The 72,089-nt window shown below is 39.1% G+C and overlaps 2 protein-coding genes across 4 annotated transcripts; one reads left to right on the forward strand and one right to left on the reverse strand.

Moving 5' to 3' along the window:
• Window positions 1-3,419: 3,419 nt before the first annotated feature.
• cdhr1a (cadherin-related family member 1a) lies at window positions 3,420-20,227 on the reverse strand. 2 transcript variants are annotated; one of them, XM_061745582.1, is made up of 17 exons: window positions 20,055-20,227; window positions 18,251-18,346; window positions 17,700-17,845; window positions 17,569-17,619; window positions 16,980-17,069; window positions 16,790-16,876; window positions 15,382-15,498; window positions 14,840-14,983; window positions 14,422-14,500; window positions 14,222-14,322; window positions 13,834-14,037; window positions 12,967-13,119; window positions 12,679-12,843; window positions 11,831-11,898; window positions 8,469-8,697; window positions 8,119-8,376; window positions 3,420-4,867 (listed from the first exon to the last, which is right to left on the reverse strand). In XM_061745582.1, the coding sequence occupies exons 1-17, from the start codon at window positions 20,131-20,133 to the stop codon at window positions 4,304-4,306; spliced, it is 2,631 nt and encodes an 876-aa protein (XP_061601566.1). In that variant the 5' UTR covers window positions 20,134-20,227; the 3' UTR covers window positions 3,420-4,303. The 2 variants fall into 2 exon arrangements, with proteins under 2 accessions (XP_061601566.1, XP_061601567.1); XM_061745583.1 differs by having other exon boundaries at window positions 4,730-5,584.
• Window positions 20,228-31,496: 11,269 nt separating this feature from the next.
• Window positions 31,497-39,923, forward strand: chst3a (carbohydrate (chondroitin 6) sulfotransferase 3a). 2 transcript variants are annotated; one of them, XM_061745630.1, is made up of 5 exons: window positions 31,497-31,571; window positions 31,738-31,944; window positions 33,736-33,901; window positions 36,129-36,680; window positions 36,959-39,923. In XM_061745630.1, exons 3-5 carry the CDS (start codon window positions 33,822-33,824, stop codon window positions 37,653-37,655), a joined length of 1,329 nt encoding a protein of 442 aa, XP_061601614.1. In that variant the 5' UTR covers window positions 31,497-31,571; window positions 31,738-31,944; window positions 33,736-33,821; the 3' UTR covers window positions 37,656-39,923. The 2 variants fall into 2 exon arrangements, with proteins under 2 accessions (XP_061601614.1, XP_061601615.1); XM_061745631.1 differs by having other exon boundaries at window positions 31,507-31,571; window positions 31,743-31,944.
• Window positions 39,924-72,089: the final 32,166 nt, after the last annotated feature.

Below are 72,089 nucleotides of genomic sequence, written 5' to 3' on the forward strand. Positions count from 1 at the left end.
AGGTTCATCTTAAACATAGCTTCTTCATCCATGCTTATCCTGCCATAGGCACACACTGCAGGGGAGAGACCTGATCCCATCATCACTTCTCCTCTCCTCTTTTTGTCTTTCCTTTCTTCAGCTTAATCCACAGTTATTAATTAGCAGTATCTCATTACCATAATTGTTCTCCCTTGTTCTTGTAGTTTGTTGTGCTGGTCTGCCCCCCTCCTCTCTTCTGTGCATGTTTGCAGGCCAGCGCCTCAGGAGCTGCATGTTGACCTGTAGTCTCACCCTATATAGTTCAATTCAATTCAATTTTATTTGTATAGTGTCTAATACAACAGATGTTGTCTCTAGACGCTTTCCAGAGACCCAGAACATGACCCCCGAGCAATTATTACATAAACAGTTGCAGGTAAAAACTCCCCTAGTGGGAGAAAAGCCTTAAGCCAAACAGTGGCAAGCAAAAACTCACAGGGATGACTCATATAGTCATCCCTGTAGTTAGGTAAATCTCCTCCTAAATTCAAGTTTGGATAATCCCTGATAATTTTGAGTGTGTTTTCCCTGGTGTGTTACTTTCTATGTCTGCTCAGTGTTACCCCATCAAGCGCCAGCGTTCCAACTGCTGGGTTGAAGTCGACAGAGGAAAGAAAGGGTGCAGTTCCTTGATTGGCCACTGGGGATGGCTACAAATGTGAGTCAATCTCAATTGATCCTCATGTTAAAATGTCCAACTTTGCAGAGGGAAATAAACATACTTATAGCCTGGTTCACCACAGCTAATTTTCACATCCATGGCAACTATACAGTGGGTTAATTTTTGTTGTTGATCAAATTAGATAAAATTATACAAAGCAACACATTTATGTATAAGTTTAGATTTTACAACTCTGCATTTTGAGTCCTCCTACAACTTCCAAATCATAACAGTCACGGTGTGAACAAAAGCTTAATTTTCTATGCTATAATTGCCTGCTTGTCTGAGAAAAACAACCTTCAACCTGTCTCATCACTGACTTCTCTAACGTTCTCTCCTAAAAGCCTTTATCTCTCTCTCACTGTGGCCATTCCTACAGAATTTAGCCTGCTTCATTCCAGTGGTATGTATTCATTTTCGCTAGGAATAAACATCAGAGACCATTGTTTCATGTCTTTATTTCAACCTCACATGGTATGCATTTTTAATCATTTTTGATCTCATAACATTAGGCCTCAGTGGACAATGACTAATTGTATAAGTTATTGAATTAATTCAATGTTATTATTATTATTTTTTTGAGAGATGGTTGCTTTGATTACGGCAAGGACCCTCAAATCCTATTTTAAAATGTTGCTTAAAATCCATCCATCCATCCATCCATCCATCCATCCATTTTCTGCCGCTTATCCGGAACCGGGTCGCGGGGGCAGCAGCCTCAACAGAGATGCCCAGACTTCCTTCACCCCAGACACTTCCTCCAGCTCTTCCGAGGGGAGTCCGAGGCGTTCCCAGGCCAGCCGAGAGACATATGGCGCTTTTCCACTAGTACCTACTCAGCGTGCCCCGGCTCGGGACGGCTCGTCCCGCCTCCACCCGCCTCCACCCGCCTCCACCCGCCTCCACCCGCCTCCACCCGCCTCCACCCGCTTTGTCCTCGTTTGTTTTTCCACAACCAGGTGAGAAGTGGGCGGGTTGGGTTGAAGCTGCTGTGACGTACTCGATTGCGCAACCCCTTTGTTCATGTCGGCGCTGATGAGAAATCAGCTGGAGCCACGAGCGGCTGAGAGTAAAACAGAGCTCCTGGTGGATCTGATCGTTCCTTATCGCCGTCTACATCCCTTTTTTAATTCTCTCGTCAGCCACCAGGTTTATGAACATCTACACCTCAGAGTTCGACCACCAAACAGACGTTTGCGCTGTATAATAAAATCGCTGCGAGTCGCTCTCGCGCTGACTCCCGCTTCCTGGTTCAAACGTCTGACGGCTCCGCCCCCCGACCAATCAGTGGCCTGTAGTGTGATGAAGTCAGATCCAGGGCCGACTCAGCACGCTTAGAACTTAGGCAACCTCGGTACAGAAAAAGTATCTGCTTGGCACGGCTCCACCCGCCTCGGCCCGTAGTGGAAAAGCGCAAGACGGGGGGTGGCGGGTAGAAGCGAGCTGAGTAGGTACTAGTGGAAAAGGGCCAATAGTCTCTCCAGCGTGTCCTGGGTCTTCCCCGGGGTCTCCTCCCGGAGGGACATGCCTGGAACACCTCCCTAGGGAGGCGTCCAGGAGGCATCCGGTACAGATGCCCAAGCCACCTCAGCTGACTCCTCTCAATGTGGAGGAGTAGCGGCTCGACTCCGAGCTCCTCCCGGGTGACCGAACTCCTCACCCTATCTCTAAGGGAGCGTCCAGCCACCCTGCGGAGGAAACTCATCTCGGCCGCTTGTATCCGCAATCTTATCCTTTCGGTCACTACCCAAAGTTCATGACCATAGGTGAGGGTAGGGGCGTAGATTGACCGGTAAATCGGGAGCTTTGCGTTTCGACTCAGCTCCTTCTTCACCACGACGGTCCGGTACATCGACCGCATAACTGCGGACGCTGCACCGATCCGTCTGTCAATCTCACGCTCCATCGTTCCCTCACTCGTGAACAAGACCCCGAGATACTTGAACTCCTCCACTTGAGGCAGGACTTCTCCACCCACCCGGAGAAGGCACGCCACCCTTTCCCGGTGGAGAACCATGGCCTCTGTCTTGGAGGTGCTGATTCTCATCCCTGCCGCGTCGCACTCAGTCTCAAACCGCCCCAGCACATGCTGAAGGTCCCGGTCCGATGAAGCCAACCGGTGACAAAGGGCAGCCCTGCCGGAGTCCAACATGCACCGGGAACAAGTCTGATCTACTGCCGGCAATGCGAACCAGACTTCTGCTCCGATCATACAGAGACCGGACAGCCCTTAATAGAGGGCCCCGGACTCCATACTCACGGAGCACCCCCCACAGAATGACACGAGGGACACGGTCAAATGCCTTCTCCAGATCCACAAAGCACATGTAGACTGGTTGGGCAAAATCCCATGAACCCTCGAACCCATGAACCTTAAAATCTATGTAAAGAAAATAAAATAGATAGAATTACTTATTGCACTTTGATCAAAGAAACCTGTGACCCATAATCAATTAACTTCCACATTTGACAACATCTACCTTCTTTGTTTTTCACTTGAGTGCTGATTAAAGCAGCTTCTGCTCTGTCACCAGACAGGGGCAGTAGGGTCAATTTGTAAGCTTGATAAGAAGTCGATGACCAGGCAACACACTAACAATGTGGACTCAGGAAGTATGTGCCCTATTTTGATATTATGACTGTAAATCATACTATTCATTATATAGTATTCATACTTGGATTTCAGTTAAACAATGCAAATAAATATTTCACCATTGCAGAAAATACTTTCTTTTAATAGTAAAATCCACACAGATGTTTTGACAGTATAAATGTTTTGACAAAACCACACTCAGGTATACCGCCACATGATAAATAAATCAAATGCAGTAATTGACATAAAAAGTACTGTGACTGCTACAAGATATTGCACTAAACAGTGTTTTACACCTGCACATGAGGATTTAAGGTCTTCTTGATGTAATCAATTAAGTTCTCCTCCCTCAGGCAGTTCCCCCTAGTTAGTTCAGGAGTCATGAGATCTCTTGTAAGAAGCTTGATTGTATTCCAGACAGACTTGCTTGCTTGTTGACATTGCTATGACGTAATTCCCAGTAAGGGATCTGGGTTGAAGAAGTCACTCATGAGAGAACGCATTATTCAGGAGGTGGAATTCAAACATTACACAATGTCACAAAAATGTTATCTTCTAAAATAAAACTTTTTTTGAATGATGATACATATGGCAAGAATTGATTGTGTTTGTGTACGTGAGAAACTCTTTATTATTAATATACAAACAATTAAGCTTTTTGCTGCTTAAACGATGTATTTTAAACATTCAGGCTCACTGACACACAGGCACACAGGCGCACATGCACACACACTCACACAAACATACACACTTATGATTGAGTTCGTTTTTTTCACATTTTGACATCCACACAGCAATTCCTTCACAAAATGTTTTTAGTGGCTGCTTTTCAGCTTTTTGTCAGATTTACAATCTACAGCTGTTAAAAATCCGGAAAACTTGACAGACATGATATGAAATTTCAATTTTGTTTAATGTCTCTGTTAATGGTAATGTCATTTCAATTTTAACATTTCCTGACACTTGTGCTGACAACCACTAACTGGACCTCGTGCTAAGTCTGTTTTGCCAACTATAAAGCTGACATATTAATGTGCCTCCCTCCTTTTCTGCTCCAGTCTCATCTTCAGCTCTGACACCAGGGCTTTGTTTACAGTGTTCCGTCTCTCTGTCGACGGCTTCTTTTTGGGTTTGGTTTGAACTGTTGCAGAGACTGTTGGTACGGTCCATTGCCGCTCCCCTGGGACGTAGAGAGGTGGTGGAGGGGGAAGGGAAGGTGCACAGGGTGGTGGAGGTAGGGGCCAGTGTCTCACAGTCACAACATTACTGATATTGTTGTTGTAGTTGATGTTCTCCATCATTATCTCCGGGTCCTGTTGCTCCTCAGCAGCTCTGAAGCCCTCTCTGGAAGTTTCCGTTGTCTTAAAGGGGTTTTTTAAGTTCCACATGTGCGGTTTCTGAGGTCTTCTCCTGACACGGCGGTTAGGCAGGATCCGATTTGACTTTTTGTTGCGCATGAATGTTGCAGTAGAGATGATGACTGTGACAACGACCATGAGACCAATGACACCAGCAAGCAAACCTATGATTTGCAACGGCTTGTTTCTATTCTGCATTAAAAATGATCCCAAAGGCCCCCCATTGACTTGGGTCTGTAAAAGAGCACAAGGAGAATTCAGATCCATGGGGCTGAAGTCACACAGGTAATAATGTTTAACTAGTTATTGTCTGCAGTACTGCATGGATTTGCTTTTTGCTGAGGGATATTATGGAAAATTCAAAATGCAAATCTCTGTACTGCTATTGCATTGTCATTTTAAAAACAACATATTTTCTCTCTTAAAATTTTTTCCTTTATTTGTTGTTCTACTATTTTGTGAGGACAAGATCAGAGAGGCTTATGCAGAAACCCATAGGTGAGACCATTCAACATCTTAGAATGCAATAAACAATAAAAGTCTCCACTTTAGTTGGTATGTCACAGTCCAAAATCAAAATATAGAGAAAAAAGTATCTATTTTTGAGAGGATATTGTGCTCCTGTACTCTTTTACAGACACAAATTTGTTCCACTATAAAATCCTCTGACAAAGAATAGCGACAAATTCTTGGTAGAGCAGAATAAAAGGAACAGTGCTGCTGTGCTGATGATCTCAAGGCAAGCTTCATTTATGGCACAGGCCTCCTCATTATCTTTCTGATCTTGCCATGAGGTTGTATGCGAGTCTTTTTCACAGATTTCCAGTATATAATAGTGGAAATGAAGATTGTCAGTGAAATGGCCAAGATGACAAGGGTCAAACAAATCCCAAACACTGTGCCAGGACGTGTCCTTAGTCCCAGGAAGTATGACATAAATCTGGATTTGACCTGAAAACATGACATTTGCATGTGTGAGATTTTTAGGACTATACATTTTTAAATGCTATTTCAAGCAAACTCTTTACAAAATCTTATATTCTGAGCTGTCATGATACAGGAACTTTACAGCTTCAAGCACCACCTTTTTAAAAACGTAATAGTTGTGCAGAGAGTACTTACAGTGTTTTATACTGTATAATAATTGCATGGATTCTAAATGAAAAATAACTTAAGATGTTCTCTAAATAAATCCATCCATCCATTTTTTATACTCGTTTTATCCTTTGCAGGGTCACGGGGACTGCTGGAGCCTATCCCAGCACATTACAGGCGAGAGGCCGGGGTTCACCCTGGACAGGTCTCTAGTCTATCGCAGGGCCACATATACAAACAACCAGACACACTCACACTCAAACCCACGGGCAATTTAGAATCACCAATTAACCTAACATACATGTTTTTGGACTGTGGGAGGAAGCTGGAGTTCTCTAAATACAACTACATTGAAAATCTTCATTTTTTGCCATGTCAAGGGTAGATTAGCTTATATTCTGCTGCTAAACCAAATTGATTCTGGTGCTAAATTAGATATGGGAATGGGAGCACGGTGGCGCAGCTGGTAGTGCAGCCGTCTCACAGCAAGAAGGTCCTGAGTTCGATTGTGGGACGCTGTGGGCGCTGAAGTGCGTGTTAGTTCCCCCATGACTTCGGCGCCCACACCCTGGGTGGGGTTGGTGAAAGGGCCTTTCTGTGTGGAGTTTGCATGTTCTCCCCGTGTTCCCTTGGGTAGCTAATGTGAGCTACCCTCATAAAAACATGCACACAGTCCTGGGCTATACATGCCCCCTCTGGACAGCCGGGGCGCCAGATGGGGTGGGGAGGATCTGGCCAGAATAACGTGATCCTTCCATGCGCTATGTCCGGCCAGAGAAGCCCCACCCTGTCTGGTGAAAAGAAGCGGCCTGCTCACTCCTCAGGATAAGAAGGAGACCTGAGCTCAGTGCAGGTTCCTCCCGGGGTTGGTAGAGGGGAGCAATGCCTAGGGGCCTCATTTATAAAGCTTGCTTGCGCACAAAACAGGGCTTGAAAGATGCGCAAGCCACCTTCTATGCAAAGGTTGGGATTTAAAAAGAAAAAACTAACCGAAAAATGTGCGTATCCCTACGCCAACCCTGACCCTCGCGCAGGAACAGTCTTAAGATATGGGGAACTGGCTACGCAGGCGGTGAGGTGGTGAAATGAAGCCATATTCATGTCATACTCTTAATAATGTCATCACATATCAGACTTATAATATAATAGCGCTGATCGTGTCCATCTGTGTTTGAAGCACAGCGTCAGTCAGGACTCTGGTGCTGCTGCTGCAGCCGCGGTGCAGGACACGCCGGGAACCTCCTCGTCACCCACTCTACGGAGCCCCTAAAGGGACTCTGATTTTATATATTTTATATACAGTATATATATATTTATTATATATTTAATATATGATGAGTTTTACGCGCGCCTAAGCCTAAATTATGGTTCCGCGTTAAAACGACGCAGAGCCTACACCGTAGGGTACGCGGCGACGCGCACCTACGCCGTAGGCTCTGCGTTGGTGTAACGCAGAACCATAAATCCGCCTTAAAGGATTCACGCGCGCACGTAAAACTCATTATATATATAAAAAAATCTGTGTCCCTTTAGGGGCTCCGTACCTCTTGGCCTCTACCTTCAAATCACACCACTTCTTTTTTTTCTGCACCATCTGTCCGTGGCACTCACGGCGTTTAGCGCACTAACGACGTGCCGCCACTCACTTGCTTTATTTTATACTATCTATATACTTTTTATACTTTTACTGTGACCACCAAATAATGTCGTTTTCCTGGCCCTCACCTCATCCACAACATCTCGATCTCAGTCTCCGTGAAATTTAGTGGCACGGTTGCCTGGCTCGACATGTCTCATTCATCCTGACACGCAGCAGAAACAGGCTGCAGGAAGCCGCTGCGCATGCTCATCAGGCTCATTCATATGCAAATACAGTCATGAACTACTTTGCATTGCCCATTTATGGTATGAAGTGGGCATGCAGAGGGCGGGATATGAGGCGAATTCACCTGTGCAACCTTTCAGCTGGACTGTGATTTATAAAGCGAACATTGCGTGCAAGTGTGCGTGCACACGGTTTTATAAATCCTAATTTTTTTTGCGCTCGCCATTTTCGGCTTTTGGGTTTACGTGCACTTTTAGTATCAATCCTACACACTCTTTTATAAATGAGGCCCCAGGACTGTAGCTTAGGTAGAGCACTGGGTGGTGAAAATGGGAAAAAAATCGGGGATAAAAATATTTAAAAAAAATGAATGCATTAGATATGGGAAGACAAAAACATCCAGCTATCCTACAATTCTAGTGCAGTAATTTCATTTAATTTTTCCTGACTATTCCTCACTAAATAAAAGTCATAAAATATCTAATTTTGTAACCATCAACAGGCACTGATATTTATTTAATGACACTAAGCCCCAGATTTACTTAGTTACTTAGTTGCGACTTACAGCTTCAGTGATGTCAATCCTGAGGACGGCGGTGGTGCTGAAGGAAGGCTGGCCTCGGTCCCGGGCCTGCACCACCAGGGACCAGGTGCAGTCACTTTTCTTGGTGATGTTCTGAATGATGGCCATTGACTTGATATAGGACTTGAGCTTGATTTCTCCGGTGTTGGAGTTGATGTCAAAGATGTTATTGTCTGGATCAGCTTTCATGATGGCGTACTCTATTACATTGTTGGGTACTTCTGCGTCATCGTCTACAGCCTGTAGAGAGACATATAATTATGAGAAAATGTAAAATCACTTATTCAATCAAATGCAGTTCCTGTTTTGAAACCTCAGAAGAGAGTGCGTACCTCAATTTTCACTGGTGCTCCAATCACCATTGTCTTCTCGAGGAAGTTATCATTGAAAGCCGGCGGGTGGTCATTCAGATCCAACACAGTCACAAAGACTTCAGCCAGGCTGTACTTTCCCTCCATGTCCTCTGCCTTCACGTAAAAGTTGTATTTAGACCTCACCTCAGCATCCAGGCTCGCCCATGGCTGGGTGTAAATGATCCCTGATGCAGACTGGATTAGGAATCTGTAAATTATGACATTTTCTTTTTTAAATCCAAAACCTGTTTCAGGTTTACCTTATTTACACAGGTCAAAGCTCTGTAATTCTCATTTTACAATCCCATCTCAAAAGTAGCCGGGACTCTAGAAGGAAACCATATTTAAATGCTATTTTTGATTTGAAATTGATTGTGCGAGGAATACTAAGAAGACATTAATACAGATATTTTTAATAATGAATATGCTCATTTTAAATCTGAATTGCAGAAACACATCTCACAATACTAGAAAAATAGAAAAAGAAATGAAGAAACTGATTAAACATATAGTTCATCAGCATTTTAAAACTATGAATTTAAACCATTTGAAAATCACCTTTTTTTTTACATTTTTTATTCTTTTTTTATGTACAACCGTGCCACTAAATTCATTACAGTTTTTTTCTGAAGCAAGCCTGTATGTTGATTTTATTGTTTTATTGTTTGTATTGTCTAAACTCTGTTTTTCTGATGTAAGATTTTTTTCTATTTTTACTCACTCAGTTCCGTTGAACCAGGGAGTGAAACTTCAATTCAACAGAGCCCGTTCACTGTTTCAGCAGATTTCTTGCAAAGCTACACTCAGTCATGGTCCTTTACACAATACACACACATAAAAGTGCCTTGATTCTCAATAACTTGCAAAAATAAAGTGTGTTTCCTAAACCGTTTGCTCTACCCACAGTATATCTTTCAAGTAGCATCTTAATGTCACATTGCAGTTGCTTTAAGTGAACATTCAAGCAAGAGCAGAATTAGATGGTTTAACTCACTGCCTTGATTGTTTGCCCTACAGTGACTTTGTTGCAGTGCAAGGTACCCAGAAGCAAAGAGCAGTCTATTTTCTCCTCCAATCCCATTAGAGGATTAAAACGACAGAGGGTGAGCCGGCAAAGATCAGCACTCTGTAGTCCCGTATACAGTACTCTTAAATACTTCACAACATTCTGTAAAAAACTCTTTAAAAAAAAGTCCAAAATATAACATGCCAAATTGTCGGGTCTTATTTTAAAACAGCATTTTTATCAAATAATCTGGGGAATCACAGCTTCAAAATGGTTTTGATTAAACAAGTATGCACTAAGCTTAAGTGTTCCAAATCTCTCTGCACTGCTTATGGTGAAAAGCCTCTCTCTCCACGCCATGTGACATCAAATATCTGCCTAAACTCATTGCTGCACAGCTCAAAATCTGCACCAAATATTCTAATATTGTTTCCCACCTTCCATTCCATTGAATAAAACAAGGTGGTTATTGAGAACACCCCAACAGGCATCTGTTTTTCATTATCCTTTAACATTACAAGACATACTTTCAATGGCTGCCAATAAATTATATTAATACTATTTTTTTTTTATAAATGCAGGAATCTGCATAAAAAAATATGCCATGCAGGTGATCTGTGGGACCAAATATGTGTCATAAAAAACAAATCCTCAGAAGATTTTGCATACATAATTCCTACACCAGTTAAAGATAAATACCCTGTACATGATACACTGTGTAATTATCCATTGAACTATGTCAAAATGCCGAAGCAGCGTGTGTCAACCTGGGCATGATTCAACAGCTTTCATAGTGACCTTTAGCAGCAATATGCTGAGGTAAATGTCACAGTATGACTTTTTGAGTCTCACGTCCATGTGGAGGAGTTTTGGCCGACTCGTACTTACATCGTGGCATCAGCGCATTGATGATTGAATGTATTTGTTGATGCAGAGCTCTATTAAGACAATGTGACAATTAATTTCTTGTTTTTGTTGATTAGCTTTGGATGAATGTTCTATTTCAAGAAACAATTTTAGCTCAATGAAAACAAGGTCACGTGTTTGCAAAACAAGCCAGAATCACTGCTCCTCTTCCCCCACGCTTATTTGGTGCTGTGCATTCTGGGCAAAAATTTCCAATTTGGCCTTGTCTGCTCCAGAAGTTCTGTGGTTTGTTAGGATTGTTGTTAGGAAGGCCTGTCTGATTTTTTTTTTTTTTTTTTTTTTTTTGCAATTTCTCATCTGTGGGCTTTGCATGATATGACCTTTGGTTGAACTTGGGATTTCCTCTCCTGAGAAGATTGAAAAATGTCTGGAATGTTTTCCACTTGTGAGAAGCTTTTTTCTCTCTAGAGTGAAACTCCAAACAAAGAAAGTGTTTGGAAATGTCTTTATTTTTACTTTTCTTTTTTGTTCCCAGGAAAAAAAAAGGAATTGGCCTTATAACCCCTTCCAGCTTGAGAGGAAAGATCAACTATGTCTCTAAGTTCATTGCTGGTGTATTTCCTACTTGGCAGAAAGCATATATCTCAGTAATCCAGACCGGGGGGACTTAACATGTCTGCTTTTTTAGAGGTGGTCAAACTCGCTGATCATCCATCTGCATCATCTTGCTACTTTGTACCTCCTTAATCCCTGTGGTAGTTGAAAGTTTGTCTTGAGGTTTTTCACACTCCATCTCCAATTTGGCCTAGTTTTAATAAAATAATCAATCACACGCGATATCCTGTTTGGTGTTCATTTTAGGTCCTTTTTATGTAATTTTGAAACCTCATGAGGACCAGATGTTGGTTTTATTACGCCATTTCTGTGCAGCTTTCAAACAGATGAGCTTTTGAATCTAACTGAGTGCACACTCAAGATCACATCAAGTTTATGTGACATTTTGTTTTACTTTGTGTGTTTTTTTTCTCTTTTTGGTGAAGGATGTATTCTGTTTTTCCACAGCTGAGCAGTAGCTGGGGTATCAACTGTTCATATTGTTACGTAAGATGTGGGATTTTCTTTCTTTAAAGATATGGTTTCATTGACCTTCACTGGAATGCAGCTGGCTGCTTTCCTCCACAAACCCAGGTCTTTCTCTATACATACATAGATACACTGGCGGCAACAAAAGGTAATCCAAAAATAGTTTTATGTTAATCTGGAATATTTACCAATATTGATATATTTTTGTCCTGTTTCTGACCATGTTTATATCTGAAACACATCTAATTCTTACCACCAATACAATGCTGTTTAAGCACCAGTACATGACAGGTATATTAGCTGTTGTGTTACTATAAAATATCTAAATATTTTAACATAATTATGTGCAACTCAGGAAGAAGCTTAGTTGTACTCTCATACTCACAAGTCTGCTCCTGATCCATAAATCGAATACTTCACCTCACCCCATGGTCCCGAGTCTGGGTCTGTTGCCTGCAGACAAACAGCAACGTCAGTCTTTGGAAGTTCTACTACATGACATATCTTACAAGAAAATGGCATTTGTACTTTTGCTAAAACAAACTAGACACATCACAGCTCTAAAATAGAGCTGTGATGTGTCAGTGAGTTGAATGAAGCTGCGCTGCTCTGCTACATGATATTACAGGATTCATCTCTCAAAAACGTGATTTTTAATATAGGAATATTATCCCGGGCTTCAGCTAATCTGTCTGTCTCCAGCTGCTGGGATGGCTGTTCACTGTTTCCACATGTCCAAGGTCACTTGCTCGGTGTTCTTTTATCTGAATGAAATTGCCTGGGATCAAGGCAGAGCCTCTGTGGCGTTCACACCAGGGCCAGACTTATTAGTGAGACTCCCTGCCTCGGCAGAGCTGATATGAACTGACAAGGGCAAAGAAGGAGATAAAGCAAACATCAATCAATTCAGTATGGCCTTAAAAGTGATCATTTTATTTCAGGACATATTTTTGTGCAGGAGCCACATGTGCTGCTAAGCGTTGGGGGGAGTGAGTCAGGGGAATTTGCTGTTACACAACAAAATGAAAGTGATAGCCATCTGGCAGCTTACCTCGCCTAGCTTTTATCTACATGATTTCACATATTATCCCAACCCCCACTTCTCAAAGAGTCTACATTTAGGGAATTAATGGCCCTGTTGAGCATTTTGTTAAAATCAGCATTCTGCTTTAGCCACGAGTGACGTACATTCACGATGTCATGTATTTTTAGATGGGATGAAGACTCTCTCACCGTGACTGACACCACGTTGGAGCCACCGGGTGAGTTTTCTGGAATTCTGGCGATGTAATAGTCCGAGGAGAATTTTGGAGCGTTGTCATTGGTGTCCAGGAGATGGATGACAATGACCGCTGTGGCGCTGAACCTCTCGGGGGTATCAATCTCAACTGCAAGAAGCTGAGTAAGAGAGATGGATGAGTACCAAAAAAAAGAACAATACACATAAGGTGCAGGTGACACAGGTGTCATTTGCTTACAAAATGCAAGCATCCGTCATAAACTTTATTATAAAATGTTAACCTTGTATGTTAGAAACTGGTGCTTCTCGTAGTCCATCGCAGCAGAGTCCTCCACTAATATCGTGACCTGAGCCTCATTAAGTACAGTCTGAGGGACAACTCGGAGCATTCTTCCAGGTCCAATCAGTCTCAAATTGAATTTAGCATTTGCACCCTGCAGGAGAGCACATACAGTATAAGTCATCATGCCGTTCAAAAGTCAAATGACTTGCATTACGCACAAACCGGTTTATAGTCATTTCCATTTGTTGCAAAGTCAAATAATAATAAAAAAAGAGATAAAAAAAAAAGACATTACTACAATATAATCCGTGTGGCCTCCACTCTGTTCACTCAATATAAAAGGTTTGTACCCTTAATTGCTACAGTAATGTAAGATAAATCATTTGGATTTCTGTAGGAGTAATAATAATCTCACTGAAAAATAATGTCTGTGGCCAAAATGAATCCACCCAATGCTGTGATGGCATTAAGGGAGAAAATCTTTGGAGAGCAACATCCATTTGGATGTGGCTTTCAAACACAAAGGCACTAGTATAAGCTGACAAATGGCAGAGAGGAAACTGTTGGTTTTGTGTTGGCTTGCTCTCAGGTTTATGCAGTTCTGAAAGGATCGTCTGTGATAATGGAAGGCTTAAGGCCATTTCATAGACAGCAAGGCAGACACTGTCCTAAACACATTTTGCTTTGTGAATGTTTGTTAAATCTGTTTCTGATGAGGTAACAATGTAACATAGTTAGAAAATTGGTGTTATGTCATAAGGAAGCTGCTCAGGCAGCTTTCAAAGATAGCAATGTTTTTTTCAGTGCAAACTGATGATACATGTAGTAAAACATCAGCATGCCACACATTCCAGTGGTCACCAACCTGATCTGAGTCATTTACTATGATTTTAAGCCCTCGCAGGATCTCTCCCTCTGGTGGATGCTCGTATACGGTCAGCTCGAACATGTTCTGAGGGCCGGTCTCGCCGAAAAACGTGGGGGGATTATTGTTCAGGTCTACCACACGGATTACCACCGTGGTCAGCCCATAATCCATGAGTTTTCCTTCTGGACTTACTTCTGATGCCTGCAAAAGGTGTAAAAGTTGAGAACCTTTTTAAAAGTTCAGTTTATTCTGTTAGCTGGGCAACAGACTTTTGCCTCGCTGGAGTTTTTTTTTTTAATCCACTCTTTACTTTACATGTAATGGTCACTCAAAAGGAAGCTGTTTATTTTTTTTTAGCTTGAACAAGTTAAGTATTCAGACTTACTTTGACTTGGATGTTGTAGATTTCTCTCTTCAAATAAATGGGAGACGTCAGCAGGGAGATACAACCACTTGTTTCATTGATGCCAAAAGCGCCATCATCACCTAGTAGTGCAAACAAAAAGACAGATGAACACTTAAATATTTATTTTGTTTTCCATTCGGGTGAGAATCATGTTGTTTTTCTTTGACTATAGAGGTTACCCTCATAAAATGAGTAACGGATTGGATTCGGGTGCCCCACATCACCATCTTCAGCCTTTACTGTGAATATTTCAGATCCCTGTAGGAAATAAAAAGAAAACAGGCAAAAAACAAAAAATGAAATCAGTTTTACGGATACACGGACTGTGAAAAACAGTTAACATGACTTCATGACAGTAAAAGTTAACATTAATGGCACATAACTTCATATAACTCAGTCTTTGGTTGTATCTCCCTGTCATTATTTAATGAAACCAAAAACTGAAACCAAAAGATGTCAGACGATAGTTCAAAACAGTACAAAACATTTAATTAGGAGACACTGTGATAACATTGCGTGATAAGCACTGACACAGAGTCAGATTTTTTGGGTATTTATGTTTAAATCTAAATTGCTTGGAGATGTTTTCATACTCACTGGCACAGAGACTTCATAAACATAGCCAAAGTAAGGTGTCCCAACGAAAGATGGTGCAGTGTCTTGTCCATCAATCACATTGATTGTTATGGTAGCGGAGGATGACAGCCACTGCACCCTGCCATTAAAGACGCCACCACCATCCTGGAACAGATGAGCCAGGATGTCTGAACACCATTTTTCTAATTTGCATTATTCATTTATTTTACTTTTGCATGTTAAACTTAAAGAATCATCTGAAATTTCTGAAAAACGAAAACGAAATTATTTTTTATTCTGCCAGTGTCAGTCCCTGCCTTCTGTTGGCACAGGCATGTTGGTAAGAACCTAAGGCATATATATATATATATATATATATATATATATATATATATATATATATATATATATATATATATATATATATATATATATATATATATATATATATATATATATATATATATATATATATATATATATATATATACCACAAATATGGGAAAATTAAGAAACAGAATGGCACAGCAAGAGCAGATGATGAGTTGTGCTACATGTAGTACCTTTGCAATGACAGTGACAAAATGTGTCTTTGTTTTCTCATAATCCAACATTTCTCCAATTTTGATACGAAGGACCCCACTGTGCCTGTCAATGGTAAACAGAGTTGGCTGAGGAGTCTGCAACAGAAAACAGAACAGAAATCATGATTTTAAAAACACTCTAGGAGGTACAAATAAGGTCACATGCTCGGACACTAACAGATGTGACATATAATGAAAGGTGGTCTGATGGATGCCTGAACAAAAAGAAAATTGCAGCAGTTTAATAGCCATAAAGTGTGTTTTTTTTCCTCATGATGTTTAAAAAAGGAAGAAAAAAAACCATCAAGGACAAAGGAGGCAAGCAAAATATTTTGTATCCACATACAAACTGCTCCACTTATCACAGTCTGTCACGTCTAGGCCAGATGTTCGGCCGTCCTATTAGTCCAAAGTGCAAACTAGCATACCCTGCCAACCACAGCCAAAGCGGCCCACTATAAGCCTTCAATACCTGACACAAATGTAATTGTGATTTAATCCCTGTCCTCATAACTACACCAGAATAGTCAGCAAAATGGACACATGCACTTCATACAACATACGTGATACTACTTATATTCATCACATCTATATTATAAATGCTATCAATGAACAATAGCCTATGTTTGAGCTGATACTGAAGTGAGAAAAGGCTCGTGGGCTTGATAAAAACATTACTGTATGTTTGCCTGAAATTTTAAGTTTCAGGCTATAAGAGAATAGTGAATTTGATCAAGTCGGTTTAGACAAATGAAATAAAGTCACCATGTATCACAATGTGCTAGTATAAACCTCTATGACTTTTATAAAAGCGACATTCGCCACTGACCAATACGTACAAGGTCATTTTAAAAGTCTAAGAAAAGTAAAAAGTATCTTGAATTTATACAAATGAAATGAAAGCAGAGAAAACTCACTCTCACCCTTGGCTAACCTCTGTAGTCAATACAAAAGAGTTACTGTATCGACGATAACATCGGGGGCGCACATCTCTTATAACTGGAGAGTAATTGAATCAACTTTGAAACCGTTGATTTTCATTAAAAAAATGAAAAAAACAAGGGTTTTCCATCCAGTTGGGAAAAAAACCAACTGTTTGGAAAACTCTGCTGATGCTGTTCATGCAGTGAGGGCTTCAGATCACTTGATCAATGACAAAAACACTTTTGTTCTGATATTTAGGATCCAGTTTAATCAACACCCACTTATCAGTTGTACATAGAGATGTTGGGGCTGATGAACCCTCCACTAATTTAACCCCCAGGCCACAGCAATTGAGTTGGAGGTCTAAACTGACTTATCTAGCTCTCAGGGGTTGCTCTATTTGAAAATGTTTCTTTTTCTCTGTGTGAGAAAATGTGTTACATCCCCCAGGACGTGGTCCTACCTGGAGAAAGTAGGTGACTGAGCCTCCTGAACCAGTATCTCTGTCCACAGCTTCAACTTTGAAGATGCTACTTCCAGATTCAGTTGTCTAAAAAGGAAATGAGTCCGTAAAAATAAAAGTCAGTGAAACTCAAGTTACTCAAATATAAAACTCAGAAGTGTACAATGCTCGCTCTTCCGTCTTTACTCACTTCGAGTACACTGATGATCGCAGGCATGTTTTGAAATTCAGGCTTTTCATCGTTTGCATCTGTCACAAAAATCGTGACTCTTTCCGTAACCTAAATAGGAGAAGAATAAAATCACATGACATACTCTTTTTGGCCAGGATTTTTGATCAATCGCATGGCAACAACGACAGCAATGAGCTGGCAGGTGGAGTGAATAACATTTGTTAATATTTAGTGTTCTATTTCCTTGGGTCCTAACATTTATGCAGCTGTTACTTTGACTGACCGTCCACTTTAATGTTGTTACAGACCAAACACACCCTCCAGATGGAAAATTCATTATTACACAGCAGTATCTTTGTCTAGCAGGACTGTTTTCTGTCCCCTTGAGGAAGACAACAAAAAGCCTTTCAAAAGATCCAAGTTTTAAAAAGATCTCAGAGGTGGCGTTGAACAAGCAGTCTCCAGAATTCAAAGATTTAACGCCCTCATTTGAGACAACACGAAGAAGTGAAGTGACTGAGCTGGCGAGAGCAGACCTGTGCAATATTAGACAGCTGGCTTTAATGTTGTGGCTGATTTATCAGATCATTTCATATCAAGTTAATACCTTGCTTCTGCCATCTGTGATGCTGATAATGACGTCAATGGAATCTTGTTTCTGAGCAAAGATGAGGAGAAAAAGTTAATGTGACAACATCATTTACAGTTTAAATTGAGTGGATTATGTCCCGGTCTTACCTCTCTGTCCAGTGGTTCCACTAATGTGATATTTCCATTTCTTGGATCAACCCTGAGGTATTCTTTTGTCCCTGGATCGAAGGAAAGCCCGTAGCTCACTTCCTGGCCTTCAGGATCCGTGCCATTGAGCCAATAGATCTGCGTACCTAAGGAAAGAAAAGCATCAGAGAAAAGTCCATGCAAGCTCAGCTACTGACTTGATTGATTACTTTTAGACAAGAGCTGCCCATAAAGGTTACAGGCTATTTTATATATAAATATTTTTGTAACTATAGCTTTGAAGCACACAAGACAGTAAGCACCAGCAGCAAGCCTGCATGATGTGAGGTGTAGGGTCACCTTTTCCACATTCACAGCCAACAAAGCAGGTGGCAGCAGCAGATGAACATGGTGGTGTCAGTACGCAGTATCCACACAACATCTGCTCATCTATCAAATGCTACTTAACATTGTGCACCGACAACCAAAAACCATCATTTTGCTGATTGGGTCTTCTATAGGCCTATTAGTGCTTCACACCAAATGTCCTTTATGAATGAGGTCAATCTCACCGACAGGCGTGTCCTCTGAGAGGCTAAATAAGGCCAGGTTCCCGTTGTTGCTGTAGGGTCCATTGCCGTAGAAAAACGGGGCAAAGTCTGCCTGTGCTGGAAGCAGAGACATAAATACATAATGCTGTGTTTGTTAAACATCATAACTTTCATCTTACCTACTGAGCCGCGGGCAGGTTGGAGTAATTAGTTATGAATCGCACCCTTAATCAATGACAAAATCTTTAATTACTCTTCTTTACGTGATTTATTACGTGATAATATTTTGTAGTATAACTCCAAATTCATATAACTCAAGTTAACAAACTTTGATTCTTGTATTTGCTTTCATTTTTATTTCACTGAAGAGAGTATACATGCAACATTATTCATGCTTTTTCTTTCTTTTCAGCATCTTTTGAATTGTAACATACATCCATTCTTGCTTTTCTGGTCTGCAACTCATTTAAAAATGTAGTTTTTCAGGGTGCTGAAATCATGATTTGGTGAAAGTGTAAAATCTATGAAAGCGGACGTCTTTGAAGATCTAAGCTGGGCAGAGAATCTCCTGTTTTAAAACAAATCCTTGAGAAAAAAATTGAAGTGATTGAATTCAATGTACCTCAGAGAAGAATGGACCGTATTTGCATATTAATCCTTCTGTAGTGCAGAATATCATTGAATAATTTAAAGAATCTGGAGAAACGTCAGTGTGTACAGAGCAAGGGCACAAACCTAAGCTGGAAACCTGTGATCTCTGATTCTAGCGATGGCACTGCACTAAGAACCGTGACTCATAAACAGCGGATAGAACCATATGGTTGAGGGATTACTTTGAGAAACCTTACTCCAGCAAAACAATATAGAGTTACATTTACAAATGTCCCTTGGGCATTCACTGAGCAGAAACAACATTATCCAGAGGTGGCACGGACGTCTTTTGGGATTAAAGATAAAAAAGACCACCCAGACTATTATCAGCAGCAAATCCAAAAGCCATTGTTTCGGGGGGGGGAGGGGGGTATGAGGACATGGCCAACGTCATCTACACTGTTGTGATGGCAGCAGAGGTTTCAGAGAAAGATATGTTGCCTTCAAGAGGGCATGTTTTTACATTGATATCCCCATGCATCTTTAGAATGCGATGGATGAAGATTTAAACAAGATAACACTTGTAACATGTTAATGAGTGGTACTCACAATGCCCAGACATCTCTTTAAGTATTATTAGAGGGAAGGCCACAAATGACGAAAAGGTTCATGGTCTCAGGTTTTGAATGTGAATGTGTGAAAACTTGTTTATGTGTGAAACACTGTGGATTTTTTCTTCTGATATGCATTTTCCATGTTATTTAAACATCTTTTCAAAGTTATTTGTTCATTTTCAGAGGTCATATTTTCAGTAGTCTCACAGTAAATGCAAGAGTGAAAAGACGAAGCTGTGTAAAGCGCAGTGTGCTTTCTGTCTGAATGAGATTACGCGCAGTTGACGTCAACCTCCAAAGATATCGTCTTTATACATAGACCTGAAATCCCTACTGTGATAATTGCATTTTAGATTAAAAATATAGTAAAATAAACAAACAAACAAAAAACAATTGTTATACGGTAGAGATTATACATTTAAAAAAAAAAAAAACATCAATGTTTATATTTGCAGCTAAGACAAACCGCAAATGATTTTAGACAGATTCTAAAATAGATGCAATAATTGTCTGAGAAAATGTTAATTAAATAATTTAACTGTCTCTAGATGTGGCTGAACAGCATTCACCATCTGTTCACAGCAACATAAGTAGGCAGGCGATCAATGAGGGGAACTTACCAAAGCAGGCATGCACAAACACAAAAACCAGTGGCAAATGCAAAATCTTCACATTCTTCATCCTAAAGAGTAAAGTCATGAAACCGCACCATGAAGACAACTCTGTCGGTAGTCCTGTACATGAGGTACAGCTCTCAAGGCGTTTGCTGGCAACTGTAGAGGGCTAAAAGCAGATGCTCACTTACTAATCCTATGACTCTTCTTAAGAGTTACTCCCAGGCCTTTGGTCCGACTGTGACTCATTAACCCGCAATCCACAGGAGATGCTCTGACTGCAATAACAAGGAGATATAACTTTGAAACCGGTATATTTTACCTTCCTACATTTACAAACGTCTCCTTGTCAGTTAATGTTCCTACCATCTGAAAACTATTACCCCGAACACTTATGATAAAATTAACTGGGAATAAAGGTTAAACCTCTGATTCATTAAGTGTTTAAAATTACAGTCTGAGCTGTTGTAATCGTTTCTCTGTAATTTGTTTTATAACAAACAACGTGCTGAGCTGTAACAAATGTGGTCTTCTTGCTCCTCCTGTATTAAAGAGAGTACATCTTTGCTGTCTTTTAATCATTGTTACGGTAAATGCTGTGACCGTGTCTGTTTCTGTCAGAGTTGAAGGATGAAATCTGAAATCTATCCTGTACTACGTGTCAATGGTTCACTCGTGTTTTATATCACACCGTCACCTGTACACACAAAAGTGATCAATACAAAGCACTTGTAAATTATGTTGTTTCTCAACTCAACTGAATATTCAGTTATTTGAATAATCACAAATAAAAGTGAGGGATTTCCGGACAGGAGATCAGGCAAAATCCTCTCTTCTTTTTCTATTAATGTCTACCATTTACAGTACATTCCTCTTTCTTTCTTTACTTACTGTGGGTATTTCAAGGTTCAACTTATCTATTTAGATTTCTGTCCTTTTATGGCGTACATATTGAGTATACTGAGTAATCTTTTAGTAGTAATTCAGCAACTGAACCTGGCTAATCTTGTGTGTTAATCTTATTTGGCATCAAGAGGCAGACTCATTCGTGGCGTGGGATCAGCAGTCATCTATTTGTGTGTCTATGCGTGTCATAATGGCAAAATAGGTAAAAGGTTCCTCTGGGGTACATTTTCCTTTTACTGAAAGACAGACTTTTTAAGTACTTTGGTTTTATATGTTTGTCTGTGGTCAGAATGTGTCAATGTAGTAGAATCACACATTTCAAAGTATAGCCCCCAAACCTTAAAGATGTGGAGTTGACACTAAAATGAAGGTGTATTTGGAAAATACATGGGATGTGAAGAATGAATAATGGGTGACACAAGTAAAGGGGATGGGGAGCTTTCTTTTGAAATATATATATATATATTCATATTCTTGTGCATTTGTAATCTACCATACACCCCCCTTGTAGGTTCATCTATTCCCAGTGTAATACATTACATTTAGTGGACACTTTTGTGCAAAGTGACTTAAAACAGAGGAATTGCAAGATGAACTCCTCTCACTGTTTCACATTGCGTCACATCCTCATATTTCCAATACCTGTTCAGGGTCACGGGGGCATGTAGCCCATCAAAGCTGCCATCAGGTAAGAGTAGAGGTTTTCTCTGGAAATGTCACCAGTCCAGCAGCACATTAACAAGACAAACAGACATGTGCATGCATACTCACTCTTACAGACTTATGATAACAAATTCATCTAACATGCATATGAGGTCTGAGGTCTTAGTGTGTGGGAGAAAACCCACACAAGCATGGGGAGAAGATGCAAACTACCACTGTGATTTGAATTTAATCATTCAGACTCTCCGCTGAATTGGGATCCTTCTTGCTGTGAAGGAACAGGGCTAACCACTGCATCAACATTTTGCCTATCAAAGTATTTAGAAAGGATGTTGTTTCTTTTCACCCTTTTATGACCAACTGAGAACTATTCACTCTGGATGCGAAGGTGAAATATTGAAATCTTCTTCACTGATCTAAATATTGGGTGAACTTGAGTTCAAATGTGAGGCTCTTAGGCAAATAAGATCTATGCACACAAATCCATCTATTCTCATGCTGATACTAAATCTACTCCACAATTTGAGTCACTCGGTATGAAATATGAAGTAAGCTTTATATCAATGTCCCTGGTGCATACAATTTGTGTTTGTACAGAGAAAAGGATAACAATAATAATTTTCAGATTTACAAGAGCGAAAAAAAGAAAAGAAGAAAGTACGTTTCCTGTGAATGAGAGATCATATATGTGTGTCTGAAGCGATGATCAAGTCAAGAAATAAAAAAAAAAGCAACAGTCTGTGTTTAAGGCATCCCAGGTCTAAACATATGTACAGTAATTCACTTAGGAAATTATTATGTCACACTACCAGATCAGGGAGAATGATCTACTTTTGTATCTTCCACCACAACTCATGCTTCATGAGCGGTACCCTAGAAACCAAAAATCATTCGCTGTTTCTTTTTGCTGTGCTGTTCTCACGTCATTGACAGTTACATGGTTCAGAGGACTAAACAAATGAATGAACTGGTAATAGTTTGACAGCACTTTGTCTGATATTTTACAACAGATGTTCCACAATTAGAAAAGCAAACGTTTTGTTACATGTTTCTTTTAAAATTTGCACAGGGGTCATGATCTGGATGTCTAAAAATCCCCTAGAGACAATTTGTATTGTAGTAGACGCTTCATGAATAAAACTGAATTGAACTGAATCTTAACGCCTCTAAAAACTTAAAGGGGACATAATATGGAAAGAAAAAAGTCTGTAGAAGAGAGCATTTCGGTGTCTGAAGAGACAACCAAATCATGAATATACATTAAACAACCTTTCCACTGTGTTTGTGGGGTTCTGTGACATCACAGGCCGAGATCCGACTTGAATTGTCCTGCATTTAGAATTGTCTATAAAACGAGTTTTTAAAAGCAGTTACCGTGGATCTCTCTGACTCTTCGACTAGGGTCACAGACATTTTGCTGATTCCTCCGGATATTTCTTTAACTTTTGAAAAACAGATATAATGTGTCCTCTTTAAAATCTTTGACCTCTGCAGCAATGAAGTTCCTGGCAGTGCATTTAAAGCTCGAGCGCAGAAAATGCAAATATCCAGTGATTGAACCCACATCAATAAGTCCTTGTTAGATTAGAAATATAATATCCATAACCTCTACACAATGACCTCAATAAAGAGCCTTTGCAAAAATATCTCCTGTATGTTTGCTTTGTGATATGCTGTCATGGGTGAAGTAGAGGTTGTGGATCCAGGTTCATTTCTCATGGAATTGGCAGATGGCGGGCCTAAAGATTAACCCTCTGTGTCCTAATCTCTTCTCATCTTGTAATGCACAGAGCCTATTCAAATCAACACAGATCATCAGACACAAATGCCAAACACAATTGGACAAAAAAATATTATTAATACTCACATAGACATTTATTATATTGTGTTCAACATTATCTGGGTTCAGAAGCAAGTTATCACTGTGTTGCCTTTTTCTTTTTAAATCCTGATGTAATGAATATGTCCTTTATTTAAAATGCCTAAACCTCTGGATCAGTCTGTGCATATATTATATGATAAAAATCTGCCACTGAAGCCTAAACATTATCATATGTACAAGTGTAAAATTGATACGAATGACAGCTCACTGCTCATCTGTAGAAGTCGTTGTTACTGTCTAATCCTCTGCCTTCAATTACTGCAGCACATGCTGATCTTATGTCCTTTTGGTGACGTAGCCATGGTGCTGGGTAAGGTTTGTTGCTGCATTAACATACCTTGATACATTTTAATTTAATTTACAAAGGTAAAAATATTTTACAACAAATGTAGATCCGGTGTGAGAAACTATTATGATTTTATATAATTTGTAGAAAAATTCAGATCCACTCTTTACAAACGCCACAGAAAATGACAAACCATGTGGGTCAGAAATGGGACCTTGCATAAGGAATGTTCACTTCAGATGAAAAAGGATGGAGAAGGTAAATCACACATGAATGGACACAGAACATCTTTGGAAAAGTGATGGAAGTGTTGTAACTATGGACATGCAAAATTGACATGATAAAAAATAAAAGCAGAAATACATATGTTTTGTTTTTCCTTTTCCTTATAAGTGTATTTGTGCAAAGAAATGTATACGTTTTGTTTTTCCTTTTCCTTATACTTTGTTTTTACATTCCGGGAAGGATCCTGCTCCTTCCTTGTTTATTGACAAATACAGTAGGAGCTGGACCAAGAAGGGCAGCCCTCCTCATTTTTACAATGAAGCAGAAATACATAAGGTAAAGTAAGAAAAAACAAGGAATGCATGTATAAGGCAAAGGAAAAACAAAATATATATATTTCTTTACGAAAATCCACATACAAAAGAAAAGGAAAAACAAAAAAATATATATATTTCTGCTTTTATTTTTAATTATGTCGATTTGATCCTCCATAGTAACTTAAGAAGTTAGTAATTTAAGAACAATTAACTTATTTTCAGAGTAAAGAAGCAGAAAAAAGGTTAGAGTAATATAGCATCGGGTAGCTATTTTGTATGGAGTTAAAAATGCATAATATTAAATAAACAATAAACTGGTGCATTTTAAAACATATTTAGCCATATTACATTGCAGCTGTTGACTAACTCTGTCACTGAAGTCATGTGTGTGCAAGAGTAATGTGTATAATGTAATTTATATGTGATATAAAATGTTTACAGTGACGATTCACTAGCCTTATTCCTACATTGATGCCATTCAAATAATGTAGTGTCTATTAAAGGAATATGCTGGAGCTAAATCAACTACAGGTCTAGATTTTAATGAGTGTTAACTTTTGATAGGGACCAAATGTATGTGAATCAAAGCAGTTGTGAGTTAAAACTATATTTATTGCAACATAAAGGATATTCATTTTAACCTGGAGGACAAGTAACATCCGAATAATTTGATATTTAAGCCTCTGACAAAACTCAAAAACATCATTCCATTTGTGAGTGATTGTGTATAGGGTCCCCACAGACGAACGGAGGTTATATTAACTTTGTATGTGTACAAAGAGGGTTCTTGGCCTAAATAAAATGATTTGGAATTGTGCAGCTGCAAGCTGATATTATTGTCTATTAAGTTTGATTTTATTCACATTATCTGCAGAGCAGAGATGAACAAATCCCTGCAGATCTGGGTTAATCGCAAGGTTCTGTTCAAGGACTTTGGAGTACTGAATCCAAGCTCTAAGGAATTTAATCCTAGTAGAACGGATATTACTCATATCAGAGGTGTAAGGAAATGTAAATCATAGGCTCTTTTTTTTATTGACTATTTTCTATATATTCTATCACAACAATATAGCAACTGTCATCTTTCATCATCTGTTGCTCAAGATGATATATTGATATATTATCGTCCACACTACACTGTGTCCTTTTTAACTCCTTTGGAGATGGAGCATACATCCTGCTGATCTGGAAGTCTGTCAGATACAACGTGGATGACAGATTTAGGAGCCATGCCCGCAGATTTACCTGAATCCATGGATTCAATTTGGTTTATGGACATAGGACCCAGTAATAAGTTGCTATTAATATTGAACAGTGCAAAGACAAAATGATTGTTCAAGTTTTCATACAGGTCTGAATCCTAAGAAATGTGATGGGAAAAACACTTATTTTACAGATTGAGATTTAATGATTCAATGCATTGATCAATATGAAAAGGTATATGCAGCGTTTATCATTATTGTGCGGTGACATTTCATATAAATAAATGTGGTCCCCATAAAGCTATGCAATATTCATCAACTTCAGATATACAGCGTATTTACTTGCAGTTGGAAACAACAGGCTCTAGTTTCACTGACAGGATTATTTCTGTTTGTATTAAGTTGAGGGATCCAAAGGACTCTTCGGATCCAAATCTGAGTAGTGACTGATCCAAAAGGAGACAAATCCGCTTCTGTATGGAACTGGAAAAGACATTAAATCTAAAAATGTAAACCTTGTCGAGAGACAGTCTAACCGACCCCCTGATCCCTGCATGCTACCAGGCAGAAAAGCATAATATGATGTCTGTTACAAAGGCAGGCATCAGTTATTTTTCAAGGGTTATTTGTTGCACAAATGTTTCCAAATTATATATCATTACACCATTAAAAAAGGTGCTCTACATGGCCAAATGCTTTCACATGGCGATTTCATTAGATGAAGCTACTGGCATCACTGAAAATAGACCTTTTCTCTCTTTTGGTCTCTCAGATTGGTACATCCTAACCCCCTCTCTGCCAGTTTTCCTCATCTCCCCTGCTCTGACCTCTGTAGATACAACTTTTTGAAACATATTTTTCACAAGAAGAGTTGCAGTCGTCAGAGTGCAGATTCATCACACGTGAGAGCAGATTTGTACACTCACAGCAGCAGATTCACTTGTGGTTGAAGAAAATCCAGCCTCAACTTCTTAATCTAGTAAAACACTAATACTAAATGTAGTTGTGAGACAAGTAGAGCATCTTAGTAAATACTTTATTCATCTGTTGCAGCTGCTGTAATACTCCAATCAATCATTATGTTAACATCAGTTATTTCTTCTCTCCAAAAACTTATTTCTGCAATCTGGGTCCGGCATGATTTACTTTCTGCCCTGTCATTGCACAGAAGCCTAATAGGGACAGTCTGTGGTATTGAATACCAGGCATGTGTGAATCTATGGGTCCCTCTGATTGGTTCGCTGATTTTTTTATTTTTTTCATTAATATTTTGTAAATGCCTTGTGTAAATGTTTTAGACAAGGGGAAATCTAGATTTACCAATTCAGTTTCTGTTTTGTAAGCTCTCGCATCGAACAAGCACTTGTAGATGAGTAGGCACATATGAAAGGGAACTATAAAGTGTTTGTACTGACCAACGGGCACCTGTGAGTCTTGACCAGATGGGCCACTTTAGTCATGGCTTGTCTTTAAAAGGGATATACCAACTTTAAAAGGTTTAGCTTGACATTGTAAACAAACCAAATTCAAGACCTCAGGAGCAAAGTTGTAAAGAACCAAAGAGGAACAGGGGACGTCTGTCCCACATCTATGAAGATCTGCAACAATATCAACAAGCTGTAACTTGCCGTCAACTCCGTAAGGTCAGAAAATCAAGTCCAGGCGCAGCGGCGTCTGTTTGTAGATTAAACTGAGGCTGTACTGAACACACCTGCAGGCAGCTACTTCCTGATTTGATTCTTATTTTTGCCTTTCACAAATAATTTGTCATCAACTATCACTGTACCCATGTGAGACAGAATTAATACAAAATAAAGTGGCATCATTTTGCCTATTTCTTTTTTATTGTCCAATGTAGTGGCACTAAAATTTTAGAAACACCTACAAACAGACCATATACAGTAAGAAAAAAAATCCCACACACAATAATGGTTAAAGAAATGTTTTTTCCTCAGCAACATTTTGGTCGGCTGGGTCATATTAGATCATATTATATTTCTGAAGTTAGAGCACGTAAGAACACGTAAGAATGTGCTCTAACTGGCTGCTCATCAACAATCAATGTTAACAAGCTGCAAGTAGATTAAGTCTGGCTTTAGTCATGAACATGTCAACCGTGAGTGACTTTAACAATGTCAAGTGAACATGTGGATGAACAAGTAGCAACTTATCAGTAAGACATGAAGACAAACAGTAAACCAAAAAAAAAAAAAAAATCCTAATCTTACCCATTAAACACTACATATGTGCAAGAGGCATTTCTCTGTGTAACTGGATGAAAGCTTTTGATCATTTCAGCTGTGCTTGTCTCGCTACGGGATCACAGTGTGTGTAAGTTGTCAACATACCTAATTCAGCTTTACCATTTTGGATTATTAATAATAATCTCTTGTGTGGTTTGCCAAGAGCAGCGGTTTGCTTTTAGTCGTGGTCCACGCAAAAACTAGGTCACGCCTTTAATCTCTCCGTGCAGAGGTTAGTGGCCTTTTATTTTCAAGAGCGTTAAAGTAGGGTTACACAGTCCTGAAACATAAAAGAATAAACAAATCCTCAAAGATATCATACACCTCTTTAGCGACAATCATCAGTGGTTGTCTACTGAAGGGATGAAATAATTTATAAACTACGGTCGCTAAACGTCACACTCCTGCCAGATCTTCATGGAAACACCAACTAGCACAAAAGTGTGGGGGAAAAAAACAACTGCACATTTGTAATCCCCTTATCTTTAATAACTGAATATATGAACATTAGTAGCAAGAGAGATGTAGTTAAGAAAATAAGAGAGATTTAATAAAATACACATTTTATCTTTTATTACCATAACGGAAAATCACATATTAAAACAGACATCAGTCAAAAAACAACGAAATCAAATACAGATTTAAGATGCATAAAAGAGAAAGGAAATAGAAAATGAATAATGAATTAAAAAAACACTCAAGACAAATTAAGAAGACCCTGGATAGATACAAGCTCTATATTTACACACATAAGTGATGTATAATCATTGTGTATTATTGAACAAAATATTTAGCTTACACTGCCCTTAAATAGAACAAGATACAACCACTCTGTGGACAACACACCAGAAGAACAAAATAAACACGACCACAAAATACAAGTGAATAATAACATCAGTGATTATAATGTGCTATTATTGAAAAGCCTGACAAGCCAGACTGCTGTGGGGATGAATACCCTCCTCTCCACCCTGCTGAACAAGCTGCTCAGAGTTCAGCTGAGAGCTTCTCAAATAACATTAAAAAGTGTTCAGGGCAACAAAATCTAATTACACCTCATGTCATTTGTACAGATTTGCAAAATCAATAAAAAAAGAAACTTGAAAAAATGTTCTGGTATTCAAAGTGAACGACCCTCGAGGTGAAACAAACTATTAAATCCAATACTTCAGATATGGTTCTATACAAGCAAAATTGAATTCATCAACTTTATTTAATTTCATTTTTTTACTTTACAAATTTGACATAGGCTACTGTGTTTCACATGGAGACCCCACTAAATCTTTTTCTTCCCTCAAGGAAACCCCCACTGCGGTTCTCTTCCTTTACGCTGCTGCCCCACAGTGGTAAAATGCCGGTGGTGCATCATCATTGCACTTTATGCTCAAAAGCAACACAACAGCAGAGCAAACACGTGTCTTGTTGCAGCTCATTATTGTCCTTCAGATTCTAGTGAAGTCAGGAAGGTTGCTTGACAGACACCTGATGTCCTTATCGAGACCTGTTGTCCAACCTGTCCAACCAGAGACAGCGTTTATATGACACATGACAAAGATGGCCTTAGCCATATTTCCAAAGCATTTGGATGCTGTGTAATGTAAATGTTCATTGTATCACAACTATTTTAAAATACATAGGTTCATTTTGAAACCGAGACTTGCAAGTTGTTTTAAAAAAGTCTGGAGAACTGGTGCAGTGCTAAAATAATGGTGAAAAGGTTTTAAATTAATTGGATTAAATAAACAGCAATAGTCAGTATTCTAGTCTAATGAGCTACAAATATAAGATTCAGTTTGAACACTATGTTCCTTAGAGTTTAACAGGAAATATGGTATCAAGCTTGTTACCAGATCACAGTTTTAAAAACTGCTGCCTGCTGGGTGATGCTGTTGGACTGCACTGGTACACTTTCCATGAGTGACCTCTTCAGTTGTGCAATTCTGTAACTATTTCCACTTCCAGAGGAGAAGTGGAATTGGTGGAGAACTAGGGATACCTCTGTGTTCACCTGGACTGCAGAGGTAACACTAAAAGGTGTCTGCAAAAAGGAACAGAGCAGACTGTACTTCTAGAGGAAGTGTGGGTCCTTTGCTCGCTGCAAGGCTGTGGTGAAGAGTGCACTTTTACCTGCAATCATCTCTTGAAACATCAGAACAAGTGAAACAAAGAGACTGAACAGCTGATAAATAATACTTCCTTTGCACTGGGGATGCCTCTGCACCAGTTAAATATAAAAAAAAACAACAACTAAAAAAAGGATGTTGCATAAAAATAAATTACACATCTGTACAGAAGATTGCAGTCTATAGCGATTACCATCTACGCTGACATTTTACAGTGATTATGATGCTAACTGACTGACTTACTTGGTACTTCAATAAACTGTATAATTTCCCCTCAGGGAGTAATATTGAGTTGAGCTGAACTGAATTGAACTGAATTGAACTGAACTGAACTGAACTGAATTGAATAGTTGCCTCATGTTCAAATTGTGACAGTAATCTGTTCCATGTTTCCATGTTCTCTCCGTGTTTGTGTGAGTTTGTATCCAGGTACTATGGTTTCCACCACGGTCCAAAAAAAACAAAAAAACAACATGTGTTTCAGGTTAAGTGGTAACTCTAAATGTCCCACAGGAGTGAGTGTGACTGAGTGGTGGTTTGTCTACGTGTGGCCCTGCCATGGACAGACTAGGTGTCCACAGTTCTACTGCCTTTCAACCAAAGCTGGAGGAGGCTCCAGCAGACCCCTGTGACCCTAAATAAGAATAAGCAGGCATAGATAATGAATGGATCGATGATGTTGGGCGATAGAGAGACGTTTGGAGTAACCTATACTGCCATCCAGATTAAGCAGTTGGCTCTCAGTCAAATACAAATATAATATAAACTGCAAAATAGGCAAGGCAAGTTTATTTGTATAGCACCATTCAACACAAGGTAATTCAAAGTGCTTTATATCAACATTAAAAGCAGCAAGACACAATTAAACAGTAAATAACAAGTAAAATGAAATACAATGATAAGAAAAGAGGTAAAATAATAAAAAGCACAAGTTGTTAAAAAGTAAGGGCAGTAGAGTACAGCAGATAAGTATTTAATTTAAGACTACGCTTCAGTAAACAGTAATGTTTTTAGCCTTGATTTAAAGGAAAATAGTTAAAATGCTGCATTAATCAAGAATGGTAAAGCTTTCAGAAATGCAGCATTTGTGTCCCCAGTTCCCAAACGTTTAATGCAACTCAGCAAATCGTATTGCCAGCTAAAAATAAACTTATTTCTATTGTTAGAGTTGTATGCTGCATCTATTTAAAGTTGTCTAAATGAAAAAAGTTTTATAACTCAACAAAAATATAACAAACATATCTGAATTCAACATCATAAATCCCTTTAAAAAATAAGTTATGAACATGTTGCACTATTAGCTAGTCTTCCTGTTTGTTATTTTATTACACAAGTATAACGCTTTTTCAATTTATACATATTATTCAATGTATATATTTACGGTTGAAGCTGTCAGAAAGTTCAACTTTAGCTTCAAATATCATATAGATGCTGCTGCACAAAAGGCAGCAGCGATGGAGGAATGTGAAGCATCTGAGGACGTAAAACCACTGGCTGCTCAGTCACGTGACCTTGCCAACACAGGATGTCCCACCAAAAAAAAAAAAAAAGGAAAAGAAAGAAAAAAAGGGGCCGTGGTGACTTGAAGCATTCCTACACGCAGCTCATGGTTAGACAGCACCGGGGCAAAGTCGGAGGGAAAATAAAAGCGATCTTTATAAAAACATACATTTCAGGTAAAAAAAAAAAAAAAAAAAAAAGTTGTCTTAGTCCTGTATTTCATGATCTGGAAATTCTACACTTTTCTTCTTCTCTATCATTTTTTTTTTTATTTTGTTTGTACAACATCCAATCAAAATTCCTATGTAATCGCCGCTCACTGGGGAATCCGCGTCTCCGCAGATCAGCGGCTCCTGCATCATCCCGGAGGAAGCTGAGGAGCTGAGGAGCTGAGGAGCTGAGGAGCTGAGGAGCTGAGGGAGCCGCGTCCGCCGCACCATGAGCCCGTGTGTCTTCCTCCCGGACAATGCAGCGAGATGCGGCGGCGAGGAGACCTTTCTTCCTGGATCAGCGACGCTTGGCTCGATCGCACCGAGATCACAGCGGAAGGTTTGCTTTCTGAACGTCCTCTCATCTTGTTCTTTCTGACAGGAAACGAGTCAAAGCTTAAAGCCTGAATTATGGTTCTGCGTTAAATCGACGCAGACGCTACGCCGTAGGCTGTGCGTTGGTGTAACGCGGAACCATAAATCACGGAAACAGAAGCACCGGTGGCAGGAGACGCTCGAAATGTTCAAGTCTGTGATCATTTCGACTACTGTCAACAATGCATATCGTATGAAAAATCTCTTTAAATCAGGATGTGATGGCTATCGTGGAAAATACGGTGGCAGCGGGGAAATGCAAAAATGAGTTAAACATATAAACGTATTCCATATTTCATTTTAAATGTGTACACATCTCTAATCTCTGCGCACTATCTATGCAGTAACCTATACAGAAATACGTCATTAACCTTTATTTTCTCTGGTTTATTGGATGGAATGATGGAAATCACCATAGGCTGAGAACCCCTCCCCCTAAATGACACACACACACACACACACACACACACACACACACACACACACACACACACACACACACACACACACACACACACACACACACACACACACACACACACACACACACACACCCACACACACACAGGGAGTCAAAGCATTGGGTAAATGGCATGACATCCAAAGTAAAATCATGTATTCAGCTCCTATACAAATTACAATGTTTCCAATAACAGCTAATTGTTTCCACCCCTGGAGAAGCATCAAGGCTTTCAGTGTGAATGGAGCCTTCAGCATCCCCATGATATGCCTCGGTGCTCTGAAAGCAGCCATTAATGTAATTTTAGTGAAATGATAAACAGAGTGATGTGTGTTTCTGCTTGAGCAAATAGTCAGATTTGCTAATGCTCCAGCGCCTCTTGAATATGTAAAACTGCTCGGCTCCAGCTCTCCAGCCTGACAGTTTGACGGCTGTGGCGTATTAAACTCAGATAATTAGGTTATATTTACTCCAAGAGCACACAGTTTTACTCCAGAACTAGTTGAAAGCAGTGTGTTTTCCATTAATATTATTCACTTTCTTGACAGGACCACATAGCATGCATGCATACATTTCTTTTTCAATAAATAAAAATAAAGTGCATTGACAAATTGCTCAGTTAATAACATTTGTTGAGTTGAGTGATTTCCGATTAAACACCCTCAAAAATGTTTTTGAAGGTTTTCCAGAGGACGTGTTTCACTTATGAATTGAGGTTGCCAGAGTTGCCAGGTTTTTTTTTTTTTCACCTGGCAAGTTGATACTCACAAGGGATGGGGTTATTACTTTCCCAGGTAATTTTGCAAGAATTGTTTGTGTACTATCAGGCTTTGACTTGTCATATCATTGTGCTGAAAGGCATTCAAAAGAACTGGATTCATGGTTGAATGAAAATAGTGAACATGTAGAGACACATTCAATTCCTAAAAGTGGGTTATGACGTGACAATCCGTTTAGACACCATCTGTAAGTTAAACAGTTGTTTGGAAGTGTTGAATTTGTCTTGATGTTAAAGAGGTGTCCTCCTGACTCAGGCATTAGCTTTGGATAAAAGCCAACTTTTTACACATTACTTCCTTCTATCCCTCCCCTCTCGTAACATTTTTACCTTTTTCCAATCCTGCGATTGCTGAAAAGTCATGCCATATTTCCCTGCTGCTCTCAAACCTGAAATAAAGCTATGGAAGCTACTGCTATCGTGCCCACTTGCTGTCATTTCAAATCAATGCAACTGTATATGTAGAGCATGTGTCTGTGTTTTAAATCACATACAAGTAAATATTCTTCTCATTACAGGATGCAACTTCAGCTTCAGCATGACAAGCTATGATCAACACAAAAACTAGACTGTAGACCTTCAATTACAAAGCCAGCGCTCAAGAATGAAGACCAAATATGCCATCGTCTTCATCTGTATTGTGGCCCTGGTCATCATTGAAAAAGAAAGCAACATCATCTCAAGGTAAGAGAATAAAAAAACTTAATTTCTTTTTGGCTGGTACCCAGACAGAGTATTTGATGATGTTGGTATGATATTAAACATGGACAGCAGACCAATGAACAAGCAACATTTTTTTGTAACAAGACTAGAGGAGATGTAGTCCAGTAGTCCAGAGCTCACAACCACCTTGGAGCAGGGCTTTTTCTTTTTTACTAGGCTCACTAGCTCTGTACGTCCTGCATCAGTTTTAAATTGATCGTACAAATGTGAGAAAGACATGAGCCTTGTCACTTCAGCTGTAAACTATATTCAGTGATATACTAGGATATTTTCCTTTGAACACCTAAATAAGAGCAATAACCAGCTGCAACGTAGCTTCTCAAAATAACTAAATCATTGCTTTATTCCAGTTTATGTACCGTACTACCAGATGAATGCTCAGAACAATGACTTGACATCTTTATAAGCGTTCGTCTTCACTTCCAGTCCACAAACACTATCAACACTTTAAGTGCCTTGACAAAAGAGATTTGATCCAAACATACAGAATTGGGTTAACCTAACCCTAACCCCGTTTCCACAGTCAAGGTCACAGAGACGTGCAGACCCTCAGTGTTCTTGTAAAATATTAGATGGACTAGATATGGCATGACTAAACTCTACGGTGTATATGTAGGATGGACGGAAGTCCCATTTGGTTTGGAAAATTTCTTTTATCCCTACATTTTCCCAGGGATCCCAGGGTTTGTTTGTTTGTTTCTTAACCTTTACGCAACTCTTTTCTCTTTTACACATATCAGCCTTCCTCCGGCAGGCTCAGAACTTCGCAGTTATTGTAATTTAAAGTCATTTGTCCCCAATATTAAATGATACAGAGAAGACTATTTAGTTCCTGAAATTGATAAAAAATATGTTACTTTTACAACTTAGACTGTGTTGTGCCGAGAAGACAGAAAGCCTGCATTCCAGCATACCATACTAGCAAGACCTAGAGCCTTTCTGGAATAGTATTTAGTCCATTTAGATCTGAGAAACTGTAAAAGTCACGGTGAACTGTATGTTGCGTCAGGCCTTACAGGTTTATACGCATTAAAGTTACTCTCGTTGGACTGGAATTCCATCCATCCATCCATCCATCCATCCATCCATCCATCCATCCATCCATCCATCCATCCATCCATCCATCCATCCATCCATCCATCCATCCATCCATCCATCCATCCATCCATCCATCCATCCATCCATCCATCCATCCATCCATCCATCCATCCATCCATCCATCCATCCATCCATCCATCCATCCATCCATCAAGATATATGCTACAGAAAAGACTGGTAATTAAAAAGAAATTCAAGGCAAATTTGTTACAAAATGAACCACAGAAAGCATTTTTTCCCGTAGCTTTCCATGATGCACCCTGCGCAGATTGCGAGTCCGTCACACCAAGACAAGCAACCATGCACATCTGAACTTCAATTAACAATCCATAGCCAGTATGTTTTAACAGCCAAATGTCCAAGCTGTTCCATATAACCACATATAAACCATTATTCATTGGTTAGCTAAGTCCAGTTTGTGTTTATTATTATTATTATTATTATGTATTTTTTATTTTACACCGAGCAGTGTATGTTCTCTGTACATTACACTGTTTCCTATAACCAGTGCATAACCAGTGCACAAATCATTAAGTTTTCACTTAAATGTGTTTAAAATGCAGTAATTAGTTTGATTGTCAAGAAAGTAGTTTGCTTGTCTCTTCATGTGTCCAACTTGCTGGTACATACTGCAGTCCCCGTCCCAGTATCACACACCTTTTGGAAACTACAGGATTCCATAGAAATGAATGGGCTACTGGTTGACTAGCATATGAACACACACGTGGCAGTGAGGAGCAAGCCGTCTATGCACATACGGATACAGACAGATTTTTCAGTTTATGCTTTTTCGCATCCACTATTATTTTGAAATTAATTTGAGCTATAGCAGTCTTTTGACGTTGTCTATAGATGCGTTGAGGTTTCATTGTTTAATTGATAAGGATTCAGGACTCTATGACCTGAAGACTGTGTTTTTTACATCGTCAAGAAAATCACCCTAATGAAAATAATCTGCCAAAAGTTGATAACATTTCAAAGAAAGCAGCGCCTTTGAGTTAATCTGTTTCATGTTGTGTGGTGTATATTTTTTAATACTTTAATGTGGTTTCAATGTTTTTAATCTTGATGAACTCCCTGTATCTTGCAGGGTCTCTGATAAGCTGACACAGCGGCAGATTCCCCAGCAGACTCCACAGACCCCCCAGGATTACAGCAACACGACGGAAAATGGCTCCCTAACTTTACTGAAAGTGCTGCTGTCTCAACTTCCTGGTACAGAGAGGAATTACTCAAACTACTCAGAGGGTCAACAAGAGGAGGCGCTGGACGCTTTTGGGACGTACAACAACAGTGGTGGCCGTAAGCACGTCTTACTCATGGCCAGCACTCGAACAGGATCCTCATTTGTGGGGGAATTCTTCAACCAGCATGGGGACGGCATGTTCTACTTGTTTGAGCCTTTGTGGCACATCGAACGCATGCTCACCACGACTGCCGAGGGAAGCAATGGCACGGTGTTGGCAGGGATATACCGGGATGTACTCCAGGCACTCTTCCTGTGCGACTTCTCTCCTCTTGAGAAGTTTATCTCCCCTCCACCTCAACACCACGTCACGCCTGACCTATTCCGCAGAGAGTCGAGTCTATCACTCTGTGAAGAACCAGTCTGTACTCCTGCAATTAAAGATGTTTTTGAGAGGTAAAGCATATTTTTAAGCTTTTTTTTTTATGTTTTTGCATCTGGATTGTCACAGTGATGGGTCGTAGGCTGGTTTTGGCGTATTATATATCACTGATGTCTCTCATTTCTTTAAAACTTTAATGACAATAGACAGCCGATGTTAATGTTATACAGTAGTCGAGCATTTTAGATTCCTTTTACATAAAAAAAGAGCATTTGAAACCTAAAATTCCCGAAATAGCCCAATTGACAACCATCTAAAATGTGTTTTGTCTTACTACTTGCTTTTCTCTTAGGTATCACTGTAAGACTCGTAACTGCGGGCCCCTGAACCTAACCCTGGCATCTGAGTCCTGCCTATCCAAAGAACACCATGCGATCAAGAGCGTTCGTGTGCGACAGCTGGAGACGCTGCAGTCTTTGGTGCAGGACCTTCGCTTGGACATCAGAGTTATCCAGCTGGTCCGAGATCCACGAGCCATCTTAGCATCGCGCATGGTGGCTTTCTCCTCCAAATACCAGACATGGAAGACGTGGGCACAGGACGGACAGGTGCCCGAAGACGACGAGGAGGTGAAGAGGCTCAGAGGAAACTGCGATAACCTCAGGAATTCTGCAGAAATGGGACTGAGCCAGCCCCGCTGGCTGAGGAGGCGCTACATGCTGGTGCGCTACGAGGATATTGCTCGATACCCTATGCAGAAGGCAGAGGAGATGTACGCGTTCACAGGGATACCGTTTAGTTCCCAAGCAAAGGAGTGGATTCTGCGGAACACCCAGACTACACAAGAAGCGAGTGGGATTTACTCCACCCAGAAGAACTCGTCAGAACAGGCGGAGAAATGGAGATTTAGTATTCCCTTTACACTGGCTCAGGCTGTGCAGAAAGTATGCGGACCCACCATGAAGCTGTTTGGGTACAAGTTTGTGGAAGACGAAAAGTCACTTATCAATAAGTCTATCACTTTGCTTGAAGATAGGCTGTTTAATTAATTTAAAACACTGTATGCCATAGATGAGACACAGAAGAAGCCATTACTGCACAAACCAAAACATACAAAATACATTGTGTTTTTACTGGCAACTGAACGAGGTTGAAGTCCCACAGTAACGTTCATGCTCACCGACGATGTGCCTCGTTATAACAACAAATGCCTCTTTTTAAAGAAAAGTTTATTTGCATACTGCTTTCACTGAAAAGCCTGTTACTTAAGCTTTATGTGATTATCTTTATTTCTTTTCAGATGAAATAAGCATAGATGTCAGCCCAGACTGGATTAAATTATTATCTAAGATTGTAGTTTATTCCTATGTCACCGTTGGATTTTCAGGAAAGAAGTATAGTGTAACAGTGATGTGTGTGCTTATCTTATTTCTGGGTATGTGCATAAGAAAAAAGTCATTAATAGTTAAAATGGTCACATTTTTTAACCAGAGTGCTGAAATACAGAAACTGCTGGATTCTCCTTTTAATGCATCTGATGTGCTTTTATCGATTTTTACAAATTGTACTCAGGTAAAGTGAATGTGATATTGGTAACTTCATGAGAAGTATTGACTTGTTCCCTTCAGCATGCAGTGTGAGGAAATAAATACGTTTTCATCTTTTAAACCAAATGCTGTTGAAAGCTTTGCGATGTAATTCATGAGCCATCATAGTATAGGACTTAAAAGCTCTATCAAGCTGCGTACATAATAATAATAATAATAATAATAATAATAATAATAATAATAATAATAATAATAATAATAATAATAATAATAACTTTACATGAGGAAGTGCCATAGATGATATATGCCTTATCGCAGTTGTTTATTTAACATTCCAACTTTTCTTTCATTTTAGTAGAAGCTATGCTGGAAGACTTGTTTATTTACATGCAAGTAAATATATTGTTCTGTGACAAATAGCCTCTAATAATTTACTATTCTTATTGCTGGACAGCTTAACTTAGTGGTCACTGAGTAAATAAGTTATAGTTGTGCAAAGAGTCTAATTTTAACATACGAAAGTAATAAAATCACCAGAAATATCCGGACCCATGTAAACCCTTTAAAATATGTGTTTCTGTGTTTGGTGATAGCGAATAAAGTGTGTGATGTGTGTTGTGTGTGTACATGCACATGGCCTATGGCTTTAAATGAAATCCAGGTGGTGTTGCATTGACGGTATATAAAGGTAACCACTGTGAATCTGGCTCAAAGGCAGCATTGTGTTCTGCAGGCCATCCCCCATGGACCTGCAACTCTGCTTATCGAAGGGAAGTAGCATTGACTGGAGATTCGTGAATCAGTGGGATTCTTCTACCATTGCTGTTAAAATATAAATGTGAATACTTAAAGAAGTGATGATTTGTCTATACTTGCTATTTTATTTCAAAGGGAACAGATGTCTTTGTTGGTTTGAAGTTGAAGTTTTGTGGTAGAAAAACAAAACATTTAGAAAACAGTTTTTCTAAATGCTGCGAGACTTGTGTTTTGTTAAAGCAAGTCTTAGTTTGAGGTTTATTCTTGCAGTCCAAATGTCATGGGCCAAATCTTTTTCAGTTTTTTACTTTACATTTTATTCTTTCTTAGACATTTATATTTTATTTTATCATCAAATCTAAAAGCAGTCTGGTATTAAAGTCTACATTTTGTTATTTATGACATCTCCGCCCAGCATAAAAACTGCTCTCCATCCATGCTCGGTACATTATGTTCATTGTGCTGAAATGAAAACTGAACTTTTATTAAACTGTCCTTTATTCAGCCACATTTTAGTAAAGTGACTGTTATGACTTTACTTCCTTTTCTTTCAGCTTTTACATTTCTCTTGCTGCTTTTGAACATTTTTTAATTCACCTTTAAGACTACAGATCAACTTGTTTGTGCTTTTTTGGTCAGGCTATTACTTTAAAGCAATAACTCATTGAAACAGTACTGATAATGTAGACTTGTCAAAATCGTTGATGTGTTCTGTTACTTGCTGCTGTTTGCCTTATTTTTTATTTTATTTGACAGCAATTTTATGTTTATGTTTGCAGAGGAAACCAAGGGCCTATTCAGAGATTATGCTGAAGCAAATGTATCACTCATGTGTAAATATTTTATTGAAATCATAATTAAATATATTGTTTTGGTACTTCGAGGCTGTGAAACAATTCTTAACTGAGCAAATGCTTCTGTCAGGGGTTTGAATTATGATTTAACCTCCTAAAGCCTGGTGTGGTTTGTTTTCTTGTTGCTTTGGGCTCGCATTAGGAAATTAAATATTATGATGTAGACCACACGTGTCATGTCCACATATTTGTACCCCAAGTCTTATAAGGTGAATATCTATAATTGTACAGCTTTTGTACAGCTTTTACAGTTTGTTTGAATGCAATAACTAACGTACCAAAAGATGAGCTGTTCTTCAGCAAATCTGCATGAAATCTCACACAATCATGTGCACAGTTAGCAGGCCCATCTGAGGCAAAGCAGCAATTCATCCCTAAAACAGACATTACGCATAGTGTCACACCTCCAGCGTAAAAGCTGCAGTTCAGGCGCTTCATCACTTCATTCACTCTGAATGCTACATTTCTGTTTTATTAGAAAAGAAGACTCAAAGACTACAGAAAATAGTATTTTCCTAATCTGTAGCTGCATTGTAGTAGAGCTGAGATACTGCTGTGCCCTGCGTAGTTTTTACATTACTTTAACAGCTGTGTAGAGACTGAAAATTAATCTGACAGATGGCTTGCTTTTATTGAACATATTTACACACGTTCAAAAATTTTAATGGAGGAGCATTTAGCTAGTCCTCATCCACAAATCGGGTTAAAATATTCTCCTGAACATCCATGTTTTTTCGTGAGCTCCAAAAACCATAAACTCCAAATGTCTAAACCTTCCAGCTTAAATCCAAAGGGAGAGTAGACTTGAACTGAAACTCACTTCTACCACCGATCTGGTTCCAGTTTTCATGAAGAAATCAGAGCTGCAACTTTAAACTGATCAGTTCTGTTATAATGTACATACCAAATTAAGAATGAAACATAAGAGATAAAACAGGTAATTTATTTTGACATGAAGTAATACTCAGTTGTGTGTAGCTACAAGTCATAGTACCTTGCAAAGGTGTTATGGCACATAAACAGCTGTGCTGAGGCTAAAAACCAGGGTGGTTATGTTTCCTCATTGAAATTCTAGACTGAAATCAATAAGGGAATCAATTTGACAAGCAGCATGGTAAAATATTAACAATTCCCTTTCTTATTTCAGACAGGTTGGTAGTCCCTGACCATCATGCAAAGAGTGCATGAGACAATCATGCACACCCACATTCCCACCCATGCTCACATTAGAATCCCTAAATAATCTTTCATTATGGTGGTTTATGAAAATATCCTGAACATCTGGAATAAAAACACACACGGAAGCACAAAGAAAACATGCAAACCCGACTCAGAGAGGCTTTGGCCAAAGCTCAAACCAGGAGTGATCTTACCGTCGGAGAAAGGTTAACTTTGAACAACATGTTTTATGAACTTAGAATGTCTGCCAAGTTGAAGGCTAACATCACTAAAGCAAAGGAAGTAGAAGTATCTGTACTGCCTGATCTCAGATTTCTTTCTTCGTGCTTTTAAACAAGTGAGAGAGAAAAGTGAACTCCAACTGTGTGCTTTCTGATTGGTGTATTCACAAAGCTTAAATATGCACAAATGCTGAGAATGAGATGGATAAAATGAGGATTTGGGCGGAATTGTTTACTTAATTGCTTTTCTCAGTTTCGCTCCACGCCTAAATGCTTGCAGTTGCCAGGGCTCTCCAAAGGCTGGGTGTGAATAAAGCAGAAACAGGGAGCCCATTCAGGTCTGCATTCTTTCTGTCTGTTTCACATCCCATCTGAAAGAAAGCGCTTTGGGGCTAACAGCTGCTGTCCACCAGATCGTCCCACTAGTGTTATTTCCACAGCAGCACAGTAGATGTTTCTATTCTGCAGAAGAGAAAAGAGCTTGATGACAAGTTCCTGACAGGTCTCACATTCTCTCGGTGTTGTTGGAAACCATTAGTGGGGTTGTGGAGGCAGAAGATTGATGAGTGGGTTCAACACAAGTGGCTGCTCTCATGACTTGATGCTAAAAAGGGGCCGTTGGTGTGATTTAAAGCAGAGGTGTCCGGAAATAACGCCAAAGATGTAGACAAAGTAGGAGCATGTCTATTGTGCTGAAAATAGCAGACCAAAATGTTGCTAATTAAATGCTTATCACATATTTGTCTAACATAAACTGCATGGGAGTGCTTCTGCACTCAAAACCAACCAAACACCAAGTATTCCACTGTTCTTTACCGTGGGTGGCTACAAGCATCCTGCACAAACAAGGAGGGAGACTAATGAGACCAGCAATATCTTTCTATCTAGATCCAAAGATTCAAGGCTTTTTATTGTCACTTCATTTGTATGTTAAGAAAACAACATACAGAGGGGCTAAATACTGTTCCTCCTCAACCCTCTGTGCTACATATCACATAAAACACATGCCATAAGAATACACACACACAAAACCTAAAATTGATTGATAAATATATTAATATATTAAAGAAATTTACTGAAATGTAGACTGCTAGTGCAAAATAGAATATAAATATGCAAAATAAAATATAAATATTTCTGAAAATGAAAACCACTGGTGCAAAAATAAGGATATGTAAATACACAGAATGGTACGGAAACATAAACTACCAGGGCAAAACGAATACTTTAAATAAAAAATACTGACTGTGAGAACCGAAATAGAAATAATGAAATGATTGGCCATGGGGAGATCAAGACACGCAGAGATATGAGCAGATGTGATGAACTTACACCAAAAGCCTGATATAGCAGAAAACAAGTTGGCATACGGTCACTTAGACATTCATGAAACTGTTGTCTGGAGGTGGATTTTGATTTCTAAACACATCTTTGAATTGCAGATCCTTATTTGCATAACATCCTGCAGTAGACATTTGGCATCTCTGTCTAACCAAGCTTGGAATAGTTTTGATTGTAACACTTAAAGCTAAATCTTCAGGTAGAAAGTCATGTCTAAGATCTTAAAATATAGCAAACAGAATGGGGCTGCAGTTTATCTGCTGCTTGAGTCATAAAGAAAATCCACTGACTAACAAGGTAAATTCCTAACATCTGTAATGTAGGAATCAGTCATTAATATAACATATTTGTATTTGGACTGTGGCAGGAAACTGGTGAGCCTGCGGAGAATGATGGAGAATGTTGAGTTGGAGTTACGGCATGCTGATTCCTGGGTGACTGGTTTTGTGCACCGTACGGAACGGCTCCTGCTTGCAGAGTCTCTCCTCACTATGATCCCTGCTCAGTAACCTTGAGGATCATGTTTTTAATACAGACACATGCGAGACCAGTCTCCTATGATTATCTAATTATGTTAATTTCTCCTAAAATCACAAAGTAATAAACCGATCTGACCTCCAAAAGTCTAACAAGTTGCAACTTTATAGCAAATCTAAACTTTGGTTTGATAGAGAAATGTGTGTGGCTGACTACAAGCTGAGGACACATTCTTATGCAGTGAGGCTGGCAGATAGCTGACGTGTTACAAACACCACAGTCGATCCATTACAGCATTTTTTTGGTCTTGTGGCACGTGATTACAGTTTAAAATGTCTTTCCTTAACAAATATCCCACATATGTTGCAACTATAAATGTGAAAATACTGGAGAGTGTAGTTGATGCCTAGGAACTACTGTAGAACATAATAACTTCCCTGTCCACCTGCAACCCTTATTTTCTATAACTGGCCCACTTTACTCCTAACATTTGGCACTCCTTACTTAAGAGAAACACTGCTTTGGCTGTTTTACCGTTGAACTAGAGTACAGGTCCACACAGAGTGCTTTTATGCACACTCAGATTCAATGACTCCACTTTTGCTGCTTCAGTGTGGGGAAGAAGAGAGCTATGAAAACAGGAACCCCACCCAGTCTTGTTGACTGGCTTCCATGCACGTTCCTCTTCGTCTCCTCCCAACAGTTTTGAAGTATACTTCTCAGCTGATGTGTCCAAAACTGCTTTTAGAAAGATTTAAAAAATACCTAGCTTTGGCATATTTTTTTCATTTCATTTGTTTTTATGCTTTTTATACTTACATTGTAAGTTCTTCTTCTCCACCCTTCATCCAAGACACACACACATGTGTTACAAACACACACTCTGTGCACCACTGCCCCTTTCAAAGCACACTAATCTGCTCTTACTGCTAGCCTGTCGTCAGAAGGTAAATAAATCCCTGGCTGGGTGGAACACTGACTGCCCTCATATGGGTCTGGAGCTGCTGAAAAAGGTCTTGTGTTTGCTTCTGTAAAGCAGCTTCAGTCAGTGAGCAGAGACATGAAGTCCCAAAATGCAATTTGAATCTTAAAACATTGATTTTGACGGATGTTCTAAAACATGAAAAGGTTGTGTTACCCAGAAGCCTGAAACAACTCAGCAGGTTTTCATTTAGAGCTTTTATGGCAGCAAACGGTCCCACAAAGAATCCAGCCAACGTATACATGTCATAAAAAAGATTCAAACCACATGCTTTAAATTAAGCAATATGCCAGCACAAGTTTCAAAGATGAAACAGTTACGACCAACACTGACTTCAACGTTGTCCATTTCAGGAGCGTTTATAGCAGCACAACGAGGACAACTTCCAAAAAGGTGCTGCAGGACAGCTGAGGATTTAGTGAGCTGGTGTGAGATAACTGCAGTTGAATAGAAAAGCCTTTGTTATTGCTAGAAGGGTGGAAAGCAACACTCTACACTTGTGTGAATGTTGTGCGGTTACAGCAGTGTTAAAGTGTTTATAATTACGATTACAGCAATATATTTGTTATATAATACTTAGAAGAATATATTATTAATGGTTTTTTGCTGGATTTTAAAGTTTTGAAGCTAAATAACTTGGCTGATGTCTCATTTAGAAGACTGGACCTCGCTGCCGTGGCTACAGATATCTTGCATCTGTTTCATGAAAGGTCCTGCAGAGGGCAGCAGATCCCTGGGAATCATCTTGTGTATTTTTCTGCTGTTTGCTCCTTTCACAGCGATCTGGGGAAAAAAAAGTTCATCTCAAAGAGGGTGCAGGCCAGCAATATCTGTTCAATTTAACAAACATTTCCAAATCCTTAAGAAGACAATTATAAATGAGTTAGAATAAATGCACTGAAGAATGCAGCTTCTAATGTTTTATTATGACGGTTAGAGGCATGCACAGAAACAAACACATCTCTTTAACTGTCAGGTGGAGAGAGCCCTTCAGGGGGAATACTTCCAGACTCACCTGTACCATTGTCTCTTCTGCTCTTCCTGTGTGAGGAGCCTGTGTTGTTTGAATACAATGGGGTCAGGGAAATCACAGCACTTGTCAGACAGCTACTCCATCATTGTGACAGAGAGGACCGGCAACAAACTGCACAAATGATCTCTGCCAAATAACCCCATTAAGCAGTGCTGTCACTACACATCAAAATATGTGTGGACTCTGATTAACAGAGTAAATATCCCAAACGTGTTATTTATACTTATGCCATGTCAGTTGTGCAGCTTTTTTTCTTTTGAACTGATGATTATATTGTGGCACTGAGTTTATACAAAAGCAGCAGGATCTTAGAAAACGCAGAAAGAAGCTGGAAAATACGACAAAAAAGAAAATACATCAAACATTCAAAAAAACACAGAAACATGTATTTTGATAAAAGAACAATAAAACAAATGAAAATACAAAATAAATAAGAAAATGAATTCAGTTTGGTGCAATGTTCTGTTTCCTTAATTTTTTTCGGATGGGTTTTTATGAGACATTGTGCTTTTTTTGTGTACAGTCTAATCTTATGGTGTTATAAAGGCCAGGGTGATGCATGAATATGTGACATGCTACTAATGGCTAATTGCTTTACTTTCTTTCACTGGTGAATTACATTTTTATAAGTCCTTGTAAACTTAGCACAGAAGGTCACAATATTTGAGAACCTAACTTGACCTTATAACATCACATTGGTTGCATATATGATTTGTACCATTTAAAGGCAAATCTATCAACCGTCTAGACCTGCTTATGAGGGTCAGGGGGGTCTGCCTGAGCCTATCCCAGCTCTCTGGAGGCAAAAGGCAGGTTTATACTCTGGACAGGTCATCGGTCAGTCGCAGGGCCGCGTGCAGACAACCAACCACTATTGAGAATTTAGAGTCACTTACAGACCTACATGTTTCTGGACTGTGGGAAGAAGCCAGAGGACCCAGAAAAAACCCACTCAAGCATGGGGGGACTAACAACTCCACACAGAAAGACCCCTGCTGGGCTTCAAACCAGAACCCTCCTGTTTTTACGATGATTGTAAATAGTAGAATAAACCCTCTTAGACAGTGTCCCTAACATAACTGGGCACTTCAATACGGGATTTTTTTTTAATTACTACACAAAGAAGATGGATTGGATGGCACTGCCTGTTGTAAATTAACCCAGTAGAGGTCAGAAGAAAACAAAATGTAGATACAGTACAGACCAAAAGTTTGGACACACTGTTGATTTGGACCGGTTTCAATTTAGGTCTGTTAACTCTTCAATGAGCTAAGCTTTTGGTGTATCACTTTGGCTTTTAGCGGAGCTACACGGGTTTACTGTCTAATTTCAGACAGGCTACTTCTTTAGTTGGATAATGGAGAGTTTGATTGTAGCATTAACATGTCGAGTAAGCTACATTCTGAATAAAACTTGAGCTCAAACATAAAAAAAGGCAATGAAAGCAGAGAACAAAGAAGTCAAACCACGAAAATTAATTCAAATTTACACAGATTTCACACTGCACACTTTTTTTTTGCATTAAAAACGCCATAATACAGTTTATTATAACGAGGCCATACTGTGGTAAAATAAAAACTGTTAATAGTTAATATTAAAAAAGAAAAACCTTGTCAGTGCCAGGTTAGTTTTTTTCAGTTAGTGAGCGTTTATTTAATATTCTAGTTTCTTCTTTTGTCTGGAATTGCTTTTTGTAAGAAATATTTGAATGCTGTACACATTTGCATGTTTGTAGAAAAGATGTAACACTGCAATCTCAAATAAAGATGCTAAAGATCATGTAAACTATTCTGACAGGCTTCTGGCCCTGAGCATCCTCAGCAAATATTGAGATGATGTTAAATGTCATCCACTAACTTGTACTAAGCCCTATTTGCTCCCAAATCTCCTGGTAAATTTGCCAGATGGAGTCAGGTTACTGACATGACACAAAAGACAGGACTGTGCAGTTGTGCAACAGTGCAACCCGCCGTACGAGCAGTTAATCCCAACTGTCAGAGTTTGGGATTGAAACTTTCTTTGTCAGATGATACAATCCCACCACCCATCACTACCACAGTTTTCAGGAAAAGTTTTATCCTATACCAAAAGTGATGGATTTTATCCACCTATTATGACCTTTAACATATTCAATTTTGAGAAAAGATTTGTTTTTAGCAATTAACTTCCATACAATGCTCTGCGCTTCTCCTATCCTAACAGTCCGTACTTTACCAAACCTCCCTTAACACGTTGGTCAAATTCAAGAAATACCAGTGCGATGCTACAAACCTCCTTCCTGAATATGTGGATTACAGGCATGTAATGTTACCTAATCCTGTGTCTCCTCTGCTCCTTCTGTCGTCCAGTATGCCTGTCCGGCCCTCTCAAGTTGCAGGAGCTATGATTAGCAATTTCTACCATTATGTATCCTCTCTGCATAATGCATGCACTTTGTTCTTATTGACTGTCTGCCAATGGAAACACGAAAGGGGAATCCCACCCTCCTTCAGAAAACCCAGAAGGCGTGTCCTGTGAAGGGATTTAACAAGAAATATTAAGTTTCAAAATAATTAATTTATAATGAGCAAATATATGATTTTAGGTCCTGGTGTCAAGGTTTTGCTCTCATTTAGCATTTACATTCCTAAGAGATGATGTTCTTGTGACCTGGTGACACAAAATAAATAAATAATGATATTACAGTAGAGCGAACATCCCAAACTTTGACTCAAGTGGAACGACGACCTCATTTCCTTGGTGGAGTCCGCTGTCGTCCACTTGTGCCAGTCTTACAGAGAGGAGGTGGTGTTTCATGATGGTGAAACCCACTTTGTGCCCTTAAATTAACCTGACAGTTTATTTTGGGAAAATAAGAATATGGGAAAGGGAAATGCCTACATCAAAGAAACTTTGTTGGTAGACATCAGCTACCTTTTTATTCATGTATATCAGATTGTATTGATATTATCTGAGTAAGAACCTGTCTCTAAAATCCAAGAATAAAGTCTGGCGTTATCTCTTGCTTGAAGGCACTCCTTAGATAAGTTCTGTTTTCCTCTCAATAAGTCTTAATCACGTGTTTTCACCTCTGTGCAGGACTGTAATGATCAATTCTGAGTGACTGACCACGGTAATGGGCACAGCTTAAATTCCTTTCATTCTGTCCCCTGTGTGGGCGTTAAGTCTGATTTCCAAACTCTGCAAGCACACACACACACACACACAGGCACACAGATGTGGAGGGTTACCGAGTTGAATCTGCTTTATGGTGTAGCCACTCTTTGATTCACCGCTCAATGAAACTTGTGACTGTTTTAATTAAGGGGAAAATACACTGACAGTGTAGCAAGCGGAAATCCACCGGCGTTCACATAAAGGGCGCTAATGCTTTTCTTCCTGTCGACACAAGGCTGGCCTCCTTTTGTCAGAATGACCATTCACCTCTTTTTCTTTTCTTTGCTGTTCTTAAGTATGGTTTTTAGTTTTACTTTTAGTTCTTATGACAGGGAACACATCTTCAGCAATCAGCCAGGTGAGAGCTCGTCATGCATCAAGCAGGGATGGACTTTGTGTGAAAGCACACATTTTTGCCTTTGTTTTGCGTTGTCTGTGGGAAATACTGCCGCAGGGGTTTCTTGAGGGCAACTAAAATGAGCACTTCTTTTCTGTTGTTTGGTGTGCCTCAGGGCGAGATGGGTCCATGCTCACCGTCCCTCTGCATTATCTAGATGAAAGCGTCATTTTTATTTATCTGATTTTGTACTTCCCACGTACATTTTCAAATATTTTCACTCCCTCTGATTGTGGATGAATGTTATGAGCCTTTTTGAGTTAGATAAAAAAACAGAATTGTAACTCTTTGGTGATCGGGTTGCATCCAGAACAGCTGACAGCTGTCTGTGTGTCCGCATGTCAGTCACACAGGTACAGTTCTCTGTTGTTTCAGTATTTTGACAGATGCTTCTCAGAGGTTTGTCTGTGCTGCTGTGTGACAAGTCCTCTCTTCCTCTGGGGATCAATGTCTGTCCTGTTCTATTGCCAATCTGATGTTTATCTGCTGGTGATCAATCACACTGTTGACAGAATGAGGGTTAGTGTTTCCATCTCCGCCTCCTCTGAGTGGGCATCTATGCACTGCCACGGAAGACGGGTTGAAAAAATGTGTAAAAATCAGGGTGCTCATAAAGTTTGTGCCACTTTCGTGATGAATCTTGAAACATCAAATAAGCTGCAACTGCAAAGCTTAGACTCATATAGTTTTATTTTTTTAAGTGGTGCATGTTTTATTAATAGATAGGACTCCAGCTTTACTCCTCTGTTTTCAGTTAATAGTGTACTGACCATGTTTTTACCATCCCACTTAAACATAGTCTCTAAATGGCTTTTCCACACTTAAAATATATGATTAATGATGACACTTCCACTCCCAGAAAATGGGCCCAAGTCAGGATTTTTGTGTCTAATGCAGGTGTCAGTAATCCTCCTCAGCCTCTTCAAATGATGCTTGTAGCCTGAGGGAATCATTGAGCAGATTCTTCCCTTACTGCATGGAAACGGTGTAATCTCTCAATTCTTGACACAGCAAATAAACACTACACAGAAGGAGAGCCTCGCAACTTTATCTCTTACTTCCTTCGACATTGTCTCTGTGACAAGTTCCTGGGGAACCTCACCGAGTAGAGAAAAGAAAAAGCGTATTTCTGTGGTAACAAGCCCAAGGGGGCTGTGGCAAAGGACTGAAGGTTAAGTGTATGTACTAATTCTCACAGAAAGGAACTTAACACCATATATATGACACTGCATGCACTTCCTCTTGACCTTTCATTCGACTACCATCTCTGTCTCAAAAGAGTAAAATTGCCATGTTATCCTGTTACACAGTATGGGAAGGCAAATGGGAAGGTCCATTGTATCCATGGTGTCACTCATATTACTGTAGCCACAGCACCTAATTGGAGGTTAATGCCTTTTAACCTTTCTCATAAATTATTTTGTGAGATAACAAAAATCCTTCTGCATGGCCCACTCCTCATTGCGGTGGAACGGGACACCTTTTTCTCAGGAAATAATCTTTGGGGATGTCTTATAAGGCTTCACGCTATGCTTTGGTACACATGAGATAAGCAGGCACTGATATTGTCTTCCCAGCAGCAAGTTGGGCCCTCTTCAAATCTCTACTGCAGCAACTTCAAGAGTGTGACGGCAACTATGAGAGAGATTAATGCCTATAGCTACCACGCATGCAACGATCTCAGAGTGTGTAAAGTATCGATCATATCATTCTTCAGCAGCACATGCTTAGAGATATGAAAACATGTTGCCATATGTGCCTCTTGTAGACCCATGAAACATAAAGAGCTAAACTTTCGGATGTTGTGATGATCCAAGGTGGTGAAATGATCATGTTACAATCTGTTACTTACTTACTTTGTTGTATTCCTTAACAAAACATACAGTAGATGCAGCAGGAATCACACACTCACCAGGGATCCCTGCTGTACCTAATAAAGTATAGATCCAGGATTCCTGTTGTAACCCCTAAATCATAATTAGCATGCAATTTTATCTCTTAGGTAATAAAAGTAGAAATATTTCAGTTACATTTACATAATTTCAAATAGTATTGTAACCAGTACAGATTACTATGAGTTTAGGTTACCTGAACAGCAGATCAGACTGTTATCAGAAGACCACCCCTCTCACACAGAATGAGGAAACTCTTCTACAAACCCTCTCCGCTCAGATTCGGGATGGATCTTGTTGTTATGAACAAGCTTCATGTCTTTACTCGCAAAACTGAATTGACAATTTTCTTCCGGATTTCAACTAAAATATTCTTTCTTCCTGAGAAAGGTCATGTGAAAGAGACACCTACTTTATCAAACAAGCCTGCTTGTTGTTAATTAGACAGTTTGCTGTAGTAAATGGTTCTACTTAATCATCAACTCAGCCCATTAAATACCTCGCAGCAACCAGATGCTGTACGCCTGCGGCTGCCCCGACCTCGGCCTGCAGGTTCTGGACTCAACCCCGGCAGCCCTGTGTAGTGTTTCTCTCTGTCTAAAAAAAAAAAAAAAAACTTATTTAACTGTGAAAAACTAATTTTGTATTTACAGTGCAAAGAGAGTATTAAATAACTATGAAGGCTTGAGGTTGTTTTTTTTAAATAAACTAAAGTATTATATTAAACATGAATGGTAGACTTCCATTTCAGTTTATATGTTTGTATTTGTATTATTTTCACTTGTGAATGAGAAATCTGCTGCATGTTTGTGATACTATTGACATTTGATTGGCCATTAATCTTTTAATGTTCTGATGTAACATGTTTCTTTATCTGTCATTTCACTTTTTACACGGACCTTCAATGCCCTAATATGCATCACTTTGTGTTGCTAAAGCTGTTTTTATGGTGTGTTTAATAATTAAACTTTATATCCAATTTCCTCAAAAGCTCCTGTAAAAAATAATGAAATTAGTGTTTCTAAACTACAAAAATATCTGTTAAAAAAGTCATCATGCCAAATCATGCCAGCAGAGATTTGCATCTCTTTTTAAAGACTTTCAACCAGAAGTGATAATGTTATGCACATATCAAGCATATGATTGTAGGCAGACAATGAAAACAACTGATCAGTAGACCAAGATTGAATATTTCAGGTCCCATCTACCCTCGCTCAAATCCTCTTCTCAAATCCTTCTTTTTTACTTTCACCCCTAAGGGGCAGCAGAGACCTGCATTAAGCTCATCTCTGAGGAACGTCTGTCAAGTGGGGACTCGCTCATTTCCATGACCAAGAATATTACAGAAATAAACACAGGCCTAAAGTTCAAGAGACACACTAACTAAAATCATGCTTATGTTTGTATTACTTACGTGTACCTAATTATTTTTCCTATAGCAGATATATTTTCACAACAATAAACTGAGCAGGAGCATGTAGGAAAATTATTAAAAGTAAACAAATCATGCTCGTCTGTCTTACTCAGTGATACTCAGGCCTCCGTTGTATAACTTGTTTTACTTGATCCATTAAACTGGTGATTCTCTGAGACAGACCTTCTGGGTGGGCTGCACTGCACAGGTAGAGGGCAGTCAATTCAAGTCTATCAAGGGAAAAATCTTTCTTTCACAAAAACGTAAAAAGAAAAAAAAAATCATGAAAAAAAATAGAAAAAAACATAAACTGGATCAAAAGTTTGGCAATAAGTGAAAAACTTGCTGGAGCAGTTCTCTGGGCCGAACAGTGGGATACGATAAAAATTAATAAAGAGGGTCTGAGAAGGGAGAGGGTGACGGTGACGTTCACCGCAGGCCCACGCAACATTAGATGAAAGTTAGAGCTCTCTCCTGCAGCTGTCAGCAGTTTTTAATGTGAACTTTTTAGATTGTCAGAGCTGGTCAGGTTCCTCCACCAAACAGCTATAAGTTGGCCGCTTCAGGTTTCTCGGCTGCTGGATGGATCACGTGATATGAAGATTTCACTATTAGTTTTGTCATATTGAGTTTGTTCTAACCTAAAACTGTCATCATGTTTTTTTTCCCCTCAACCTTCTATTCATTCAGACATAAACATATACTGTTTTACTTCTATATTGGGATAATTGGCATTTCCTTTAACATAAGGTTCCTCAGCTTCAAATGGGCTCCACGTAGCGAGAACAAGTTTGTACACTTAACCTGTTTTACTCCATTACAATGTGTGAAATCAGTATCTGTATTTATCTCAAACACAAGCAAGGTCCCATGTAGAATACAGTAATCTTTAGCCTTTATACAGCACAGTAATTGAATCAAGCCATGATCTTTCATCCCCGTAGTTATTTTAAGACATGAATGACACAACAAAAATTGAAATGCAACCCTCCTTTCCCCCCTTTTCCATTTCAACAAAAGGTCAGAAATTCAATCACCACTGCTGCGATTGCTATAATAATGTATGTATGGGAAACAGCCACAGTTACTGACCGCCAAATTCTTTGGCTGCCTGTGGTCATTTTTTCTTGCCTAAGAACAGAGGCGTTTCTCACTGGAGTTATTCATTAATCCCAGCAGGCTGAGAGTACGAGTGTGCAACACCAACCAATTCTTTCATGCTTAGCTCTGACTGTAATGGTGTTTTGCTCATTTAAATACCCTTCTTAGCTGTGGCAATGTGGATTTTAGGGCATTTTTCACAAATGCTTTTAAAAAAGTACATTTATTTTAACCGATTATTTCCTTCATTTACATTCTGATTATGTTGATAGTCTTTAAAAAGTGATGGTTTCAAAGCACGTCCCTCATTTATGAAATAGAAAGAGGAAAACATGGCTTTAATTTATGTGTTTTTGCCAATATTTCCCTCAACACTTTAAGATAAATTATTGATATAAATATAATTCTGTGAGAGAGACACAGGAATGGAATTTCTCCTTCCTTAGTGTGCGCCTCAAACACTGACAATGTTGCACTGTTGCTACCTTCTTAGCATCCCTTTTGTTACTTTCTCTAAGAGATATTGTTTCAATTGAAAGAATGTGACATGAACACAAGTCCATACATTTCCAGATAACTCTGGGAAAAGTGAGATAAGAATGGAAAGGAGAGGGAAAATGTTAACTGTATGACACAGAGAAATGGAGAGGAAATGTGGATTGGGAGAATGAGGTGAATGAGGCAAATGAAGGAAGCGGAGTTCAGCTGAAACAAGCAGCCTCATTAATGCACCATCACAGCTTTCATTAGCTCCCAAGAACAAGGTGCATAAATATAGACCAGACAGAGAGAGACGTAAGGAAAAAAATGCAGCAAAGCAACTAAAAGACTATCAACAGATTAGACAAACAAAGTAAGTGTCTCGCGTGTTTCAGTGTAAATAACAGTGACTTAGCTTTGATTTTAAACAATTTGAATGAATCTGCAAAGAACATAAAAGCAGCTTATGCAAAAATAAAAAATGAAGCCACACGAACTGCTCATGTAGTACTTTCCATTAATCATTCATTTACACCTACGTCCATAAGTTAGAAAATAAAAATATAAACCTCCTACATCCAAATTTGTCCCTCTTTCTCCTTAGAAAATACTAAATAAAAAAAAAGTTATTGTGCTTTATAGAAAAGGGCTTTTTGTCAAAGACTATTTTCTCTTTGCAAGGAAGATAAAACAAATGTTTCCTATTGTGGTATTTTTTTCCAATGTGCTTGCTGTTTCTTGCATCAGGCAATTTTTAAGCCCTTGCATCTATTACCTTTCACCGGGTAAATACCTAATACTGGAAACATTTGTCAATGTATGCACCTGGCTGAACAGAATAGATTATTAGGAAGGGAGGGGAAAACACAGCACTTCTCCACACAGTGCAAAGCTCAACACACAGTGTGTGTTTCTTTACCTCAGACTAAAAGAAGCTGCAGAGATAGCAGCACTGGCCAACTGCAGACATGCTAACACTTACAATACAATACATTAAGAGCAGCAGTGTGTTAGTCAATACAAATTAATTATTTACTGGTTTGAAAGAGCTGGTTGAAAATCACCAGTAATTACACAACAAGAACAATAAACAAACACATCATCAGGTCTGTTTTGGTGCGTGTGTGTGTGTGTGTGCAAAAGGAGCAAATGATGCGTTTTTGTGTCGGAATGTATGTGGTTTGTATTGTTGTGTTTACATCCAGCCTCATTAGAAATGTATTGCCGATGCAGAGCAGCTAATTCACTCAGTAAAGAAGCATAAGCACAGAAACCCTGAAGGGGGATGCTAGATTTGGGTTTATATGGTACTAACTGGGCCAAAAGACTAACTTTATAATACAATACAATATGAAATGCACAGTTCTGTTTTTTCTTTTTGCTCTAACTGAAACTTAGATTTTGTATTTATTTATGTTTTTAATCATCAAGGAAACGATTTTGGAAGTTACAAGCCCCCATTATTTATATTTGAATCGGTTAATTCCAAATAAATTGTGCCTCCTGTCAAAGTATCTAAGGTTTTAGGTTTCATAAAATAGAAGAACATGTGAAATACAGCATGATCTCCCTTACTGTTTGAGACAGACAGCAGGAGTGGCACGGGAGGCAATGAAATTCTTTGATGGGTGAATCATTTTCATGCATCTGAAATACCCAGCAACGACCCAGCCGCTGGCAGTAGTCCGCTGTAGTAGCACTACTATAACAGGCATGGCGGCAGTAAAGAAAAACTAAAAAAACATCAATAGTATACTTGCGTCCTGTTGGGTCCTATGGCCAGTGTTGTGCAAACAGCAGAAAGTTGCAGCGTGTGAAGGGTAATGGGACATCCAACGCCAGGGGACAGCAGGCAGCAGAGTCACACACTGCTGCCGAAAGAAAGATGAAGTAATCTCAGGAAACAAGTAGACACACTCCACTTCGAATTTCGCCCCAAACAAGATTAAAGTGACATTATTCTATGAGAGTGTGGCAAGAGTATTAATCTTACACATAGAGGCAGAGGCTAGACAAACAGGGGTTGGCTGCAGCCGTATGGGAGCACATTCTTTATTTTGTCAGTATTTGTTGAGGTTCAGAAGAAGCCGTGAGAGAACCATCATCTCATTTTAAAATGCACTGATAGGGCCATTACCCCCTTTTGAGTATTTTGATAACACGTCTAACGATTATGTTAGATAATGGAAGTGTAGTGCAATGTTTTTATTAATGTTACATATTAGGTTTTAATGTTATCAATGACATTTTTTCTTTTTAGACAAGCAGAGTCAATTTACGCTCAAAGGGATCATCTTGAAAGTGTGTACTTTATATATATATATATATATATATATATATATATATATATATATATATATGTGTGTGTGTGTGTGTGTGTGTGTGTGTGTGTGTGTATTGTTAATGCTGTGTAGACGCTGTGCAAATGTGCAAATATATTTATCCGCGCTATAAGGAGCAGGTGGGTCCATGCTTATTTATTTATTTTAATTTAAGCCATCATTTAAAATTTGCAGCCAAAGCTTGAAATAGTGTTTACACTAAAATTTGTCACCATTAGCACAAGTAAAGCAGAGAATCTCCACCCACGTTATTTAAGAATTCATGAGTTTCAGATCAACTGAATGAGCGTTACATTGAGGTTTTGTTTAGAACCTGTTGCATAAATAAGTCAGTCCCTAAAACCCTACAGAGAAAGACAGAGCTTTAATGAGTGGGGTTTAAGCCCCTCCACCCCTCCACTCCTCCACTCTCAGCTTGGTCTCCTAATGAGCCATCATCATGCAAAACTGCCAGCTTGATACACATTAATTGGATTTTCACTTTTTCACCAATTAAATGACCAGCATTGTCATGTTGGCCAGCCTCCGAGGGCTTCTAAGAAAACGGGGAAGCTGCCCCTTTTTACTTTCACTGAGTCTAATAGCCAGTGACTGGAGAGGGGAAACATTTTTCCTTTCTTTTCTTCTATACTACAGAGATCAGCTATCTCATTATAGGCTTATGACATTTGTTGGAGCCAATCCCTTTGTGGAGAGAAAACAGTTTGTGTGCTGCTCAGTTGAAGCCTTTTACAGTTTGTTAACCTGCCTCTGCCGGTGCCAGGGCCCCTGGGGGGAAAGCCTGATGTGCAGTGAGTGACTTAGATTCCTCGCGCCCTAGAGGACAGACCACAGGGTTAGGGAGAACAATCCCACGCCGCCTTGTTCAACAAGCACCAAAACAAGAAATGAATGCAGCCAAGACATTTCACATTGGTTATTTGATATGTTGACACATCAGTGGCGTTTTGAATTCTGCCAGGGGGATTTTTGCTCACTCGAATCGTTGCAGTTCAAATCCACTTGAGGGAGGTGCAGTAGAACTAATATTTTAGTCATCCTGCTGGGTTTAATCCTACAAAGAGGAAGGGAACCCAGCAAAGACAAACAAATGTGACCTTTAGTTAATCATCAACCCAAAACTGATATTTGGAGAATCTAGTTAGGTTTTTGAACCTAAGTCCTGAGCTTGGTTGTTTAAATATTAACAGCTCATTACTGTTTACAGTTGTGTCCCATGGTGATGGCAGAAATAGTAAACAGGGAAAGTTTCAAATTCAAATTTGCTGTTTATCAGAGTCATAAGAAGTAGTTAGTAGACATAACAGTATGTAGAAAGTCAAAATGAGGCTCATCGGGACACATAAATGTCAGACTTGCTACATTTCTAATGTGATCTTCCATCAAACTAAAATTCAGAGAACATAACATAGTCAATTTAATGTAATTGAGTACATTTGAAATTATTAAAAAACTAACTGCACACATTTGTACCCGCTTTCATAACGGATCCTCTAACTGTCCTCAGAGTTAACCAGTCAGATTTAAGATGTAGGCAAAGGGCATACACTTGCTATCGATTAAAGTGATTCTGATTAAAACCAGATAAAAGTCAGCTGCTGCTGTGATATTTGTTTGCATTTTGGGGGATTTATTCTGCAGAGAGTCGTGGGCTGCAAGGAGTTTCCAAAGAAACTGTGAGACTTAATTATTGAAAGGTACCAAAGAGGAAAGGGCTAGAAAATACCCACAATTAATAAGTTAAGAAAATGCAGACGACTCTCCAAAGTCGATGAGCGGATGAGGAGAAAACCAGGGAAGGTACGAAGAGGCCAAAAACAACATTGGAGGAACTTGGCATACTGGTTACTCCTGTATTCTTCACAAACTATGTAGGCTGGTGAGGTGGAAAGAAGGAGATAATTTATTTTAAGAAATAAAATTAATTAAAAAATGCAAACAAAAGATTTAATCAGTCATCCCAAACCATGTGAAAAAGTGTGTTAGGAGACAAAGCTTGAATTTGTGGGCCTTACTCATCATATTCTGAGGTACCTTTGGTGCAAAACAAATACAAAGGATCATCCAGGGAACGCCATAGCAACAGTGCAGCTCTGTGGGGGAAGCGCTACCTGTCACAATAGCTCCAAATACCAAGATTTCTCAGAACAAAACTATATGTCCTATGTAAAAAAAACTGAAAAATAGCAGTGTCCAAAAGCATGTATTAAAACCAATAAAGAAATGGCTACACAAAAGAAATATCAAAGTCCTGGAAAGGCCCAGACAGAGGCCAGACCTCAATCCCACTGAAAACCTCTGGGACAACCTAAAAAGAGACATCATTTCACATCATATCTTGGTCCATTTACCCTTAAATGTACTTTCTAAATAAGAGAAATGCAGATGAATAATTAAACCAGGGCCCACTATTGATCAAAGGGCTCCCACATATGTTTCTTGAGGATAGTTTATACCTGCGTTGCTCTGCTCCACAGAAAGCAGAGCAGCTACAGGTCAGGATGACGTGAACCACGGCTCGCCTCATTTTATTGATGCATCACTTATACAAACTGTACATCAGCTGCTGTAATTGCAACTGCAAACACTGCATGCTTAATTTGCCACAAAAGGAGAGAAAAAAAGTCAAGCAGGATTTTAATAGAATGGGTTCGCCATAAAACAGTAGCACAGACAAATGTATCAAATAAACACATGCACTCTCACTGAGTAAAACACTGGAAATAATTTATTTGCTCCACTGGAAATAATAAACAGGGTATTATTGTGTCTGAAACACAAGATGGTAACTTTTTGCATCGGTGGCTTTTAGAAAACAGTGAGTGTTATTGATCCACTTCATTTTGACAATTATTTAATGTAATAGGTGTCTAAACGGTGCAGTTTGATATTTAAGCCATTTATTCCAACTGTCTACAAAAACAACAGCTCCACAGCTCTGCAAGGTCAATGGAGAGAAACTCTGTCAGCTACTCTTCTGGAAGGAAATTATGTTTCAGTAGTTGAAAATAGACCATTCCCCTCAATCAATAACCTTCCAGTCAAGGAGGGCTGAAGGTTGGAGGTCAAACCTTTATGAAACCCGTGATTGTATAATCAAGGGCAATAGCCTTAATTAATCGATTGATTGTTCAGGAGGAGGGCTGGTTTATAGCACATAATGTGTCGGTTGCCATAACCACAAAGGATTCCATTATTTATGTAAGAGTGTCCATTATGTCACATTATTTTTTAATGCCATCAACGTTTAATCAAGCAGAACTTCATTAATCCCCATAATTAATTGAGCAGGCTTTGCCAAGTTCCTTTTGCTACCTTTACTTTCTGGTCGGACGGACATGTTTCACCATTATTGTTGTCCCATCCCTCCAAGGGTTGTGAGTTAATCTGCATGACCCAGCACCTGTCACATTCTAATAAACACAGAACTAATTGACTTTGTTGCCCCACTTATCGGCTACCTCTCCAGTCAAGGCAACCTTGGAGATTTTGTTTATGTGCAGCTGGACTATCAGGTGTGTCTTACCAAACAAGGAAGCTTTAATTTATTAATGTGTTGTTACAAAGTCAAAATACGGCATAGCATAGAACTTATGTCGAATGGTCCCGGCCGACAAAAAATGTCATGCAACACCATATTAATCATTCTTCGGGCAAAAATAACATGATAAATACCTGATCCAGCATTTAGACAATATCAGACCTAACAGTCAGTTGAATATTGGATTGGAATCCACTGGCCGATTGGACAGCCAGTGGATTTTTAAAGTTGAGATTTGTCCCAGTATTATAAGTTATAAATCAGACTTTTGGAGAGATTAAGAATCAGATACACTATTAGGATATTAAAAATGTATGTAAATAGGCTGTACCACATGTCCATCCGTAATTAACATTATGATCTAGTATTCTTTTAGAAGGATATTTCAAGAAAAGATGAAGAAAAAGAAAATAAAATAAAAATAAATGGAACAAAAAAAACAATGGAACAACAAATATAATAGAAAATCTAAAGATGGAAACATTGTTTTGTTTGTTTTCCGTTTACTTTGAAATCTTAGATTTATGATGTACTGCTCTGGCCCATGGTAGGTATTGTTACCTGTGCCCCAATCACAGAGACTAACGTAGACCCAGAATCGTTAATGAGTGGTATACAATTTTTGAAAATTAAGCATAAGGATTCAAACTTAAAAAATAAATAAAGTAAACTAAAATACAATAAAATAAAAGATCATGAAAAAAACAAAATAAAAAGTGCATTCTGTGAACACGCTGTGCTTGAGGTCGTCTGTGTAAGGAAAAAAAGGAAGTGTCATTAGCCTTGTCACAATAATTACTATTGATTCATTGTACTGTATTACTTTTTATTGTCCTCTGTGTTTACATGCTTGTCTGTGTGCAGTAGAACGATATCAACATTCCTGTTCCCATAACAAACAACCAGGTTCTCATTGCCAGTGAAACACTTCAGGACAGCACACACACACACGCACACGCACACACGCACACGCACACGCACACCCACACACACACACACACGCACACACACACACACACACACACACACACGCACACACACACACACACACACACACACACACACACACACACACACACACACACACACACACACACACACACACACACACACACAAACAGCACTGACCCAGGTGAAGATGCACTGTTGTTTTTTTTCTATTCTCTATTGTTTTCTTTTTTGTTTTGTCTAGTTTTTTTAAGGCCACAAGTCCAGTCTGTAACCATTTTGGGTGTAAGGGACACAGAAGAGCACATCATTGCAGAAAAAGTGGATGCATTTCTTTGCCTGTGTGCTTGACAGAGTTTGAAATTTATTTAGGAGCAGGAGGGATTTTTCAAAACGTTTTTTTTAGAGACTGAAAAGCTCATTGCTTTAGAACAACACACTGGAATTAATTTTGTCATGACATTGTCATTTTTATCAGCGCCAGAAAGTGTTAAATAATCCCCAGTTGGGGAAATACATTGACTAAACAAAAACCTTTAGAGGCCGAGGTGTCATCAAGCTGCAGAGATAGTGGCCTCCTCGATCGGGGCCCGGATACCCCAACAACAAAGAAAAAAAACTGTCCTACTTATCCAACAACACTGCAGTGGGGGAATGTGGCTGCTATATAAAGAATTACCACAATGTGTTCCTGTTATAGTCTTCCCTGTATCTCTCTATTGTTGTCTCTTCCTGTTACACTCTTACACACACAAACACACACACACACACACACACTGAAATGCATACACACTAGCTGTTCAATGTTTTTCCAGGGTATTTCTCGGTTAATTAACAGATTAGTGGTGTGGGGCAGATCTGAAGTTCAGGGGTCAAGACTAAACCCTCTTGCTCAGAGGATGATCAGTGGCAGGTGGGTCCACACTTCTCCCGTTGCTCCTAACAAACCCCTCCCCTCTTGACTTGACTTGTGGCAAAATAAGTCTCCCTGCTGCACAAGCTCCTAGTGCTTTTGACTCTAGTCACTGTTAATGCACCTGAAAGAGAGGAAGAGATGATGCAAGGGAGTGATGGAGTTAGGCGGTGGTGAAGCAGGAGAGGCCTACATTGGATAAGCTCTGGAAAACTGCCACCCTTTCATACGCACTGCCAGGGCCCATATTTACAAAACTGACCAGTAGGAATCCCTGAGCACAGTTTGACTGAATGGAACGCGAACTGTGGGGCCAAAGGCCTGGTGCTAATGCTGTAAAATAGAAATACAAAAAGAAGAGAGGCAAGTGGAAAGAGAATGATGGCTTGAGACCTTCTTCCTCTCTCTCTCCATTCTTAAAAAAAGAAGAAGAAAAAAACCCTGTCTCCATTTAGTCCTCCCATATTCTATTCCAGGTTCTGCTTGGTGGAAAAGTCCATTGTGAGGCTGTGAATGGGAGACTCTGGGAGGGTCCCTTCTGTTAATTAGGACTGGCCAGCGTTTCCGCTCCCCTGTGAGCCCCCTCCATTATTATTTCCCCAAATTCTTTTGCAAAAGTTAACCTCATTTCTTTCCTCTGACTTCAAAGACCTTTGACAAAAATAAAGTCAAGGGGGGGAAAAAAAGTTCATATTTACTGCAGACAATAAGCGTAAAAAATTATCACATTTTTGCAGAAAAATGTGCAAGAATAACGCTCTAAAAAATTAAATAAGGCACTAGATTCCTGCAAAACCATTTTTATAACATTCTGCATTAAAACATACAACAGTGACCACTGAGTTCTTAGAGTTGTGCATTATGGAAGCACATTGATAGGCATGCACTTATTGAAAGACTAACCAAAAATATACCTCCCCTACGTCTGTGGCGAACATCAGCCAGTAAAGAAGTCCTGGGGTGCATTCTACCTCTGCCCAGCAGGCATCCATTTGCTTCAGAAAAATCACTTTGCCTCATTAGCTACACACACTCTTATTTTGTCACAATGCCTTTGCTTGAGTCCTACTAACGGAGCGCTCCCTCCCCTCTTTCTCTAGGTGGAGACTTTAGAGGCCAGAGGCACAGTTTCGGTGAGTGAGGCCTTTTCTTCTACCCCTCTCCTAGCTGGTTTAAGGGTTGTAATTATCTTTTGCTGGGGGAGGCTGTAAATTGGATTAAAGTGGAGGGTCTCGGCTGAGTGGATCACCCCCCCCGCACTCACCCCCCCCCCCCCCCCCCCCCCCCAGTCCTCCTCCTCCCCCGCCATCTCACCACTTGGTGGGCCACACGCTGATAAAGTGCGGAAAACCGGATTTGGATTCAGCCTTTGCATTCATGGCTTCCTGCCGGAAAAAATGAAATTTTCCAACAGAAGGGGCCAGTATGCCTGTGGTATCTGTCCATGTGGTATGTTTCATCTGGCCTCACTCTTCCAGAAACACCATTACCTACGTTATCTGTGTGAACCGACTCAGCCTGACTGGACCAGGAAGCTTGGCCTGGAGCTATCCCTGCAGCCTCTGGCCATCTCTGCCGTGCAGCTCCCTTCAACACTGCCAGGCTTCTAAATTCTAGTTTATTTAATTAAACTGGTCGTTATTTGTGCTGCAGTGATGCATGAGTTGTATACCTTAAAACACTTTTTTTTAGAAGAACTTTGATGGTCATGCAGTCCTACTCTACTCTGATAGAAATGTTATATATCAGAGGGAATATGCAGAAAGTTAGCATCAACATTTTAAAGCAAAATAAGAAAAGCAGATAGGAAAAGGAGGACTTTTTGGCTCTGACCCATTTTCCTTGTGATCGTAAAATTTTAATCCTGTCGAGGAATGTCTCCAAGTCTTTACGGATTTCTGGGATACTGGTGCGTGAAATGACAAATCTACCTTTCCAAATGATGTGAACCTTGTTTTCAGTGAAAGTGCAGAAGCTTTAACATCTTATAGCAGGTACAGTATTTGCATTGAATGGACTTGACTGTTCTGGTTAGTGTTTATGACAATAAATGATTCCTGCTTAATTAGAGAAAATGGACACAATTCATGTGTAATGGTTGAACAATACTCTCTCTTTCAAAAACAACAAAAAAAAACAATAAAACATTAGATTTAAAATGAATGAAGGATTAACATATATACAAATGTAAAAGATCAGCATTGTTGAAATAATCCTTTTAAGACAGAACATTAATAAAAACCTTTAAGCAACAAATATTATTGTGTGCATCATACAGGTTGCTTAGATTAACCAACCAAGATACCTGCATTTAGTGCAGTTCCATGTTAGCTGGTCAATCAGATGCTACAAGTAATTGAATCAATATTGCACTGATATGATACTTTGGTACAAAGCATAATCAAATTATCCATTTTGAATCATGATAATATGCAAAGCATATTTTGGTGCACATTCTTATGTACCTTATACTCAGGTAGCAAATATGAGTGAATCAATGTTGAACATTCAACATTGGTTAATTGGATGATTGAACATTCAACATTGAAACATTGAATATATATATATATATATATATATATATATATATATATATATATATATATATATATATATATATATATATATATATATATATATATATATATATATATCACACATATCACATACCACATAACATTATATGTAAGGTCTGTGTTGTTATATCATTTTACCTTGTCCACACTCTGTATGTGTGGATATAATTACACATGCATTCATTACATTTTTCCATATCTGCCTTTAGTTTTTATTGTTGCATTAATGAAAAAAAAAATGTTTTAAAGCAAGAGAAAACACGTTTTCTCTTGCTTTAACATATATAAGGTGGTCCCCCCTAAGCCTGTCAACTCAGAGAAGGAGGAAAGCAACCAAATTCTTCAGTGTCTGTACAGCCGCCTGGATGAGCCATCCAGTGTGATGTGGCTTCTACGAGCCGTTCAGATTCTGCTCCCGTCGTTACATAACGACGGGAGCGATGCGTGAAACCACGCCCACAACTAATTCTGGCCGGAACAACAACAACAACTCTGCCGGCCGGAGCTTCCGCCATTTTCTACGCGTCATTCAGGCAGCCAGTCAGCACAGTGCCTCATTATCATAGCCTCCCCGCCCACTCAGAATCCCGCATAGATAATGAGGATAGAGAATGAGATGATAAAGACATGGCTCAGAGGCTGAATTTCTAATTTATTTAGCAAAAAAATCAAAAGCTTGTTTTTAAGACATCCAAGGCCTGTTTAAAATACTGTAGGTATTAGATGCCATAATAGATCCCCTTTAAATGACAACTCTTATTACAACACTTATTAGGGAAAATCCTGAAAAAACACGAGTAGCATGTATTTGAATGTTTGGGAAACAAAGCCTGTTGGTCATCTAAAATTGTAGTCAGGAACAAATAAAATTGTAAGGCCATACTCTGGCCATTTTGGGGACTTCAGTTTGCTTCTGTGGCATTTCTTCTTTTCGACCTGTAGGACGAACATAAAAATGTTGATGAATTTGAATTAGAGGGAAAATTAACCCTGGTTGAGATTAAAATTAGTCCTTGTTCATTTGATTTATTTTCAGTTGGCCTGTGGTTTGATGGCTTGAACAATCCCCAGATCTGCCACTACAACACGATGTCCAGGCTAAATGTAGGCCACAGAGGTTTTGCTGTGTGAGTGTTAGTATCTATAGTTGAATAAAAATGATCATATTTGTGTGAATGTTTTACTGGTTAAGAGAATGACTGAACTTTGGAGCGATTTAGAGGCCAACTCTGGATTTAGGATTTGGAGTCATGTACAGGCTCAGCATGATGGACTGGTGACCACTGTGCCTCAAGTTTGGGCAGCTTGGATTGGCTCCAGGCCCCCGCAACCCTGAGTAAGAGCTAAGTATGGAGATGGATGGATGGACATAATATTTTAAGCAAAACATGCAATATAAAATATATGTGTTTAACTGTAAACACTCAAGATTGTGTGTCTTGCTTCAATGATTTAAACATTACATTATAGTAGTTTGTGATCATAAACTCAAGCTCCATGAACATCCATCGATTCTTCACCCAGACAAACACTTTTATGTGTTTTACATCTCTGTACAGTTCAAATGATTATGTGGTTTCAAAGCCTGAGCTTTGAAACTAAATTTGTAAAGGACGAAAGTGAAGTAGCGTAAGGATTTTCTCCAAGGTAATACTAAACTAGGTTGAGTGGTCCCCTATTGCGGGTATAATGACCTGAAACCTCAAGAGCAATGAAAGAGAGTCTATTGAGGAGGGTTTTTCTATTCACATGAAATGTCAATGCATTTTCCAACAGACACTTACAAGGGATCAGTGGACCCTCAAGTGTTCATGAAGAAAATAACCTTTGAGTGCTACATAAGGATGCTACTCAACTGAGCCATTGTAGGACCATAACAGCTCTAATTATTGAACCAAATATCTTTGGCATTTTAGAAAGGCGGGAGGGGGAAACAAACAGCAATTCAGAAATAACAAATAAAAACACAACATGGCAGTTTAGGGTTTACTTATGCCTCAGAGCAATCTACATGAACTCACTGAGCTAAAGGCCACACAGAGTGAAATAGTGTAACCTATCTTGCTTCTTGGGTGTTAGTTAACGGCGTAAAGTGTTTTTCATTAGGTTCTGGAAAAACAGAGCTGCAGGGATCTGGGATGATCTTCTTTTGATGTTTCCTCAACCTCCCAGATCAGACTCTTTTTCCTGTTCTCGGCCACTGAGATAAATGGGAGGGAGTACGTTTAACAGGAGATTCCTCAGCACAGTGGGAGCCCATGGCCGTCACTACAAGTGTTTGCCTTAGATATGGACTGTTTGTAGTACTCCCTACAACTAATTCATTTATTATTGCACTCAAGAAATACGGCTGTAAAACAAAAATGTTTTTTTTTCTTCTTCTTTTGAAATACATCAAACACTGCCTCCCCTTTTTGTGTGTATGAAATATTGGTTAAATATTGGTTAAATAAATCAGAATATCATTTCTTTTTTAAGGTTAGGGGTTAATTTTATCATAAGTATTCTCATAAAAATATAATCTGTCATGAATTAGCCTTGGCAACTGTATGTAATGACCATAAAGAAGACGTTATTAAGAAAAGACATTTTCAATGAGGTAGAGAAGCATAAAATGTTTCATTTGTAACTTTTGAACGCCCTTAGAAAATGAATAAAGGGATAATAAGATCTCAATATGAAGAGAGTCTGCTCTTTTGAGGGCACTGCATACTAAAATATTTGGCAAGTTAGGAACACCATTTCTGTGAATTACCCAAACTCTGTAATGTGGCAGTAAAATGACGGGATTCCCTCGGTGTGTTTATTAGACAGTAGTCAGCACCTCCTTTCGTCTTTAATTTCCTGCCATGTCAAATGAAGGCAAAGATCAAACTGGGGACATAGCGACCCTCCATGCTTCAGACTCCTCGGAGGAGTGAAGAGCCCCCACTGCTCACTCAGCCCGACTCTATCGCTCCCTGCTTCCTCTTCACACAACCCTTGACCACAGGCTAGTCTTTAAAGCGCAGAACTTATCAAGGCTCTTTGTCTGCAATGAGCCTGTTCATCCTGTGTTACTGATTAGCGATTGACTCGGGAGCCATTAGTATGTATTTGATTCTCTCACTGACGAATACCGTGTCACTCCCCGAGATTTTATGTTTTGTACAAGCAACTGTGAGTTTGTCACGCCGTCTTAGCTCGCTTTTAATTTGTATTTTGACTTCTTCTGTATCTCCTTCATGAAATGGCCATTCAGTGAGCCTCTCCTTTCTCATCAGAAGACTTTGATTGCCAATCTGTTTGATCCTTGTCAATCAAACATCTGTTCGATGTTGTGTCCACTGCTGCACCTGCTGACCTCCAAGTGACCTGCAAAATAAGCAGTGAGGCGGGAAACTACAGGAAGCAATTTACTCTCCCAAAGCTACCTCGGAAAAGGGGGAGCCAATCAGGTCTCTGCCTGAGTGTCTATTTTTGATTAAACGTACTCTTGAGCTGGCTTCTTATGTTTGATTTTCTTTCTTTTTAACTGCACTAACAGTGTTACATAGGCAAAGGGGAGGTGAAATTTCTCTCTTCCAAATGGATTGCAATTTCCCCCCATTTAGCACCTGAAGGTAATTAGCTTGAAGAGATTGCAGAGTGAGAAACACGTTCATGGAACATTAACTCTCGCACATTCTCCAGTTGCAGGGAATTAATAGGAAAGATTAAAGTTTAAAGAGAGCAAATGCCATTAGCTCACAAACCTCTTCTGAGGGGCTGCACCCAAACCACACTAAACCAGTTTCAAAATAGTTATAACAAAACAAACAAAAGAAAAAAAATACACAAGTTGGCTCATATAGATTTCATAAAGTACATATACTGGTGTATCTACTTTAAAGCATCAACGTGCTGACTGTTGGCTGTAGTTGTCCTCTGAACTGTCTGTGTAGCATGCTAATGACAAGCTTATCATGTAGCAGATTTAGAGGCAAGCAAGAGGAAATGTAAACACTGAAAATAATCAGCATCAGTGGAGTTTTTTTTAACTAACTCATCTTCTTTGCAGTGCCTTCAGGGATTTTTAAAGTATCTGTATGTGTATCTAATCCTTTATTTCCTTCATACACTGAGCTTTCATTCAGTTACACTTTTCTCCACTTATTTGCCCATTTAGCCATTCATCCATCAATCTATCTACCTTAAGGGGGATAGAGGAGGAGACGGCAATTGGCAATGAATTTTTAGAGGCCATACCACTCACAGATTCCATCATAGCTGGAAAAATTCTGTGAGGTAAAAAAAAAAAAAAAAAATGAAATTGAGACATGGTAGAATTTATTGCCCAGAAAATTCCATTCTACTATCTGATTTGAAAAGTCCAGTCCTCCTAGCTTCAGAAAATCTATTTCCCCACATTTTAATACCCCCGCGTAGCAGTCCTCATAATTCATTCGAGTGTGTTAAGCTCAGTTTTATTAGATCTGAAACAAATTTTGGTGAGGATCCTATAGGTCATTAACCATGGAGTAATTTTATCCTTGTTTCGCTAATGATGCCATAATGGTGAGTGAATTTCTTAACTAAAGACCAAAGAACATTGTGAAGGTCAGCTTCATCTGCAGGCTCCTTCAAGCGCTTCCCAGAGAGATTGGAAAAGTCGCACATTTTTGAGGAGTCATTAATAACCTTAAAGCTGAGAGCCTATTTGCGATCTCGCTCTCTACCTTTTAATTTCCCTGGTTTTTGCACTCTCTCGCTGGCTCTGTGCCTTTTTTTCTGTTCTTTTATCGCCCTCGTGCAGAAAGCATGGAATGCTGTGTATATGTGTGTGTGAATGGGTTAGAGAGAGTCAAAGAAAAAGAACGCGAGAGCAGAAATGGTAGTGCAGTGACATACAGATCCCAGATGTGATACTGCTATAATTTGAATTTTATGCCTTTGTTATCGCTTTAATCATTTTCTTTATTCGTTTTGTTTCAGTGGTCTGAGAGAGACACCTGATTGGGTAAACCACCCAGGGACCCATTTTTATTTGGAATGTGGTGCAAGGTCTAATTAGAATTTGAATTTTGCTGAGCCTTGAAATGGCTGGTACTTTATCCTGATCGCCTTAGATATTGTTCCAAGTCAATCATTTGTCATCGCAAAGCATGCTGGGAAGGTTCTGCTAATGAAGCCCTGCGTTTGTTCACCATATTTTTTGCTGCCCAAGCATTTTTGTCCATTTAGGCAGCCTGATGTAAAGACGGCGGCGGTTATATATATCCATGTTGCGGCACCAGTGACTGGACTGCTGGTGTCACATCCATCTGATCTCCGTCATCATTCAGTATCTGGAGAGGGCGCAGGGTCTGAGAATCAGAGTCTTTTAAATGTTTCTGTAATCAAAGAAAGCCAAGAGAGAGACTGAGCTTTGCATTACTATTTTTAACAATGCTGGAAAGTAATGAAGTGTCATAATTAAGAGCTAAAGAAGTAACCGTGTCATCTACTTCACACAATATTTGCTTTTACTCTTTTTTTCTCATTGTACTGGAAATATTGTACTATAGCCTATACTAAGCAGTGTTTATTTCGATTAAAGAGTAACTTTTTCAAATTCAAATCATGATAAAGTTATGTAAATTTGGGCATTATTGTAGAACTTTGTGAATGAGTCATTTAGTTACTTCAGTACATTTATTACAACTTTTATATCTATTATGCTCAACCTTCACAACATTCAGATGAAAATATTGTACATTTTAATTCACTCTATTTAACAACTATAGTTAACTCCTTATATCAGATATTACCCCATTATCATAAATATATGCGTATTATAAACATGTATGTATTAAATACGTTTTAAAAGGTTACCTAGGTGTTATTCTTTTTATCTAAGTTCTTCAATTGCATAAACATGAGTGATTCAGTTTCATAACTTTATTTTACTGTTTTGAGTCAGTACTTGGAATAATGCCATCCTGTTAAGATGATTATTTCTGCTTAGTATTATCAGCATTTACCTGTAATTTGCCAGTACTGTTTTTACACAGTTTTGGAGATAAGCCATAAAATCATTCAAAATGTCAGGAGTATTTTCAGGAATCAGGAAATGTTATAAGTCTTTTTTTTAATGTATTTAAAGATGTGTAGTACCACAAAAATATTTAAAATCCATATGTGCTCACTGTTTAAAGAATGTTTTCCCACATTGTAGACATTTACACACACATGCATGTGTGTGTGTGTGTGTGTGTGTGTGTGTTCGTCTCTGTTTCAGATGGATTTCTCACCGGGACAGGAGACTATATCTGTCCTGTACGTAGCTGTGTGAACAGGAGAAGGTAATGGTGTTTTGTCACAGCTTATCTGGGTTAACGTGTGTCCTACTCTCAGGTCCCCTCCGATGCATTTTATTTCCAGAGCGCTTCCCTTGGAGAGATTGGAGCTGACAGGCGTTAACATTTAGAAATGTACCAATAAATGGCATTCAAGGGTGCTGATGTGCAGTTTCTTGGTGGCACATAAAGAGCAGTGCAGCAGCCAACACTGAAATGTTTTACTTTAAGGTGGTAATAATTTGTTAAGTATGATATAATTTAATTTTACTGGTGGATAACACATAGAAGGATTTTTTTTTTCAGAGTATTTAGTTGTGCATTATAATTTGTTTTCCCTCTGGTCTGCTTGAATGAGCAGGTATCTCCCAGCTGCACACATGGGACCAGACTTTTTTGTTAATTGCCTTTAAATCTAATTGAAACTGAAGTAAAAAGTCTGAAAAGCCTGCTTTGAAGTCCTTTGAAATAAAATAAAATTCCTCTGACAAGATGATGGATCACCTGTAAGTCTACCTGACACTGAAATTAAGGTTTTTAATGACATACTGCCTCCTCCTCGATGTGAAATTCAAATTCCCTCCCTGGTCTCCCTCCCTGTCGTCACCTGTCCCTTTGACTTGCATATACGCCAAACACAGGCACTTTGTCTTTGTCACTGGGAGCAGGACAATGTTTTTCACCACCAAGCTTTTGTATTAACCAATCTCATATGGAACTGAGGACATAGCTCATTGAGCACCGTGTTGTTGTTATGTGAGCGTATTTTTCCTTTCATAGGCCACAGACTTTTTGTGCCACTCACTTTCTTCCCTGCTGTAGCCGCATCCTTATTGTTCCGAACATCAGTGGACTGAATTCAGATTTCTGACACTTTACAGATCAAATGGTCTTTTTTTGTAAGGTTTTCTTTTAAGTAAAATGTAGATTACATTTTTTTTTTTCATATAATAGTTAAACATTATTTTTATTTATTTTTTTGTTCAGGGTAAACACACCTTGATATTTGAGTCTCCTGGCACAGCTGATGACAGCGGTATGGTGTTACCCATAATCAGGTGTGGCACTTTTCATGAACAGCCACACTGAGTCCCCTGTCACTCCACAATGCTCTGTTTGAACGGTGCCCCGAGTAATTCATCCTGAAGCATGGCGGAAAGGCCCACGCTGGCTGTGGAACTGAGGGCAGTGAAAAGCAAATGAAAAATCAATGCTCCTGTGACACATTAACTTATCCCCCGATTTCATAACTGGCATTAGATGTCAGGAAAAATCTGTGGCGTGGTAGTGGCTGGCTGGGCCTTATTGGCTTTTATGGGCCAGCGTTTTGTCTGCTGATGAAGCGGGGTGGATAAAAGTGGAGAAGTAGAAAAATTAATAAAAGAATATGCAGAGAACTGTTATCTGGGATTCAGTTAACTCTTTAAGCCATGTGTCACATCAGTTGTCTTTAGGGTTTGTTCTTGTTATATTAATCTTCCCTGTGCTGAGGTCTAAGATAAACGTAAAATGCATTATTTTATAAGTCAATTAGTTATAGGAATTTCTATTACATGATATCTATTAAACACATTTTTCAAAATTTGTTCCACCGAAAATGTCTCAGGATGACATCAGGATATCTGAAATAGCATGCATGTGTTTTTTTGTTGTTTTTTTTTCCCGTTGCACGTATAAGCTATTTTCTTAAATTACAGGTCAGGAAAACTGAAGTTAACAAAAGTCTTTGAATCAAGCTCGAGACAAGCAAAGACTTTACTAGGGCATACATAGATTATGGTTTTGGGTTAAGTAAACCTAGACCTTTTTTTTTAACTATTTCTGTTACTACTCAAAACAACAGTATTTCTGCAAAACTGACTCACTGATTAATAGCAGGTTAGGTTAAATAAATGTTAAATTCTCAGTAGTTGTGTGCGGATGGTCAGGATTAGAGTTTGGCTGTTGGTAAGTGGCCCTGTGATGGACTGGGATGTGCCCCAGTCCCCCCACCACCTCCTCCACACCCATCCAACTTGCATCCCTGAACAGGCTGAA

Source organism: Cololabis saira, chromosome 17, assembly GCF_033807715.1.
Source record: "Cololabis saira isolate AMF1-May2022 chromosome 17, fColSai1.1, whole genome shotgun sequence".
Classification (NCBI taxonomy): Eukaryota; Metazoa; Chordata; class Actinopteri; order Beloniformes; family Belonidae; genus Cololabis; species Cololabis saira.

What these genes read in the sequence shown, in the direction of transcription:
- cdhr1a (XM_061745582.1), bottom strand. Translation starts at nt 20,133, where the DNA reads ATGACTTTACTCTTTAGGATGAAGAATGTGAAGATTTTGCATTTGCCA. An exon ending in CTCAGAGGACACGCCTGTCG is followed by an intron (nt 17,846 to 18,250) that starts GTGAGATTGACC and finishes TTCTTTCCTTAG; the next exon opens with GTACGCAGATCTATTGGCTC. An exon ending in TTGTCACTGTCATTGCAAAG is followed by an intron (nt 14,984 to 15,381) that starts GTACTACATGTA and finishes CATCTGTTCCAG; the next exon opens with GATGGTGGTGGCGTCTTTAA.
- chst3a (XM_061745630.1), top strand. Translation starts at nt 33,822, where the DNA reads ATGAAGACCAAATATGCCATCGTCTTCATCTGTATTGTGGCCCTGGTC. An exon ending in GAAAGCAACATCATCTCAAG is followed by an intron (nt 33,902 to 36,128) that starts GTAAGAGAATAA and finishes TGTATCTTGCAG; the next exon opens with GGTCTCTGATAAGCTGACAC. An exon ending in ATTAAAGATGTTTTTGAGAG is followed by an intron (nt 36,681 to 36,958) that starts GTAAAGCATATT and finishes CTTTTCTCTTAG; the next exon opens with GTATCACTGTAAGACTCGTA.